This window comes from Dromiciops gliroides, chromosome 4, assembly GCF_019393635.1.
Source record: "Dromiciops gliroides isolate mDroGli1 chromosome 4, mDroGli1.pri, whole genome shotgun sequence".
Classification (NCBI taxonomy): domain Eukaryota; kingdom Metazoa; phylum Chordata; class Mammalia; order Microbiotheria; family Microbiotheriidae; genus Dromiciops; species Dromiciops gliroides.
The window spans coordinates 189,793,970-189,852,377 of record NC_057864.1 but is presented as its reverse complement, the minus strand read 5'-3'; the positions used below and the strand labels follow the sequence as shown (position 1 = coordinate 189,852,377).

General features: G+C 43.8%; 1 protein-coding gene across 1 annotated transcript; it reads left to right on the top strand.

The window, feature by feature from the left end:
• Nucleotides 1–25,999: 25,999 nt before the first annotated feature.
• On the top strand, nt 26,000–53,618 carry SLC4A1 (solute carrier family 4 member 1 (Diego blood group)). The gene is made up of 20 exons (XM_043964144.1): nt 26,000–26,140; nt 33,163–33,245; nt 33,410–33,500; nt 34,856–34,917; nt 36,403–36,583; nt 37,163–37,298; nt 38,287–38,410; nt 38,671–38,755; nt 39,241–39,422; nt 42,299–42,509; nt 43,222–43,425; nt 43,605–43,753; nt 43,975–44,169; nt 45,670–45,843; nt 46,425–46,514; nt 46,959–47,125; nt 48,651–48,904; nt 50,623–50,792; nt 50,918–51,091; nt 51,940–53,618. Exons 2-20 carry the CDS (start codon nt 33,231–33,233, stop codon nt 52,018–52,020), a joined length of 2,745 nt encoding a protein of 914 aa, XP_043820079.1. The 5' UTR covers nt 26,000–26,140; nt 33,163–33,230; the 3' UTR covers nt 52,021–53,618.
• Nucleotides 53,619–58,408: the final 4,790 nt, after the last annotated feature.

Below are 58,408 nucleotides of genomic sequence, written 5' to 3'. Positions count from 1 at the left end.
CATCCTATGCCTCAGTTCAAGCTGAAGGAGGGACAGCAACCATCTCTTTAAAACATCAAAACTGGGGCAGCTAGATGGCACAGTGGACAGAGCACCGGCCCTGGAGTCAGGAGTACCTGAGTTCAAATCCGGCCTCAGACACTTAACACTCACTAGCTGTGTGACCCTGGGCAAGTCACTTAACCCCAATTGCCTCACTAAAAAAAAAAACAAAAACCAAAAAACCCCAAAACAAACCATCAAAACCGGGGGCAGCTAGGTGGCACAGTGGATAAAGCACCGGCCCTGGATTCAGGAGGACCTGAGTTCAAATCCGGCCTCAGACAGTTGACACATACTAGCTATGTGACCCTGGGCAAGTCACTTAACCCTTATTGCCCCAACCAAAAATAATTGTTCTCCTGGTTCTGCTCACTTCACTTTGCATCAGTTCATCCAAGTCTTTTCACATTTTTCTGAAACCATTCTTTTCATCATTACCTTTAGCACAATAGTTTTCCATTATATTCATATATCATAACTCATTCAGCCATTCTCCAACTGATGGGTATTCTCTCAGTTTCCAGTTCTTTGCCACCACAAAAAGAGCTAAGATATATTATATCTATGTGTGTGTGTGTGTGTGTGTGTGTGTGTGTGTATGTGTGGAATGATTGGAATGATGCCACCTGCTGGAGATTTACTGTAGAAGAGCTCCACCCATGGTCTTTGAGGGCAAGACTGTGCGTCTTTTCTTTGGCGTCAGGAAGTGATGCTTGCTTGTGGGAGGAAGAAGGGGGAGCCTGGCACTCTGACTGGCTCTCTTTCCTCAGGACTCTGGCGGAGAGGGGAGCTAGAAATGTGCTCTCCCTTGGATAAATAGATAAATCTAGGCCTTTCTCTCTCTTTTTACCAAATTCTTATTCTCCTTAATAAATGCTTAAAAGCCTAACTCTTGCTAAAGCTTATAATTTATTGGTGACCACTCATTAGATATTTTAGACAGACTAGCTAGAATTTTAGCCTTTAACAATATTTATATTTGGACCCTTTTCTTCTTTCTTTGATATCTTTAGGGTATATGCCTAATAGCAGTATCAATGGGTCAAAGAGTATGTATAGTTTAATAGCTTTGGAGGCATAGTTCTGTAAGGGCTAAAATTCTAGTTATACTATCTAAAATCTAATGAGTGGTTGCCAATAAATTATAAGCTTTAGCAATAGTTTAGACTTTTAAGCATTTATTAAGGAGAATAAGCATTTGGTAAAGAGAGAGAAAGGTATAGATTCATCTATCTATCTCGAGGAGCTACCGTTCTCCTCCTCCACTCTCCACAGAGTCCTGGCAAAAAAGAGTGAGTCAGAGCGCCAGCCTCGCCCCTTCTTCCTCCCACAAACAAACATCACTTCCTGACACCAAAGAAAAGCCACATGGCCTTGCCCTCAGAGGCCTTCTCCTCATGGTAGAGCTTTCCTACAGTAAGTCTCCAGCAGGTGGCGTCATTCCAATCGTTACAGTTCCAAATTTCTTTTCAGAATGGTTAGACTAGTTCATAGCTCCATAAACAGTACATTAATATACCAGTTTTTCCCATATCTCCTCCAGCATTTATCATTTTCCCTTTTTGTCATCTTAGCTAAGCTGATAGGTATGAGATGGTACCTTGGAGTTGTTTTCATTTACATTTCTTCCTCTGAAAACTGCCTATTAATATACTTTGACCATTTATCAATTGGGGAATGGTTTTTAATATTGTAAATTTTCCTCAATTACCTATGTATTTTAGAAATAACACCTTTATCAGAGAAACTTGATATAAAGATATTTTCTCAGTTTCCTGCTTTTCTTCTCATTTTAGCTGCATTGGTTTTGTTCATGCAAAACTTTTTTTTAATTTTAGGTAATCAAAATTATCCATTTTGTTAATAGTAAACCTCTCTAACTCTTGTTTAATCATAAAGTCTTCCCTTATTCTTATTTGATAGACAATTTCTTCTCTCCTCCACTGTTTGTTCATGCTACCACCCTTTATGTCTAAATCATGTGTCCATTTTTGAGCTTATCTTGGTATACAGTATGAGATATTGGTCTGTCAGACAACCCAAGAGTTATTTAGATCTGTCTTTATTTGTGTGAAGAGTATTTTGAATTACTAATTCAAATTCCTAAAGTTCCTGTGAGTGACTCCCCAATATTTTATGTTGTCTAGTTATTTTAACTATTGTCTATTTTAATTTTATTTATGGAATTTTCCCTTCTATCTCTTCCTCCTGGGATTTGTTGGTAATTTGTTGGTAACAGAAATGTTGAAAATTTGTGTGGGTTTATTTTATATCCTGCAACTTTGCTGAAGTTGTTCCTTGTTTTGATGAGTTTTTTCAGTTGATTCTCTAGGGTTCTATAAGTAAACCATCACATTATTTGCAAAGAATGATAATTTTGTTTCCTCATTGTTTATGCTTAATCCCTTAATCTTTTTCTTATCTTATTGCTAATATTTAACATTTCCAATATAATATTAGATAATAATGGTGATAACAAACATTCTTACTTCATCCATGATCTTACTGGAAAGGTTTTTAGCTAATGCTTGCTTTTAGCTTTAGATAGATACTACTTATCATTTTAAGGAAACTCCCACTTGTTTCTGGGTTTTCCATTGTGGTTTGTTTTTGTTTTTTTGTTTTTTTGTTTTTTAGTAAGGCAATTGGGGTTAAGTGACTTGCCCAGGGTCACACAGCTAGTAAGTGTTAAGTGTCTGAGGCCGGATTTGAACTCAGGTACTCCTGAATCCAGGGCCAGTGCTCTATCCACTGCACCATCTAGCTGCCCCCTCCATTGTGTTTTTTTGTTTTGTTTTGTTTTTTTTGTGGGGCAATGGGGGTTAAGTGACTTGCCCAGAGTCACACAGCTAGTAAGTGTTAAGTGTCTGAGGCTGGATTTGAACTCAGGTACTCCTGAATCCAGGGCCAGCGCTTTAACCACTGCGCCATCTAGCTGCCCCCTCCATTGTGTTTTTGTTTTGTTTTGTTTTGTTTTTTTGGCAGGGCAATGGGGGTTAAGTGACTTGCCCAGGGTCACACAGCTAGTAAGTGTCAAGTGTCTGAGGCTGGATTTGAACTCAGGTACTCCTGAATCCAGGGCCAGCACTTTAACCATTGCGCCATCTAGCTGCCCCTCCATTGTGTTTTAACAGGAATGGGTTCTACATTTTGTCAAAAGTTTTTTTCTGTATTTATTGAAATAATCCTGATTGCTGTTGTTAATATGGCCAATCATAGTTTCCCTAATATTGAACTAGCCCTGCATTCCTGGTATAAATCCAGCCTAACCATAGTATATAATCTTTGTGCTATATTGCTATGAACTCTTTGCTAATATTTTAATAAAATTTTTGCATCAATATTTATTAGAGAAAATGGCTTTTTTTTGTTTTGATTCTCTCTGGTTTAGATATCAAGACCATATTTGTGTCATAGAATTTGGTAGGATTCCTTCTTTACTTACATTTTCTTCCTTCCTTCCTTCCTTCCTTCCTTCCTTCCTTCCTTCCTTCCTTCCTTCCTTTCTTTCTTTCTTTCTTTCTTTCTTTCTTTCTTTCTTTCTTTCTTTCTTTCTTTCTTTCTTTCTTTCTTTCTGGTCAATGAGGGTTAAATGACTTGCCCAGGGGCACACAGCTAGTAAGTGCCAAGTGTCTGAGGCTGGATTTGAACTCAGGTCCTACTGAATCCAGGGTCGGTGCCTTATCCACTGTGCCACCTAGCTGCCCCTGTTATTTTCTTTTTTTTTTCCCCGTTATTTTCAAACAGTTTATATAGTATTGGAGTTAATTTTTCTCTAAATGTTCAGTAGAATTATTTTGAAAATTCATCCAGTCCTGAGGTTTTTTTTAATGCATTTATGGCTTGTTTAATGTCTTTTCCTGATATAGGATTATTTCTTTAAAACATGCCATCAGTATGTCAAGAAGGCAGTGAGGTGGCTTAATGGATGGACCACTGGGACTGGAGTCATGAAGACCTGAATTCAAATCCAGTCTCAGATACTTAGTAGCTGTGTCACCCTGGGCAAGTCACTTTACTATAAAGATGGGAATTAATAATAGCATCTACCTCATGGGGTTGTTTTGAGGATCAAATGAGGTAATAGCTGTAAAGCACTTAGCACAGTGCCTGCCATATAGTTCTAGTCCCCATCTTCTTCTCCTTTTCCTTCCCCTCCCCCATCTCACAAACTGACACTCTTTGAATAACTTGGTCTCTCTTGTTCCCCACAACTCTGATTGCTCCAATTACAGCAGCAACCCCCAAAGTCTCCAAGGGAGGCATCAGGAAAGCAGGAGGTGTCTAGAACAAATTTAATGCTTCACGATGCCTGTGCTTTTTCCTTTCACAAAGCCAAGATGGATGGTCTTCTGGCTTTCTCTTTCCCAAATCAATCAATCAACAAGTATTAGTTACTCTTAAGTTTGGGGAATACAAATAAAATAAAAACCCCGAAAACAATCCCTGCCCTCAAGGAGCTTATATTCTCATGGGAAACACCAGATATACAGAATTTGATATGTACAGAATAAATGTAGAGTCGACTGAAGTTAGACTTAGAGGAAAGCACTAGAAGCTAGAGATGGGGAACCAGAAAGGCAGGCTGCAGAAGGTAGGATTTTAACTGACTATTTTTTGGGGGGGGTTGAGGGGCAATGAGGGTTAAGTGACTTGCCCAGGGTCATACAGCTACTAAGTGTCAAGTGTCTAAGGCTGGATTTGAACTCAGGTCCTCCTGAATCCAGGGCCAGTGCCTTATCCACTGTACCTCCTAGCTGCCCCCTGAACTGACTATTGAAACTGAGATCCCAAGAGGTGGAGGTTAGGAGTGAGAGCATTCCAGGTATGGGAGACCACCAATGTAAAGGAACCAAGATGGAGATGGAGTGTTGTGTGTGAGGAACAGCAAGTAAGAAGATGTGGTAGGACTATAAAGTATGTGGAGGAGAATAGTGTGTTATAAGACTCTAAAGATAGGAAGTAGTCAGATTATGAAGAACTTTACACAATAAATAGACAAGTTTGGGGCAGCTAGGTGGCGCAGTGGATAGAGCACCGGCCTTGGAGTCAGGAGGACCTGAGTTCAAATCCGGCCTCAGACACTTGACACTTACTAGCTGTGTGACCCTAGGCAAGTCACTTAACCCCAACTGCCTCATCAAAAAAAAATAAATAAATAAATAGACAAGTTTATATTTGAGATTAGAGAAAATAGAAAGCCATCGTAGTTCACTGAGTAGGGGAATGACATTGTCAGGCCTGTGCTTTAGGAACATCACTTTGTTAGCTGAGTGGAAGATGAATTGGAATATAAAAGAAGGTTGAAGCAAGGATTTCCGTTTTTGAGTTAAATTTTTTTCCCAATCAGCAAAAATCTGCTTTCTTTCCCCCCCTCTACCACCCCGACTAAGAAAGAAAGGAAAATAAGCCCCCAGTTACAAGTATGTAGAGTCAAGTAAAACAAATTTCTGTATTTGTGTGTATGTGTATATATATGTATTTACGTTCATATATATATATATGCATATATACACAAATCTCTCATTTGGCCTCAGTACAGTACTTCACTTCTCCATCAGTTGGTGTGCAGCATATTTCATCATTAGTACCCTGGAATTGTGGTTGGTCATGATGCTGATCAGAGTTCCTAATCTTTCAAAGTTGTTTATCCTTATAATACTATTATAATTGAATACATTGTAAGTAAAGAAGGAATCCTACCAAAGTCTATGATACAAATATGGTCTTGATGTCTAAACCAGAGAGAATCAAAACAAAAAAAAAGCCAATTTCTCCAATAAATATTGATGCAAAAAATTTTATTAAAATATTAGCAAAGAGGGGCAGCTAGGTGGCACAGTGGATAGAGCACCAGCCCTGGAGTCAGGAGGACCTGAGTTCAAATCCGACCTCAGACACTTAACACTTACTAGCTGTGTGACCCTGGGCAAGTCACTTAACCCCAATTGCCTCACTAAAAAAAATAAAATAAAATAAAATATTAGCAAAGAGTTCATAGCAATATATCCCCCTGTTCATTTTACTCTATATTAGTTCATACAAATCTTTCTGGGTTTCTCCGAAACTGTCCCCTTTGTCATGTCTTAGCATAATAGTATTCCATCACATTTATATTCCATAACTTGTTCAGCTATTCCCCAATTTATGGGTGCTTTCTCAGATTCCTAATCTTGGCCACCTCAAAAGGAACTATAAATATTTCTGAATATCCTTTATTTGTTTGTTTTGCTTAAGACTAATCCTTTCCTTAGGCTAGTTAAGCCTGGCAGTGCCTTGGAGTCAGGAGGACCTGAGTTCAAATACGGCTTCAGATACTAGCTGTGTGACCCTGGGCAAGTCAGTTAGCCCTGTTTGCCTCAGTTTCCTCATCTGTAAAATGAGCTGGAGAAGGAATGGCAAACCACTCCAGTGTCTTTGCCAAGGAAACCTCAAATAGGGTCACAGAGAGTCAGACAGGACTGAAATGACTCAACAATAATAATCCCTCCCTTAACCTACCCTCCCTCTAATTCCAGCCTTCTCACTTCTCCCCTTTCCTTCCTATTTCCTGATAGAGAAAAGTGTATTTCTGAACCCAATCATGTGTGTGTGTCTGTGTGTGTATGTATAATTTTCCCTCATTTGACCAGTTCAGATGAGAGTAAGGTTAAAATATCAGCAACTTGACCAAATGCCAGAAAGTATGATGTAAAATCCATAGTATCATTCCTGGTAGAGTAACCTCATGTGCTACATATGTTATAAGTTGACTCCACTGAGATTTTAATTGAGGTCTCAGAGCTCCTAACATGTTCAGCTGTGTGCAGCCAAAATGCTCCATCTGCAGATGGTGAAGATTCATCCTAGATTCCCTAACACCTGCCAAAGTTAGCCTCTTCTTTTTTTTTTTTAATTAATTATTTTTTTTTTTTTTAGTGAGGCAATTGGGGTTAAGTGACTTGCCCAGGGTTACACAGCTAGTAAGTGTCAAGTGTCTGAGGCCGGATTTGAACTCAGGTACTCCTGACTCCAGGGCTGGTACTCAATCCACTGCGCCACCTAGCTGCCCAGTTAGCATCTTCTTGAATAACTTCTCAAAGTCTCTGCCTCAGTTAACAATGGATCCATATGCAGAGGAGCAGTTCCCCCCAAGCCTTTGGACGCTTTCCTCATTCCTGGTTGGAAATGAGTGTGCATCCCTGGTACAATAATCAGTCATCTCTAAGACATGACTTGCATTCTTTTCTTTTTCTTTTTTGAATTTTTTCTTTCATTTATTTAGAATTTTATTTTTCCCCAATTACACATAAAACCAATTTTAAACATCCATTTTAAAAACTTTGTGCTCCAGATTCTCTTCCTCCCTCCTTTCCCATCCACCCCTTATGAAACGCAAGCAATTCAATATAAGTTATACATGTGTAGTCACGCAAAACATTTCCATATTAGTCAGGTTGTGAAAGAAGACAGACAAAAAAAACTTAAGAAAAAGAAACTAAAAAAATTATGCTTCAATCTGCATTCAGACACCATCAGTTCTTTCTCTGGAGATGGATCACATTTTTCATAAGTCCTTCAGAGTTGTCTTGGATCATTGTGTTGCTGAGGAGAGCTAAGATCATCTTACAATATTGCTGTTACTTTGTATATAGTACATTTCACTTTGCATCAGCTCATGTACATAACTTACATTCTTGCTAGGGATACTTCTAGGAATTTTAAAAAGGCTAATTCAGTTTAGGGCTAAAGGTTGACTGTTGCTTATATCCTCCAAGTATGCGACCTATGTCGGCAGTGATTTTCTTTGTACACATTAGGTATGTTTTTATACTTCTTAGTGATATCTGCTTCCATCTTAGACTAGCAAAATCTATTATTTTTACTAGTCCTAGGATCCTTTCTTGACTCATATGGCCAAAGTTATAATGTAAGACTTTCATAGTCATAGAGGAATACACTCTGGATACAGTCAATCAATTGATCGATCAATAAGCATATACCAAGTGTTTCTGATGTGCCAGGCTTCCAGGGCTTGCCAAGGTCACACCATCTAGATGCTTCCTAGAGCCCCAATTCAGCAAGGCCCTGTAGCAGATCGGGATGGGAGGTATGGAAGGCAGCAATAGAAAAGCCTGTGGGACAATGGCTGATGGGTGAGAAAACTCCATGGACTCCCACATCCCCAGGGTACAAGATGAGCTCTGGCTCCCCTTCCCCATGGCAGAGGAAGGCTGATTAGGGAGCATCCAATCAACCCTGGGGCACACCATGGTCATAATCGCCTACTTACTCTCTCCAGCAGAGCTTTTCCTTTATGGCCTGTGGCCAGGACCACCATCAACACCAGGAAGAGACAGGTGCCACTGAAAAGCCATCTGGTATAGAGGGGAGGCAACAAGGCCAAGAGACCCAGTCCTCTATCACTGTGCCCAGGCCTACTTCCACACCCACTCAGTGACAAAAAGCTCCATTCTGTCATTCACCTCCAGGTGGGAGTAAATTCTCTGTTAATTTCACTGTTATTCACTTCAATTTGAACTTTGTTTTCTTGGGGGAGGGGTGTATGTAGGAATTGTACTGGGAAATATCCATTAATTTTGGACACTACTCATGCCCCTCTGTGGGGCCATGTCCTGAAGTTTGTGGAACTCTGCTGCAAACCTATCAACTCTCCTTAGTCATCAGGTAACAGTCAAGCAGAATTAGTTGACTGACAGCTAAGAGCAAGAATAGGATATAGGAAAATATCATAGAAAGGGGGAGGTATGTCATGGAGCAGGATGAGGTAACGTAGGAAGGAAAATAATTCCTGAAAAGGGAGCTGACTTCACTGATCTCAGCAAATTTGTCAAAGACAAGCCCTTCCACCAAATATTTATCCAGTTCTTATGCTACACCTAGCTCTAGGCTCAGAGGAGAGATGGTCATGAATGGTGGAAGAAGGAAAGGATGGGATCCCTAGTTGGAGGCTCCTAGACTCTGGAAAACACAAATTCACCAGACTGGGAATAAGGACACCCAGAGTCTAGTCCCAGCTTGGCTACTAATTAGCTGTGCAATCAAGGTGAGTCACTCTTTTTTTAAATTAACTATTTTATTGAAAAGTTAAGACTGAACATGGATCCAACCATTCAAACTTGTTTAGTAACCAATTGTTGTTTATTAATTAATTAATTTGTTCGTTTGTTTATTTATTTTGCAGGGCAGTGAGGGTTAAGCGACTTGTCCAGAGTCACACAGCTACTAAGTGTCAAGTTTCTGAGGCTGGATTTGAACTCAGGTCCTCCTTAATCCAGGGCTGGTGTTTTATCCACTGCACCACCTAGCTGCCCCCTAATTTCTTTCTTTTTTTAATTTTTTTAACCTTTTTTTTTTTTTTTTTGCAGGGCAATAGGGGTTAAGTAACTTGCCCGGGGTCACACAGCTAGTAAGTAAGTGTCAAGTGTCTGAGGCTGGATTTGAACTCAGGTACTCCTGAATCCAGGGCTGGTGCTTTATCCACTGTGCCACCTAGCTGTCCCTAATTTATTTCAATGAATAAAATAATCATGACTTTTTTTCATGTCTATTAACAAACCCTCAACCAACCATCCCCGCTCCTTGCTCCCAAAACCTCATGTAGATGTGTTCTACTATAACAAAACAGCATATTTGCCTTAGCTGAGAATGCACATCTGGCTCTGTGCCTCATCACCTCTCTGCTGAGGAGCAAAAGGTACATTTCTTCCTCAATCTTTTGAACTCATGAATGATTGCTGAGGTCATCAAAGGCTATTTTCCCTCACATTAATGTGGTGGTCCTCAAGTAAACTGTTCTCCTGATTCTGCTAACTTAACCATACATCAGTTCATGTAAGTCCCTCAAGATTTTTCTGAATATCTCATATTCCTCATTACTTAGGGCACAATGACACTCTTATTATTTGTGCACTTGCAATTTGTTCAGCCTTTCCATAGCAAGTGGACATATATTTCTTTCCAGTTCTTTGCTGTGAATGTGTGTGTGTATGCATACACATATTGGTGTGTATATGTGTGTGTGTGTGTGTGTGTATATACAACAATATATGTATATGTGTATATTGCTGTGTGTGTGTGTGTATATATATATACACACACACACATACATACACATATACATATATATCACAACTCCTTGGAGAATTTGCTTAAAAGCAGTACAGTTAGGGTATGTACATTTTAGTGACTTTGGGGGTATAATTCCAAATTGTTTTTTAGAAATGCTGAACCAATTCACAACTACCTCAGCAGATGCCTGTCTTTTCACAACTACTCCAGCAATGGTTGTTTTCTCCTTTTGTCATCTTTGCCAATCTGATGGATATGAGGTGGAAGCTCAGAGTTATTTAAATTTGCATTTCTCTTATCAGCAATTTAAAAAAAATTTTCATATAGCTGTTGCTATTTTTTCACTTGAGAACTGTGTGGTCAAATCCTTTGACCACTAATCTACTGGGGAATGACTCTTATTCTTATATATTTGTATCAATTCCTTATATGTCTTGGATATTAGACTTTAATCAGTAAAATTTGCGGTAAAGATTTTTTCCAAGTTGTTTCCCTTATGATTCTAACTTTATTGTTTATTTTGTCTTTTATGATCAAATGTGTCCATTGTTTAGTTAAGAATTGTTGCCCCAGTCATAGTTGGTCATATATCTCCTTCCTTTATACTTCATTTTAAAAAAATATTGTAGTGGGGCAGCTAGGTGGCACAGTGGATAGAGCATCGGCCCTGGAGTCAGGAGTACCTGAGTTCAAAATCCGGCCTCAGACACTTAACACTTAACTAGCTGTGTGACCCTGGGCAAGTCACTTAACCCCAATTGCCTCACTAAAAAAATATATATATTGTAAACTTTTATGTTTAGAGTTCTTTATTTAGAGTTTATCATGGTATTTGGTATAAGGTGCTAGCCTAAACTTAAATGCTGTAAAATTGATTTCTGGTTTTCTCAAAAATTTTAGTCAAATATGAAATCTTTACCCCAGTAATTAGTACCCTTGGGGTTATTAGATACAATACTACTATGCTGGGTTGCTTCTGGGTCTTATTTGCCTATTCTGTTCTATTGAACCACTTTTGTATTTCTTTTCTTGTTTGTTTTTGTGTGTATGTGTATGTGGGGGGGGGTTGGGGATTTTTTTGCGGGGCAATGAGGGTTAAGTGACTTGCCCAAGGTCACACAGCTAGTAAGTGTCAAGTGTCTGAGGTCAAATTTGAACTCAGGTCTTCCTGAATCCAGGGCCGGTGCTTTATCCACTGTGCCACCTAGCTGCCCCCCACTTTTGCATTTCTTAAGTACTGTCAAATAGTGCCAATGATTCCTGCTTTAGAGTATAGTTTGGAGAAGATGGCAGAAGGAAGGCAATAAGCTCTCGGGACTCATGACACGATTACTCCAAAAACCCTCCAAATAGAGTATAGGTTGGCACTGCTAGGCCCCCTTCATTCCTACTTTTAAACATTAGTTTCCTTGTGATTCTTGACCTTTTTGTCATACTACAAAAATACTAATGAATTTTGTATTATTTTGCTTTGATCTATAAAATAGCCCTTTGGGGTCTGATCAACAAGAAATGAAATCTGTAAAATAATTTAGGCAGTGTTACCATTTTTGTTATATTAATTTATGGGTTAAAGGATTATTCAACTATTTCTATCCATCCGTTGTTACCTTACAACAGATTCATTGCCTAGATGGGCTTCCTTTCCTCTCTCTGCTCAGGGAAGTTGTATCAAAAGATCTATAACTATCTCTCTTTTTTTAAAAACCTCTAAGACTCCATTTAGGAGTAGGACTTCTGGCAAAACACTTCATTGTTAGATCTATGTCTCTCCTTAGGGGATGGTTTCCTCTTTAATTGCCTCCTCTCAAACATTTCCAACAAAAAAGAGATATCAATATATGCAGACAAAGCTTTTGACAAAATGCATCTTCCATTTATATTTTAAAACAGTAGGGACGCAGCTAGGTGGTGCAGTGGATAACTCTGAATTTTGGTTACGATGTTTCTGGACATGTTCAATTTGGGGTTTCTATTGGGAGGGGACCAATTCATTCTTTCACTTTGCCCTCTGGTTCTAATAGTTCTGACCAATTTTCTCTTGTCATTTTTTGAAGTTTGTTATATATGTTTGGTTTGGGATTTTTTGGTCAGTTTTCAGGAAATTCAGTTATTCTTATTCCTCATCTCTGCCTGTTTTCCAGAGCAGTTGTCTTTTACAAAAATTATTGGTGTCTTTTGTTTTTATATCACCTAATTTCTCCTATTATTCTCCCCCTCCAGAGAACCATCCCACATAGCAAGAAATATTTTTAAAGAGAAAAGAAGAAAAAAATCAGCAAAACTGAACATATCAGAAAAGTCTAAAAATACATGCAATACTCCACAACTTCGGACATCCTTGCAAAGGAATAGAAGGAAGTAGAGAATATCAATTGGGGAATGACTTGCATTCTTATAAATTTGATTTAGTTCCCTATATATTTTAGAAATGAGGCCTTTTTCAGAAACACATCATCCATTTTGCATTTCATGATATTCCCAAAGGATATGAACAGGCAGTTTTCAGATGAAGAAATCAAAGCTATCAATTGCCATATGAAAAAATCCTCTAAATCACTATTAATTAGAGAAATGCAAATTAAAATAACTCTGAGGTGCCACCTCACATATATCAGATTGGCCGATATGACAAAATTCAGAGTTTTCAGGGTAAGAAAAAATATTGCAAAAACATTAGAAAGATTAAGTACCAAGGAATCACACAAGGATCACATATGACTTTGGTGAAATTCATGTAAAGGAAAGGAAATCTTGTAATGTGAGACACCAAAAGGCAAAAGAAGAAGGGTAACAACTAAGAATAATTTAATTTTGTGGATTTAATTTATATTCTGCTACTTTGTTGATAACTAATTTGTTTGACAATTTTTTAATAGCCCAAAGGGCTATAAAACTGTGCATACCCTTTGACCCAGAAATACTACTATTAGGTCTATATCTCAAGGAGATCATAAAAAAAGGGAAAGGGCTCACATGTACATAAATATTTATAGCTACTCTTTTTGTGATGGTAAAGAATTGGAAATGGAGGGGATGCCCATCAATTAGGGAATGGCTAAACAAGTTGTAGTATATGAATGTAATGGAAAACCATTGTGCTGTAAGAAACGATGAGCAGGCAGATTTGAGAAAAACCTGGAAAGACTTACATGAACTGATACAGAGTGAAGTGAACAGAACCAGGAGAACATTGTCCACAGTATCAACAACATTGTATGATGATCAACTGTGAAAGACTTGGCTCTTCTCATCAATAGAATGATTCAAGATAATTAATTCCAAAGGATTCATGGTGGAAAATGCTCTCAACATCCAGAAAAAAAGAACTGTGGAATCTGAATGCAGAGTGAACCGTACTATTTCTACTTTTTTTGTTTTTGTTTTTTTTTCTTTTTTGAGGTTTTTCCCTTTTGTTCTGATTCTTCTTTCACAACATGACTAATGCAGAAATATATTTGATGTGATTGTACATATATAACCAATATCAGATTGTTTTCTGTCTTGGAGAGGGGGGGAAGGAGGGAGAAAATTTTGGAACTAGAAATCTTATTTTTAAAAATGCTGAAAACTATCTTTACATATAACTGGAAAATAATAAAATACTTTTTTGATTAAAAATAAAATAAAATTCTAGATTAAAAATAATAATAATAATAATAAAAAGAATAGAAGGAAGTGTCTTCTTGTATATCTTCTTTGGAGTTAAATTTGTTCCTTAGAATTTCACAATGCTTCTTTTCAATTCTTTTGTGGTTGTTATTCTTTACATTTACCTTGTTGTAGCCACAGTATATATTACTTTCTTGGCACTATATCAGATTATAAGTCTTTCTGTGCTTTTCCGTATTCATCATATTCATCATTTCTTATGACATAGAAATATTCCACTAAATTCATATAACACAATTTGCTTAGCAATTCCCCAATCAATGAGCATCTGTTTCCAGTTCTTTGCTATCACAAAAAGCAATACTAAAAATATTTTGGTGAATATAGGATCTTTCTTTCTATCTTTGATTTCTTTGTAGTATAGAAATAGCAGCAGGATCTCTGAGTCAAAGGTTATGAGCATTTTGTTTCATTTTTTTAAAAAAACATTCATTTACTTTCCTCTACAGAAACAAAATAATTTGTCAATAAGATTTGTCCTCATTTCATATTATAAACCACAAAAGGTGAATCTGATTTAATTATATTTAATTGGAATGAATTTCAATTAGTTATATTTAATTAGAATACTAAGTAACAACATACTGGTGCCCAGTTCTCAATTTATTTTCAGTGAATGCTTCTTTTAAAAAATTTTAAATTGATATATTTTACTTTTACATCATTTACATTTCCCAATGTATTCCTACCTTCTTCCCCTTCTGGACAGCCATCCCTTATATCAAAGAATATAAAAGAGAGGGGAAAAACACTTCAGCAAAACTAACCATTACTCTACCACTGCTGCCATCTTTTGTTGTCTATCTCCAGAAAATATTTCCTTCTTCATCTGTATTCCAGAACACAACATATTGGAGGGAAATGTCTGACATTATATATGGTGTTTCATACTCATAATCCCTGATGTCTGCAAAGATGTGGGGAAAGGTACCTTCTAATAACTCTTTTTGGGGGCCATTATTATTTTGCAGTCTTTGGTTTTAATTGCTTTCTCATTGTGGTTCTTTCCATTAACACTGTTGTACTGTAGTCTTTGTGCATATAATAATATTTATAAAATATTTCTTGGTGCTGTTTCCTTCATTTTGCATCAGTTCATGAAAATTTTCTCATACCTCCCTGTTCATCATATTCATCACTTCTTGCAAAATAATATGCAAAATAATATTCAATTATATTTATGTATAATAACTTCTTTATCCATTTCTTAGTCAATAAGGATACTTTCCCCCCTCCCCCAGGTCTTTACAATGAATATGTATGATGCAATTCCCATTTCCAACTTAGTTAACTCAGGTGATGTAAATATGGGATTTGGTTTTGTTTTGTTTTGTTTTTTGATGAGGCAATTGGGGTTAAGTGACTTACCCAGGGTCACACAGCTAGTAAGTGTCAAGTGTCTGAGGCCGGATTTGAACTCAGATCCTCCTGAATCCAGGGCCAGTGCTCTATCCACTGAGCCACCTAGCTGCCCCTAAATATGGGATTTGGAAGAGAGGTTTTAATGTAGTTTTTTTGTTTGTTTTGTTTTTAGTGAGGCAATTGGGGTTAAGTGACTTGCCCAGGGTCACACAGCTAGTAAGTGTTAAGTGTCTGAGGCGAGATTTGAACTCAGGTACTCCTGACTCCAGGGCCGGTGCTCTATCCACTGAGCCACCTAACTGCCCCCTAATGTAGTTTTTTTTTTTATGTTAAATTTGAGTCAGACCTAAAGATCTATCCCTTTACAAAGTTTGAAAATTTCTTTGACTGAGAAGGTAAACGAACATGATTGGCCACGGTTCTTCCACATGCACAAAAAAATAGTCCCTCCCATTGTGGGGATTTTGAGGAGAAACAGTATATTTATAGGGGAGGACTTTGCAAGGAGAAGGATGGGAAAGATGATATTTTTCTCTCCTCTCCATCAGCCATGCTGTCTAGCAAGGACTTGCCCAGAGGGAGAAACCCCCATCTATCAGTTCAAGGAAATTTAAGGAATAATTTAGGGACCTGAGCTAAATACTTCAAACAGACACAGATAAAGAAATATGATCACTGGAAGGAGAAAGCAGATTAGAGAAGCAGGGACCCTTTGAAGCAGAGAAGAGAGTTGGCTGTGCACTATAGACAGGGTTAGCCCTGGCAATCAAGACTCAACCTGTGGAAAGGAGCAGAGCCTGGGAACCCTTAATTGGGTTACTTCCAAGTAGAACTAAGAAAGAAAGTCTGTGTAGTTCTGAAGCTGTGGATTCCTTTGCTACATGTGGCTCACTGCTATTACACTCTAAGATTGAGCACATTCTTCCCATAGATTCTTCATGTACTTGTGGGAAAGTGTGGCTCAAGTAACTGGGGAGGAGAATGTTTTGTAAGCTACTGTTTTTACTATGCCATTTTAGGAAATGTCTTTGCTAAGTTCTAACTGTGCCTACCAGATGATTGTTAATAGAAGACACATCAAAGGAGGCAGCTGAGCTATGGTGTCATAAGTGGAGTCACATGTGGTTAACCCTATAACCTAAGGTGGTTGCTCCCCAGTGACCTAATCAGTCAAATCAATTATCAGTTGGAGAGCTACAAATATTTTTGGTGTATATAGGACCTTTCTTTCTATCTTTTTTTTTTTTTAAGTGAGGCAATTAGGGTTAAGTGACTTGCCCAGGGTCACATAGCTAGTAAGTGTTAAGTGTCTGAGGCCGGATCTGAACTCAGGTACTCCTGACTCCAGGGCCAGTGCTCTATCCACTGCGTCACCTAGCTGCCCCTTTCTTTCTATCTTTGACCTTGCAGTATATGGGGGAGGAAGGAAGGAAAGAAGGAAGGAAGGATCTCCCATCATCTCTTACCCCTTATACCCAGTCTGTTGTCAAGGCCTGTCAATTTCACCTTTGCAGCATCTCTAGAACATGCCCCCTTCTGTCCTTTGACACTGCCACCACTCTGGTACAGGTCCTCATCACCTCACATCTGGACTATTGCAAAAGTCTGCTAGTTGGTCTGCCCACCACGAGTCTTTCCCTTTTTCAGTCTATTCATCTGCCAAAATGATTTTCCTAAGCATGCCACTCCTGTACTCAATAAACTCCAGTGGCTCCCTATTGCCTCCAGAATTGAATACAAAATCCTCAGTTTGGCATTCAAAGTCCTTCATAACCTGCATAACTGCCCTCCCCTACAACATTTCCAGTGTTGTGGGGTTTTTTGTGGGGGGGTTTTTTGGTGGGGCAATGAGGGTTAAATGACTTGCCCAGGGTCATACAGCTAGTAATTGTCAAGTGTCTGAGACCAGATTTGAACTCAGGTCCTCTTGAATCCAGGGCTGGTGCTTTATTCACTGCACCACCTAGCTGCCCCCCACAAGTGTATTTTTAGAGCATTTATTGACAAAGGAATATATACATGCAAAACAACTGTACAAAGATGATATACAGAAAGAATATATAAAGGGAATGAACACACAAACTCCAAAATATTGTAACACACCATGGCAAATTAATTGGAAATGCAAATAAAATAAATCTACTGAGGCACAGACTGAGGGTCACCTAAACTGTCTAAGCTAATCTTTAATTAAAGTTCCCCAAGCCAAACTTGGCCCTGGGCCCTCTTTAGGGTCTGTCTGCCTAGAAAAGAATCGCATCTCTGTTGCTAGAACACTCCTGATAAAAGAAAACATACTCCCCCTGCTTGCTCACAGCCTGTTGGGAAATTCCTTGACTGCCATAGACAGGTTTCTGGGTATTCCATTTATACATATTACTATAAGATCACTCAACTAACTAGATAGTTCTCTTCCCTCTGCCCTAAATGGAGAAGTGAAGAGAAAGTATGAACTTTCACAGAAGCCCTGGCTTCTAATTTGTTTTCTCAGCCAATCTTGGGTTCTCTTCCTGACTCAAAGAGGTATAGTATTTTACAACTCTTAAAGGGATTAGGTGTAGAAACATTTCTACAGTCAGTTTAACACCTCATTACCACCTTGTAATTACATTCTACAACTTCTCTGACTGTATCAATTCTGGCTGTGTGTTGGGAGGGAAGGGGATCCAGTAAGAGATCTCCTCTCTCCTCAAAGCACAATTCAGGTTTCTCCTTATGCCTAATACCTTTCCTACTCCTACCAGCTTCTTCTTCTCCTCCTCCTCCTCCTCCTCCTCCTCTTCCTCCTCTTCCTCCTCTTCCTTCTCTTCCTCCTCTTCCTTCTCCTGCTCTATCGTCATTGTCTTCTCCTTCTCCTCCTTCTTCTTCTCCTTCTCCTCCTTCTTCTTCTCCTTCTCCTCCATCATTGTCTTCTCCTTCTCCTCCTCCTCCTTCTCCTCCTCCTTCTTCTCCTCCTCCTCCCCCTTTCTTCTTTTCCTCCTCCTTCTTCTCCTCCTTCTCCTCCTTCTCCTCCTTCTTCTCCTTCTCCTTCTTCTTTTTCCATAATCAGCAATAGCTTCCTCAAGAAGAGGAATTTTTTTTTTCATTTTTCTCTTTGTATCTCCAGCCCCTAGTTCAGTGCCTGACACACAGGAGACATTTAATAAATATCTGCTGAATTGAATTGAGGTTTCCTCCATCACTTCAAAAAATCAGAATTATTTGACCAGATTCATCAGTCACAAAATTCACAATAGAAAACCTTGCTACCCTACAAGATATCATCACATTGGTGGTTCACGCAGAAAATCAACTCTAATTCCCATTATTTAGGGAATGACTGTAAAAAAACAAAAGGAGATACTGGGGAAGAAGCAGTCTATGAGATCTTTGGCTCTCAATGTGGTACTGAAAAGAGTCTGGGAAGCCCTAATCTAAGCATCCACTTGTGAGAAAATAATGGGATTTGGCAGATACTCAAAGGCTCGCCTGGAGATTAATCTAAACTGAGAGTGAGAGTGATTGACTTTGCTGATTAGCCTACTTCAAGTTAATTAGATTGTAACCACACCTGGCTGGCCCTTAAAGAGGTATTATTCTCAGAAACTAAAGACTTTGAATTTAACTGGAGACCACCTTCAAATCCAGTGAACCAATGGCTTTGGATGATGCTAACCAATCAACTTGAAGCAGTATGTAAGGACTGCCTCTGCTCCAGAACTATAAAAAGCTTCCACACTCAGTTTGAGGGGAGTTCATGGTTGAAGCAGGCTCCTGGCAGAGGACTTGAGGAAGAACAAGACCAGGCTGGAACTCTAGGCTAGAGAGGCCTTTTCTTAATTCCATGTGTTCTTTTTTTTCTAATACCTAGTATGCTTTAATAAATGCTTAATGCCCAAAGACTGGTACTAAAGCTTCTAATTTAAGGCAACCACACATTTAGATTTTAAACATCACACCCTATTGCTAGATTTTTTGCTCATTCCAGCTCAGCCCAGCTGAGATCAGACCAACCTGACTCAAGTGAATGGACTTGAACAATGCTTCTCAAAATTTTTAGTCCCAGGACAGTTTAATACTCTTAAAAATTATTGGGGGGGGGCAGCTGGGTGACACAGTGGATAGAGCACTGGCCCTGGATTCAGGAGTACCTGAGTTCAAATCTGGCCTCAGACGCTGGGCAGTTACTAGCTGTGTGACCCTGGGCAAGTCACTTAACCCCAACTGCCTCACAAAAAAAAATTATTGGGGCGGCTAGGTGGCACAGTGGATAAAGCACTGGCCCTGGATTCAGGAGTACCTGAGTTCAAATCTATGTGTGACCCTGGGCAAATCACTTAACCCCTATTGCCCTGCAAAAAAAAAAAATTATTGACAACCTCAAAGAGTTTTTGTTTATGTGGGAAATACCTATTGATACTCACAGAATTAGACATTACAATGTCTTAGTATTATCATGAAAATAATTTTAATCTTGAAGACCCCCTGAAAAGATCTGGAGATTCCCAGGGATCCCCAGACCACACTTTGAGAACTGTTGAGCTAGAGTAAGGGAAGAATTGAGGGACCCAGTACTGTGAACTCTATCAGCCTCACCATGCAACCTGTGCACACGTGATCAAGAATAGGAATTTGCTCATTTACTCTCATATTCACATGCCCAGTCATATAATTACAACTGTATACATTTCAGACATTCGATTCAACACCAGCTAAGCACATCTATGTTCAAGACACTATACTAGGTCCTAGGAATACAATGATAAAATTTGGAACAGTGCCTACTTACTAGGGGCTGTTGGGTGACCCACCGGGCCTGAAGTCAGGAAGACCTGAGTTCAAATCCAGCCTCAGGAGGGGCAGCTAGGTGGTAGAGTGGATTAAGCACCAGCCCTGGATTCAGGAGGAACTGAGTTCAAATATGGCCTCAGACACTTGACACTTACTAGCTGTGTGACCCTGGGCAAGTCACTTAACCCTCATTGCCCTGCAAAATAAATCCAGTCTCAGAAACTTACTGGCTATGTAACCCTGGGAAATCACTTAACCTCTGCTTCAGTTTCCTTATCTGTAAAATGGGCATAATAATGGCACCTATCCTGAAGGGTTGTGGAGAGGATCAAATGGGGTAATGATTGTAAAGTACTTAGCAAAATACCATATGAAACCCTTTGTTGTTGTTCACTTTGTTTTGTTTTGTTTTGTTTTGGCAGGGCAACAGGGGTTAGGTGACTTGCCCAGGGTCACACAGCTAGTAAGTGTCAAGTGTCTGAGGCCATATTTGAACTCTGGTCTTCCTGAATCCAGGGCTGCTGCTTTATCCACTGTGCCACCTAGCTGCCCCTGTTCACTTTGTTTTGATGGTATCCAACTTTTCATGACCCCATTTGGGGTTTTCTTGGCAAAGATACTGGAATGGTTTGTCAATTTCTTCTCCAGCTGAGCAGTGAGTGGGTAGACTTTGTAGTTTGGCTGTGAGAGAGCTTATCTATATAATGCCTCAATCTTTTTAGGTAAAGAAGGTAGGAGGTAAGGTCATCTGCTGAAAGAGGTAGGTAGAACAAAACTGGGGGCTTAAGGAAAGAAGAAAATTTCTGAAATTTTCTGAAATTCTGAAATTGTGGAGAATGTAAGCTTCTTAAGGGCAGGAACTGTTTCCTTTTTTTCCTTTGTAGCCCTTAGCATAGTGCCCGGCATAAAGAAGGCAATCCTATGCTGGGGTCTCATTGTTCTGACTGGAACCAAGATGGTATAGGGAGAATGTACCTCTAGGTGTTTGGGAGAAATATTGTTTAACTTCTATTCTTTTTTTTTCTCTTCTTTTCTTTTTTTTTTTTTTTTTTTGGTGAAGCAATTGGGGTTAAGTGACTTGCCCAGAGTCACACAGCTAGTAAGGTCAAATGTCTGAGGTCATATTTGAACTCAGCTCCTCCTGAATCCAGGGGCAGTGCTCTATCACTGAGCTACCTAGCTGCCCCTAACTTCTATTCTTGCTATATCATCTCAATAAAATATTCCTTTGTAAAAGCTTATTGATGTTAATTGGTTAAATGATATCAGGGTGCTAATCACTGGGTAAATCAATGACATAAAGAAGATACTAATTGTAAATGGTTATTGATATTGGGAAGAATATACCAGAATGGGGACCAGAGCCAATAAAATTAGAAGACACTCCACTGCCTCTCAGGATTACTACTAGACCCTTGAGGTGAAGATGTAGTTAGTCTGCCTTACTTTGGAAGACTTGTCAGTGCAAGCGGCAGTTAGGATAAGCACTTCCAGAGTTTATAAAAGGATTACATGCTAGGGAGGGTGAGCTCATACTTAAAGCATTTGCTACAAAGCATTTGTTCCATCAAGTTCATGTCCAAATATGACATAGCCAAATAAATGGAGTTGGTCCCATGCTGTTAATAGGACAAAGCAGCTTAGAACCAATCTACCAATTGGCTGGGTCAAGCAGGTTCTTCCTCACTACCTCCCTGATGCCTCACCTGGATTGGCCGCTCCCAAAATAGAGTTTGGAATTCAGTTCCTGGACCCATGAGGGTTCTCCCAACCTTTTGAAGCTCACAAAGTTGAAACCTGAGAATGCTCCATCTCTAATACTCATTCATCTAATAGCAGAAAATAACAAAAGCAAAGAGATAAAGAACAAAAGTTGTATCCTGGCAACTTGGGTGGGGAAAACAGGTAGCCTACAGCAGGAGGCTGGGGCCACCCCTGGTACCATCTCTCTCCCCAACCAGAGATTTACCAGGCAGCTGAAGATGCCTCTCTTCAGCATGTGGCAAGGAGACAGGAAATATTCATAGAATATCTGTGCATATTCATAAGGACTGGCTCTCATTGGCCATTCTCTTGTTCGAGTCAATCAGAAATGGATGTAAGGATTGTCATTAAAACATAAAAATTAACTCTTCTAGTAGAAATAAGCTCCTTGAGAACAGGAACTATTTCATTCTTTTCTTTTCTTTTTCTTTTTTCTTTTTTCTTTTTTTTTTTTTGCAGGGCAATGAGGGTTAAGTGACTTGCCCAGGATCATACAGTATTCCTTTTTTAAAAATCTTTGTTATCTCCAGCACCAAACACAGGTTGGGTTTGGCTTGTTTGTTTGTTTCTGCATGTAGTAGGCATTTAATAAGTGGGTTTTTTTAACTTCATAAAGCACTTTTTTAAAACTTTTATTTTATTTTTTAAAAAATAGGCAAGCATTTCCTTTCACTCCAACCTCATCAAAAACTAAAACCCTTGTAACAAATATGAATAATCAAGCAAAACAAATTCTTTCATTAGCCATGTCCAACATATAAAGAATTTTACATACTTCAACACATTTAGTCTTCACAACACTCCTGTGAAGGCAGGCTCACTGGATTAATTGGCTTAACCTTGATCACACAACTAATGAGGATCATAGGTAGGATTTAAATTCAAGTTCTTCTTGACTCTGAGTCTAGCACACTATTTACTATGTCACATAGCCTTGTGCCTCTCTGGGGGACATGATATTTAAACAGATCTTTTCCCCTGACTCCACAATTTAGTGATGTGTCTGCCCTGTCGGGAGATAGAAAGGCTCTTCAGAAAGCTCAGAGATTTCCCTTTGGGCTGGGGTTTTCTTTTTCTTTCTTTCTTTTTTTTTTTTTTTGCGGGACAATTGGGGTTAAGTGACTTTCCCAGGGTCACACAGCTAATAAGTATTAAGTGTCTGAGACTGGATTTGAACTCAGGTTCTCCTGAATCCAGGGCTGGTGTTCTACTGGGCTGGGGTTTTCTTCATTGCTCCCATCCCCTAGTATGAATGAAGCTATTTTCTACCAGTCAGCCAAAAGATAAAAGTCAATTTCACTAACATTTGAGGTGTGGGCGGGTGGATGAAAAAGTTTCTCTAGGGGTCCTCTCATCCAACCTCCTTCCCCTAAGCAAGATTAAACCAACCCAGTGAGTAATCCTTACTGGAAGGGTCTAGGGGCCTCAACCTGGGCTTCTAGTCCCCACTGCAACTGGGCTTCCTCTTTCTCTCCATTTCTATTTCTTTGTCAGTTGCTTTTTGTGCGTATGTGTGTGTGTGTTTGCTTGCTTGCCCATCCCCATCTTTGAGTTCCTACCTAGCAAACTATGCCTTTCCACTGTTCTCTGAATTTCTCTCTGGGTTTTCCATTTCTTTGTCAACATACCTCTCTATAAATAAAGCCAGAGATATTTGACAAAAACTGCTGGGAAAACTGAAAAAGAAACAAGGTATAGACAGTTACTAAAATAAGGTCAAAATGGGTACATGATTTACACATAAAGGATGATACCATAAGCAAATTAAGAAACCATGGAATTGTTTATGTGTCAGATTTATGGACAGAGGAAGAATTTAGGACCAAAGAAGATATAGAGAGCAAAACAAAATGTAAAATAGATCACTTTGATTATATAAAATGAAAAAAGTTTTTCAAAAACAAAACTAATGCAACCAAGATTACAACGGAAGCAGAAAACTGGGAAAGAATTTTTGAAACAAGTATCTCTGATAAAGGCCTAATTTCTCAATTGCATAGAGAACTGAGTTAAATTTATAAAAATACAGGTCATTCCCCAATTTTTAGACAAAGAAATCAAAGCTATCTATAATCATATGAAAAAATGCTCTAGATCACTAATGATCAGAGAAATGCAAATTAAAACAACTCTGAGGTATCATCTCACACCTATCAGAGTGGCAAATATAACAAAAAAGGAAAATATTGGATGTTGGGGGGATGTGGGAAAGCTGGGTCACTAATTCACTGTTGGTGGAGTTGTGAAAAGATCCAACTATTCTGAAAAGCAATTTGGAACTATGCCCAAAGGGCTATAGAAGTGTGCATACGCTTTGATCCAGCAATACTACTGCTAGGTTTATATCCCAAAGACATCCCCAAAAAGAGAAAAAGATCTATTTGCACAAAAATATTTCTAGCAGCTCTTTTTGTAGTGGTTAAGAATTGGAAATCAAAGGAATATCCATCAACTGGGGCTAAACAAGCTGTGGTATATGATGGTGATTATTGTACTACAAGAAATGACAAGCAGGATGATTTCAGAAAGGCCTGGAAAGACTTGTATGAATTGATGTATAATGAAGTGAGCAGAACCAAGAGAACATTGTACACAGAGACAACAATATTGTTTGATGAAGAACTGTGACTGATTTAACTATTATCAGCAATACAATGCTCTAAGACAATCCCAAAGAACTATTGATGAAACATACTATCCACCTCCAAAAAAAGAACTGATATGGATTGAACACAGACTGAAGCATGCTGTTTCTTACCTTCTTTCATTTTTTTCTTTTATTCAAGTTTTCTTGTACAAAATGAATAATATGGTAATGTTTTACATAATTGTACATGTATAACCCATATCTGATTGCTTAATGCCTCAGGGAGCGGGGAGGAGAGGGAGGGAAGGAGGGATAAAATTTGAAACTCAAAATTATAAATAAAAATGTTTATTATTTTTAAAAAATTTTACCAGGCCACGATCTAATTAGACAGTAAAAGAAATTCTAAGTTTGGGCAAATGGGTGTATTCCTGCTCATTGGTTTTGGTCAGACAGGCCTGGGAAAGTGTTACTTCTCCCTATTATCTAGACAGGTGATATGGAAATTGATCTTGTTGGAGGGGACTTGTGACCTGGATCAGGAGGCTAGCTCACCCAAAGAATTGGGGGTTCATCACGAATCTTATAAAAAGATTTATTGGGAAAATAAATAAATATAAAGCCAGAGATAAAATAAAATAAAGTAAAGTTAGCTTCTCTGTCCATCTCGAACTCTTTGTCTCCCTCTCTGTCTCTGGATCTCATAGTACCTCTCTGGGAGACTGTGGGGGTGGAGGTAAACACTAGGTGAAACTAGGAACAAGGGAGAGCCCCTGTCATATCTATGTCCTTTCCAAAGGACAGAAGTGAACTTTAGACACCAAGCAGAATACAGAGAAATATATAGCATATAGAGATTTATGCAAATGAGATGTTAAGGTTGTATGGGGGACAGGGGCTACATTAGGCAGCTCTTGGGCGCCCATGGGCACAGTGGGGGCCCCAGGAATGCCAGCCTGCCTGTTTGCCCCAGGAGACTGGCATGGGGAGACAGTGACAAGCTACCTGACAGTGGAGGCCTGTCCCACACAGACATAGCTGGCATTGTCAGCCAGTTGGTGTTGGGACGTGGTTATGGTTGTTGCTTTTGTCATTGTTTCGAGTTGACTGAGTGCCAACAATGTCCTAAGTGCCCTCAGAGCCCAACTGAGCTCGCAGGGGTTGAAGACTGAGCAGCCCCTGAGTGGAGGGGATGGGATTGAGGGAAAGTAGAACTGCTTCCCAGGCACTTGGGTCTCACCACCTCCAACATCTGGAGGCCAGGCCCTCAAGTGACTTTGATGAGAAAAGAGCTAAAGGAAAAGACCATGGAAGAGGGAAAGACAATGAATGAATTGAGAGTGATAAGGGCATGGCTCACAGGATGTGGCATAGGAGAGACGGAAGGTGGGAAGAAGATCAAGGAGATATGGAGACTCTATAGGGTTTGTAGAAAGGAACATCAGCTGTCAGAAGAGTCTTTGTGGTTTCAGACACCAGAACACCTCCCTAAGAGGGAGACTTAGGAAATAGAGTACCAGAGGGAACCTACGGTGTGGGAAGGAGTGATCAGCCTTGGGGGCTGGAGGAACCAAGGGCGGGGTGGGCTGGGGGTGAGGTCTGGAGAAACACACAGCTGTCCAGATGTTTGTCCATGATAACTCTGTTTACTGGGCATTGGGCTGAAGTGGGGTGGGGTAGGGAAAAGGGGCTCCCAGGTCCCATGGGGCGGGCAGATTAGAAGGCGGGGCATGAGTCAGGGGTTTGTGAGCTGCCCCAGGGCGCGCGACAGAAGGCCAGATACTCTCGGAGAGGGTGTGAGATTCAGCTAGTGTGAACGGACACCTGGCACCCCAAGATCTCACCAAAGGAACCTAGCCAGCAAAATAGCAGGTAAGTAAAGTGGGGAAGGTGGTGGGAAAGGTAATGGGGTAGGGGTACCATGTCACCACTGGCCCCAAAGGGTTCCTTAATGGTTTCGGGTCAGAATCCATGTCTTGGCATGTCTGACTTGATTTCTAGCATGCATACAAATCCCCCTCCTGTTTTTTTTGTGTGTGTGTGAGACAATTGGGATTAAGTGACTTGCCCAGGGTCACACAGCTAGTCCGCTCCTGATTTTGAGCCCCAAAGAGGCATGGGGGAGACACCAAACCACCAATGTCAATGATAACTCCTTGCCTAAATGTCTGCATGGATCTGAGATTGGGTGGTATTAGGGAAGAGGAAAATTAGAAGATAAGTATGCAGCATTGAAATTGTGAGGGGCAGATATAAGAAGAGGGGACTCTGAGGACACATTTGTTATCTCCCCTCACCCTAGGGCAAGGCAACTATGCTACCATCCTTGAGACTTCATTCAAAAGTCTCTCTGCCTCCAATAAGGACTCTGCCAGGGTCGTAGTCACATCCCCACTACACCCCCCCCCAAGCTTTTTTTTTTTTGCCTGGGGCAATGAGGGTTAAGTGACTTGCCCAGGGTCACACAGCTAGTAAGTGTCAAGTGTCTGAGGTCAGATTTGAACTCGGGTCCTCCTGACTCCAGGGCCAGCACCTTATCCACTGCTCCACCTAGCTGCCCCCTCACCCCTCTCTCTTAAGGGGGCACTAGTCCCTCCAATAGGCTTTGGGGACTACAGATCACCTCCAGTCAGCCCTCATGTCCTCTGATGTGCAGCTCTTTCTGGAGTTAGCACTGCTCTCCTTGAAAAAGTCATCATCTGGTTGTGTCTCCATCCTTGGGCTCATCTAGGGAGGAACCCTGGAATCCCTCACATCCCCTGAGGGAGAGGAGTTCTGGAAAGAAAGGCTCCTCTGGGTAGCCTCAAGGGTGACCTAAAGCCTCTTCATTCAGATAAATTGTAATGGGAATGGGTCAGTGAAAGGGGATGAGGGTCTCAGCATGACCATGTCTGGGGCTGAACTACTGGAGCATCCCTGAGGGTTCAAGGCAGGCTTCTCTGCAAAGAATCATTAGAGCATCATAAGATCATAGGTTTGGGGGGGGGGAAAGATCATAGATTTGGGATTGGATGGAACCTTAGAAATTATTCTCCTTATTTTTCTTTTTTTTTCTTTATCTTTCTTTTCTTTTTTTAAATTCTCCTTATTTTTCTTTCTTTCTTTCTTTTTTTTGGTGAGGCAATCGGGGTTAAGTGACTTGCCCAGGGTCACACAGCTAGTAAGTGTTAAGTGTCTGAGGCCTAATTTGAACTCAGGTCATCCTGAATCCAGGGCCAGTGCTCTATCTACTGTGCCACCTAGCTGCCCTATTTCTCCTTATTTTTCAAAGGAGGATACTAAGACCTATAGGAGGTCACCCAGGATCACACGGCTGGTATCCAAGACAGCATCTGAACCTTCCTGAGTCTAAGTTCATTCCCCTATCGACTCTGCTGGGGGCTCTTAAACTGGGGCCCACAAATTTTGCTTTTTAAATTATTTTGATAATTGCATTTTAATATAATTGGCTTCTTTTGCAATCTTATGTATCTTATGGTATGCACTGAAAAACGTTCTTCTGAGAAGAGCTCTGTAGGTTTCACCAACTTGCCAAAGGGGTCCAGGACACACACAAAAAGGTTAAGAACTCTTGTTGTGATTTAGAGATGGAAGGGATGTTGGAGGTTATCTAATCCACCTCCCTATATTACATTTTACAGATGAGGAAACTGAGGCCTGGAGAGGTTAAACAATTTGTCCAAGGTTGCAAAGGTAGTGTTCAAGCTAGGATTTGAACCCAGAGCCCATGACTCAAATTTAGTCATTTTTCCACTGTGCCACATTGCTTTCCCTAGAAAAGGGAATCCCTTATATCCCTTGTCATTCATCCCATCCCTTTCCTTGTTGACACCTGCTAGACTACTTCCCACCCTGGCCCAGAGATCACTCAATATCAAAAGCCTTCCTGCCCTGAAAACCTCAGGCACATCCTCTTATCTGGCTTGGCCCTATGGGTTTGACTGTCTGGGTGCAGGGGGGTGGGGTAGGGGTATTGACAGAAATAGGGCAATGATAGGGGCTGGGAGGCAGCTTATCACCACAAGAACAACAACTGGGGCCCCACAGAGTGCAGAAGTGTAGGGGAGATGGGGAGGAGAGGCAATCTGGTTCCAGGGGGGATGAGGGCCGCTCAGCTGAGCCCCAGCCCAGATCTGGGTGGGGGAGCTCCCCCTTCTCCTCTCTTCTTCCTCAGCTGCTCAGGACCCCAAGCACCACAGACTCACAAAAGATCAGAGCTAGAAAGAATCTTAACGGGCAGCTAGGTGGCTCAGTGGATAGAGCACTGGCCCTGGAGTCAGGAGGACCTGAGTTCAAATCTGGCCTCAGACACTTGACACTTACTAGCTGTGTGACCCTAGGCAAGTCACTTAACCCCAATTGCCTCACAAAAAAAAAAAAAAAGAATCTTAGTAATCACCTCATCCAACCAAGGTCCTTGTGTTAAGGAGGATGACAGTAAGTGCCTAAGAAGGAAAGGACTCATCTGCTAGCACAGCCAGAATTAGAATCCAAGTCTTCTTATCCCACTGTCCAGAAATCTGTCCACTCATCACATTGCTCTGATTTAGCTCAGGAAAAAATGCTGGTAGGACCCAGAATGTGTGTTGGGGCAGGCGGGGCGGGGGGCAGAAGGTGGGAGTAATGGATGAGCATTTATAGCAGGATGGTGCCACACTGGGAAGTTTCTAGTTTGGCACCCAAGACCGTGGCAGGGGAAAATTATCAGGGTAAAAGAGATGTACCCAGGAGTGAGAACAGCCTTTGGAAATCATCATTTTTCAGGCATCATCTCCACATCCCGCAACTGGATAGAGAAGGCTGCTTATGTCTCACTGGATAATGGCTCTGCCACTCTCCAGAAATGATTGCTAGCTTTTCTATAGATAGCACCTTAAGGCTTTCAGAGTTCCACAGAATAGCTCATTTGATCTTCCCCATAAACCTATCCCCATTTTACACAAAGGGAAACTGAGGCTGAGAGTCAAGGACTTGCTTAGAATGGATAGTAAAGTGTCTGAGGCTTAAGATCCAAGCTTAGGTCTAACATTCCTGACTCCTGCCTCTCTGCTGTCCTACTTCCAAAAGAAAAGCAATCAGGGGGCAGCTAGGTGGCACAGAGGATAGAGCACCGGGCCTGGAGTCCAGAGGACCTGAGTTCAAATCCGACTTCAGACACTTAATACTTACAAGCTGTGTGACCCTGGGCAAGTAAATCATTTAACCCCAATTGCCTCACAAAAAAAAAAAAAAAGAAAAAGAAAGAAAGAAAGGCAATCAGAATGCAGTACAAATGAATTGCTTTATATTCATAAAAGTCACTGCATATCAAGCACAGCAGTAAAACAAAAAAAAACACATGTATTTAACTTTTTTTAGGGTTTTTGCTTTTGTGATTTTTTTTGATACTTGCCCAACATGCATGTGCTGGAAAAAAATAGTTAACAGGAAAACAACTTGAGATGATGACTAGCTTTGTTTAATGTCTTATGAAATTTTCATGAACAATCCAAGCATAATTGTTAAGAACGTGTGTATTAAGTTGATGTAAGTGGAATAAAAGTTTTATGAATGGGAAAAAAAGAAAGGCAATCAGTGAAAAGAGCATTGGGCTTGGGGTCAGGAGAGATGGGTTTGACCCCCACTTAGAGGCTGTATGACCTTGAGTAAATCAATTAATCTCCTTAAGCTTCAGTTTCTTTCTCTATAAAATTGGGATAACACTTGGACTACCTGGCTCACACGGGTATTGTGGGGAAAAGTGCTTTGTTAACCAGGCAGTAATTTTTTTTTTTGGGGGGGGGTCAGGACCTATAATTTCATCTGGGTGATGGAACTCTTGGGATAGAAACTCATTCTAGTAAGATAGGTCACCAATTCTCATCAATTCAGTATTTACTGACAACTGTCTATAATTTATTATATGGAGGCACCAAAAAGTTAAGTAAGGTGCTCATGATTACATAGTTCATAAATGAGACCAGACAAGAACCTGGGTCTTCCTTGACGTCAAGGCAGGCAGGCCTGTTATCAACCCTCCCATGCTGCATGTCCCTGTTGCAGATTAGTGTGAGCAATTACTGTTATCATTCTCCCACCAGCCTTGGAAGATCAGAGGGGCAGGGTGAGGATTGTCTATATGCTACAGATTTGGAAAATGGGGCAGAGAAAGACAAAAGTGACTTGCCACAGGTCACACAGCACCCTTAGGAGGGAAGTACACCACAACCCAAAGTCTCCCAGCCCTTTAGGTGACTAGCAATCTCTCTTCCCTTGGGCCCCCAGTGGGAGTGAGCAGAGGATATATAAAAGAAAGAAGGGGAAAGACAGAGAAAAGAAAATGGAGGATAGGAAAAGGGAGGTGATAGGAAAAGTAAAAGAACAAAGAAGAAGAAGAGATAAGGAGGAAAAAGGGAAAGAAAGAAGTTTGTGTTGTGATGCTGAGATATTTGGAAAAGTACAGACTGATGACCTGTGGGTTATGCAGGTCATTGCACAAATCTCCCTATATAGGATTCCCTGAGAGAAGCAAGCCCCAAAGGGGTCTACAAAACACAGTCCTCAAACTAGCTGTTTTTAGCATCTTGTCCTTTCTTCTAGTCTTCAAGTTTCCTCAGCCCAAGTGAGGGGAGTGGGGTGGTAAAAGGGAGGGTACATTATTATCAACTCTCCCATCTCTTCTTCCAGATTCAGAAAGTACATTCCTCCTGAATTCTTTTTCTTTCTTTTTTTTTTTTTGGTAGGGCAATGAGGGTTAAGTGACTTGCCCAGGGTCACACAGCTAGTAAGTGTCAAGTGTCAGAAGCTGGATTTGAACTCAGGTCTTCCTGAATCCAGGGCCAGTGCACCACCCAACTGCCCCTGAATTCTTGATTTGTTCATTTCTTGTCCTATACTGACCCAGTCCCGAGTCTAGGTTTGATGTTGTTCCATCTCCACATTTTAGCTCCCTAAGTTTGTTCTCCCATCAGGAATGTCCTTATCCAGAACCTACCCAACCCTCGAGGTCCTGCTTGTTCCAAAAGCATCCCCCAGACCAGGGAGATAGAGCTCTCTCCCTCTGCTGTCCATTTGGCACTTGGTCTCATACTAAACTTATACTATTGTCTAGCTCATCTGTTTTGGGGGGGGCAATGAGGGTTAAGTGACTTGTCCAGGGTCACACAGCTAGTGTCAAGTGTCTGAGGCTGGATTTGAACTCAGGTCCTCCTGAATCCAGGGCCTGTGCTTTATCCACTGTGCCACCTGGCTGCCCCCTTGTCTAGCTTATCCTTAAACATTTTATTGTCAGTTTATGTCCTATTCCTCTAAAGAGACTGTAAGTTCTTCATGGGCAGGAACCACATATCCTACTTTATCTTCTCCATAGTACCCAGAACTCATGCCACACACTTAATTTACACTCAAAATCTATTTGTGAATCTGATATGAAATAGTCTCACCTTCATTTCTTGTTTTTTGTTTGTTTGTTTAGGGGGGGCGGCAAGGCAATGAGGGTTGAGTGACTTGCCCAGGGTCACACAGCTAGCAAGTTTCAAGTGTCTGAAATCGGATTTGAACTCAGATCCTCCTGAATCCAGGGCCAGTACTTTATCCACTGTGCCACCTAGCTGCCCCTCACCTTCATTTCTAATGCTTCACTAATTTCAATCTATTTCCTTTGATCCTGTCTTTGGGGGAGCTAGACTAAAGCGAGTTCTTCCGGCCCTAGTGCTTTGGTAGTCTCCTCTGATCCCACCCTTGTATTTCCCCAAGCTGATGGCTAGTATCCAGTTTAGTTTCTAAGTTTCTCTTATTCATCCTTCAGCACCCAAACAGAAGGGTTTCTTTTCAGATCAATGTTCTTTCTCTGCCTCCCCCCCCCCCACCAAGGAATGAGGATGGAGGAAAAATGAGAGTCAAGTCCTGGCCTTTTTGGTTTTTTTGCAGGGCAGTAAGGGCTAAGTGACTTGCCCAGGGTCACAAAGCTAGTAAGTGTCAAGTATTTGAGGTTGGATTTGAACTCAGGTTCTCCTGAATCCAGGGCCAGTGCTTTATCCACTGTGCCACCTAGCTGTACCCCTCTGGATTCATTTTCTAGCTCTGGCTCAACCACTAGTTTGCTATGTATTTGGCCATCACTTGCTCTTTATTGGCCTCAGTTTCCTCCTCTGTGAAATTACTTTAAGGGGCTGGATAATCTAAAGTTCCTTCCAGATCTAATGGTGTAGAGATTGATGCTCATAGTGACACGGACTCCAGAATAATGGCACCTGTTCCTATAGTCTCAGGACTTGTGTGGGTACCATCCAGGACCCTAGTACCACCTCACCTTTCTCCACCCTTAGGGAAGTGGGAAAGAGGCCTCTGTGAAGACATGGGACCCATCCTTTCTAACTCCCTCTAGACCATCTTTGACCCCAAGATTCCCCCAAATACCTCTGAGACTGCTCCTTGCTGTGTGCAGCCACTTTTTTGATCAAGAGTAGGGGGAAATAAAAATTTTTTTTTAAAAAGGGGGCAGTTAGGTGGCACAGTGGATAGAGCACTGGCCCTGGAGTCAGGAGTACCTGAATTCAAATCTGGCCTCAGACACTTAACACTTACCAGCTGTGTGACCCTGGGCAAGTCACTTAACCCCGATTGCCTCACTAAAAAAAAACAAAAAACAAACAAACAAAAAGAGTAGGGGGAGAGGGGCAACTAGGTGGCGCAGTGGATAGAGCACTGGCCCTGGAGTCAGCTGGACCTGAGTTCAAATCCGGCCTCAGACACTTAACAATTACTAGCTGTGTGACCCTAGGCAAGTCACTTGACCCCAATTTGCCTCACCAAAAAAAAAAAAAAGAGTAGGGGGAGAAAAGTAGAAAGAACTCTAGGGTCCCTTATCAATTGCAAGATGATGCTATTAACCTTGAGACTATTTCCATTAATAGGTACCCCTTGCACGGGGTATGCTGGGACCGAAGCCAACGCTAGAAACTTGAACACCTAGAACCAAACCATGGAGGAACCACAGGTGGGTCCCTTCTACCCATCCATCCATCCATCCCCCCAGATCTTATGTCCCTAATAGGCTCAGAGGACCTTTGGTCAGGACCCCAGATTTCTATGGTGGGGATTGAAGGGAGGCATCGGAAAGGGAGTGATACTCACCACATTTCCCCAAACTCCTACTGGCAGATGGAGCATGAATTGGAGGAGAGACTGGAGATTGAGGGCTATGATGACGTTGGGGAACCTCCTCTGGAGGAGATTGTGGAGGAACAACCAGGTGAGTTACCTCTGTGCTTGAAGGCCTGACCTCCCTCCTACTCCTTCTATTGCTACTCACTCTCTGCTCCCTTCTGCTCAGTGCTACTCAATACTAGAACAGCACCACACAAGGGGAGTATGCTTCTCATCCCACCTCCTCCCCTGTCCTCCTTCCCCTAACCTTCAGGGACCAGTTCTCCCCCACCTCCCACCCCCAATTGAGATTGATTGAAGGGTAAACAGAACTTTGTTTGCAATGACCACAGATGGGGGAAAAGGAGGACAGGGGGATATTAGGGGGAGGGTCAGTCACCCGTGGGCTTTTAGGTGTGTGAGAGGGCAGCCCCAGGGATGCAACACCTTCCTCCCTACCTAAGGGGAGTGGGTGTGAGAGCCTCGCTGCAGGGTTAAGGAATATGGACGTGAGCCTGTCTGCCATCTTTGCCTGTCCAGTGACGGCTTTCAGCCTGGGCACTGAGGCCTGCACCTGAGATTGGGAGCTAAGGAAGCCCAGCATCCACCTCTTAGGAATGCCATCAGGGTGGGAGACCGGCAGGGAGGGAAGGGTTAGGACACTGCGCCCTTATGTTCATTGGAGGGAATGATTTGCCCTCTATTCTTGGCCCCCCAACCCTTGATGGGTGGGGCGGGGAGGGGGGAGGGGAAGGGGGAAACTGTCAAGGGCACAGAGATCCAGCATCCTCAACCATACGCTCTGCTTAGCCAAGGTTCCAAGTGGGGAGGGCAGGGCAGGTACCTGTTTACTGTCAATATAACTTAAGTGCCAGCAATTTTTAGTAAAGACAAGGGGCCCCAGTAAGTAATTGGGGTGCTTGAAGGGGAGGGGGAATGGAGACAGGATATAAGCAACTGCTCCTGTGGTTCCCAGAGCTTGGTGCAGAAGGTGGTGAGGCAGGGCTTGGGTTGGGTGAGGGGTAGGCTGGGCATAGGGATCAAAAGGCCTGGATGTATGTGTGTCAGGAAGACAGCATCTGGTCAAATCCCAAGACGGGGGGGGGGGGGGGGGGGGGGGGGGGGGGGCTATAGTAGGAGTCACTCTGATAGTGACTATTCAGTAATCTCTAAGCACCTTTGATTATCTGCTTCTCCAGGCCAAAATCAGAACGCAGGCACCCAATTGTTGTCCCTCCTAGGAATCAGCCTGGCAACATGTGGGGACTTAAGTATTAGAGTAAGAGGGTATAATGACTTTCCTGGGTCCCCAAGCCAAAGTCTATCAGGTGGATGTGGTGGTGGGGTGGTGAGCAAGGCCAGCAGCGCAGTAAAGGATCCAGAGGGCGTCCTCTAAGTGTAAGAGGACTGGGACTCTGCAGGACTTGGTGAGCAAAATCCACTCACCCTTGTTGTCTTTAGATCACGTCCAGGAGCCAACAGCCCCAGACTACCAGACCGTATCAGACCCGGGCACCCACGAGGTGAGCAGTCCCAGCCTGAGGGGCCATCCCGGCCCCTTGTGGGGTAGGAGCTCCACGCATCCTCTTCCCCATCGTGGGAAAGGAGATGAGAGGTGATGTGGGAGGGGGCAAGAAGACCTGTTTTCCAATCCTACCACAGAAAGGAAAAAATAAAAGAAGGAACATGTGGGTGGAGGGGGAAGATGAGACCCCTGAAATCCCCAGACAGATGTATGAAGAAAAGAATCAGGCAGAAGGGGAGAGAAGACCCCTCAGAGACATGGAGGAGAGGAGAGATGGGGAGAGGAGAGGAGAGGAGAGAAGAGATGGGGAGAGGAGAGAGGGAGAGAGGAAACAAACACATACTCATTCTCTCCTCTCCCTCTCCCAAGAGGTTGACAAGGGAAGAGAGGACACCCCAGGGAATGGAGAGCAGGTCCTGGTCTCCTAGGCCAGCAAGCCCAGAGCACCTTCGGCATGAGAAGCTTTCACACTGTTTCTGATTAGGATCGAAGGGCTTCCTTTCTCTCCCTGGCCAGAATCAAGCTGCCCGTACTTCCCCCCAACCAGGGAGACCCAGAAATGGGAGCAGGCCAAGGCTAGGAGAATTTTGTCCCTTCTTTTCCTTTCTAACTTGGGAGCAGATCACCCACTTGTTACAATATCTGATCTTCTCCTGGTCCTGCCCAATTGAGAAAGGTAGTTCTTGGCTTTGGACCCCGGCTCTGCTGAGGTCCCCCAGCACTCTCCTTGGGGCACTCAGGGAAAGGCAGTTCAAGAAAGAGAAATGTGCACTTGTGCACACACACACACACACACACACACACACACAGAATTGCATACACACATTTTCACTCTTATTGGGTCCCGCTCACACACATACATGTGTATGACAGTCTACTGGCAGACTTGGGCCTGAAGGCAGGAGAATGAAGCCCCCAGCCTCTCCCCATTTGATTCCAACCCTGATTTCCCCAGCCCCAGGTCCTCTTTCATCTACCCTTAGTTCTTTCTCCTTTCCTCTCCCAGGCTCCTTTGCCTCTACCCAATATTATTCTTTTCTTTTCATTTAAATTCAATTTTATCAGCCAGTACTATTCTTGATAACAAGCCCAATGGCTCTCTGGCTCAGGAGAAGAAGATGATATGGGAAATCCTTTTTGCTACAAGGATTGATGAGAGAAAGGGCCAGGTTCACTCCTTGATTGGGCAGCAACCTGGAGAATAGGTAGATGAATAAAACCGGGGTCTAGGGTCCCTCCCCAGGTATTTCTCCTACTTCACCCAGTCCTCGTAACACCTGTGCTCCCCATTTCTAGCCTTCTCCTTACCCCCGTGTTCCTCATTTCCTTTCAATGGCCACCTCTGTCATGCCTGCCCTCCCTAACTCTAAGACCCAGGTTATCTCCAATTTTCATTTGCCCAGTCCCTACTTTGAGCTTGGGACCTGTCATGGCCCCATTATCTGCTCTCCCTAACCTGTCTACTTCCCCGGGTCCCCAATAGGTATACGTGGAGCTGCAGGAGCTAGTCATGGATGGGAAGAACCAGGAGCTTCGGTGGATGGAAGTGGCGCGTTGGGTTCGACTGGAGGAGAACCGGGCGGAGGCAGGGGGTTGGGGCCGTCCCCACGTTTCTTGCTTAACCTTCTGGAGTCTCCTGGAGCTACAGAGAACTTTTAAAAAGGGTGAGGGGGGGGGGCAGCTAGGTGGTGCAGTGGATAAAGCATGGGTCCTGGATTCAGAAGAACCTAAGTTCAAATCTGATCTCAGATACTTGACACTAGCTATGTGACCCTGGGCAAGTCACTTAACCTTCAATGCCCCCACACACACACACACAAAAGGGTGAGCAGGGGTGCTGGGTTCCGATTCCACTTCTCCTGAGAACCTTTTTCCTGTGCCCCTCCCTTCATAGCCTGCTCTCCTAGGATTGCTGACTGCCCTTTTTCGAGGCCTGTCAAGGTTGTGCTTTGTGATCTCCACAGAGGGATGTAGATGAGGAGATGGAAGCAGAGCAGATGTTTTCTCTTTATTTATTTGCTTGTTTTTAGCATTCCTTTGTTTTGAGTTCCAAATTCTCTTCCTCCCTCCAGCCCACCCCCCCCCCATTGAGAAGGGTGATATAATACCCAATATGATATCCATTCTACATGTGAAGTCAGTGCAGGTATTTTCTTCACCCCCAAGTAGAGGGAAGCAAGACCCTGGAGAGAGCCCCTCCCCCCCCCCACCCCACACCCTGATCCTGCCCAGTTGCTTTCTAGGCACTGTGATCCTGGACCTGTCAGAGACCACCCTGCCTGGGATTGTCAACCAGCTTCTAGACCAATTCATCTATGAAAGTCAAATCCGGCCCCAGGACCGGGATGAGCTGCTTAGGGCCCTGCTGCTCAAACACAGGTAACCTCGACTCTCCCCACCAAACACATATTTATTTACACATGCATCTTCCTGGCATCTGGACCCTGATCTGTAACTAGGGTGAATCTATCAGAGCTCTGCCCCAGGGCGGAAAATTAGGAAGACCCTGACGGCACCCTCAAGGGGTATTTTTCTCAACCCCAGCTCCTCTCTTGCTTACCCAGCCCCTGGTGAAGGCTCAACCTAGAAAGCACTTCTTCCTGTTTCTAGCGTGGAAATTTTATTTTATTTTATTTTGTGTTTGTTTGGAGACAATCAAAGTTAAGTGATTTGCCCAGGGTCATAAGTGTCTGAAGCCAGATTTGAACTCAAGTCCTCCTGACTCCAGGGCCACCACTCTATCTCCTATGCTACCTAGCTACCCTGAGCACAGATATTTTAAAGGGTGTAGACAGCACCATCCAGAACTTTCTCTAGAGTTACCTGATTTTAACAGGGTCAGGGAACTCTAAAGGTTATTTACCCATCCCTCTGCCTCCAGGCAATACTTTCTCCATAATTTCAGATAAAATACTATCTACCAAATCCTCAAACTTGATAGAGAAGTAATCTGTGCTCCCTCTTCAAATCACAGACTTCAGAGCTGCAGAGGACCTCAGAGGTCATATAGTCACACACATATCCACCCTCATTTTATTAGAGGAACAAACTAAAGCCCAGATAAATGGACTTGCCCCAGTAAGTTGCAAATAGAAGAGCCAAGATTTGAACCCATACTTTCTGATGCTTCTAATTCTCTTTCCATTACACCAAATGCACTGTTCTGACTTGATCACTTGGGATATCCTACCCCAGAGTTGCCACAGCAAACCCTCTTAACACAGTGCATGGAATGGAGTATGTACTTAATAAATAAATGCTTTATCATTCACTCATTCATTCATTCATTGTGTGTAAACCCCAGGGAGTAAGCTCACCTATCCCTTGGTCCCCATTTAGCTCCTGACCCCCTCTTTGTCTTTTTTAGCCATGAGGGAGAGTTGGAGGCTCTGGGAGGTGTGAAGCCAATTGTTCTAAATCGCTCAGGAGAATTCTCTGAGCCCCTGTTGGCCCAACATCCCTCCTTGGAGAACCAGATCTACTGTGAGCCGGTAAGGCTGGGGGAGAGGGCCAACAAGAAAAACAAGGAGGTCAGAGGGTCCTGGGGCCTAAGAGGTTAGGAGAGTTTGAGCTGGAAGGGGTGGAGGGAAAGGAAATACTGTGGGGAGAGCCTAGAAGTTCAGATTTCTTGGGTCCAGGTTATCCAAGTGACACAACAATTTGGGGAGGGTAAGGTGGTAAAGAGGCCTAGAGGAATAAGGCAGTGAATATAGCTCAGAGCCCCCTGTCATCATCCCTTCCCTCCTGACAGGGAGAAGGTTCCTCAGGCAGCCCAGGGCCATCTCACATCCTGGAGAAGATCCCTCCTGATTCAGAGGCCACACTGGTATTAGTGGGTGAGTTGTTTGTGCCTCCTCCCAGCTTTTTTGCCCCATTCTGGTACACACACCCCTGCCACCTCCAGGCCCCATCCAGCTGGGGCTGGGATTCCACTTCAGGTCCAGTGACACTGAGCTGAGGGGCCTTTCCTTTCTCCTCCATGTCCTGCCCTCTGTTAAAGGTAAAATTCTAGCTAAACTGTCTAAAATATCTAATGAGTGGTCACCAATAAATTATAAGCTTTAGCAAGAGTTAGGCTTTTAAGCATTCATTAAGGAGAATAAGAATTTGGTAAAGAGAGAGAGAAAGGCCTACATTTATTATTAGATTTCCTTTCTCTTCTTCCTACCTCCTTCCCATTGCCTTACACTCTCCTTCTCACAAGCCCTCCCCTGTCCCTAAACTCTACCCTAGCCTGTCTCTCCTATGCCCTTTCATTCCTAAGAAACAGACAAACAGCCAACTCGCCTGGCTTCCTAACTCCTCCTCTCTCATTCCTCAGGTCGTGCCTCCTTCCTGGAACATCCCATCTTGGGTTTTGTGAGGCTTCAGCAGCCAGCCATGCTGGAAGGGGTGGAGGTTCCAGTGCCTGTCCGCTTCCTCTTGGTACTCTTAGGGCCTGAGTCACCCCATGTGGACTACATCCAGCTTGGCCGGGCTGCTGCCACCTTAATGTCTGAGAGGGTAGGTGTGCATTCCTGGAGAACAACATAAGGGATAGGAGGAGGGTTTGGTGGGAGAACTAATGTCAAAGGTCAACTAGGCATAATAAATAAGGCCTGACTGGCCATATTTAACCCAATCTTTCCAAGTTTGATCTAGTTTAATCAAAATTGACCTATTCAACCCAATTTAGTCTATTTCAGTCTAGTTTGGTTTCATCTGGCCTGGCCTGGTTTGTTCTGGTTTGGCCTGGTTCAATAAACCAAGCAAGCAAGCAATAAGCACATATATTGTTGTTGTTCAATTGTTTCAATTGTGTCCAGCTCTTTGTAACCCTATTTGGGGTGTTCTTGGCAAAGATATTTCAGTGGTTTGCCATTTCCTTCTCCAGTTAATTTTCTTATAGATGAGGAAATCGAAGCAAATGGGGTTAAGTGACTTGCCCAGGGTCACACAGTTAAGTAAATGTCTGAGGCCATATTTGAACTCAGGAAGGATTTGGTCCTGGCACTCTATCCACTGAAGCTCCACCTAGCTGCCCTATGGAATATATATTAAGCACCTACTATTCCAGGCACCCTACCAAGCACTAGAAATACAGAGACAAAGATGAAATAGTGCAGTGTGCCCTCAAGAAGCTTATATTCTATGAGGGAGACATCACATACACATATAAGTACATGTAAAATAAGCATATGCAAAGGTCATGGGGGAAGGGAGGAATCTGGAAAAGGCCTTATGTAGCAGGAGGTCTTGGAGCTAATTTAGGGGGGGTAGGGCAATGAGGGTTAAGTGACCTGCCCAAGGTCACACAGCTAGCAAGTGACAAGTGTCTGAGGTTGGATTTGAACTCAGGTCCTCCTGAATCCAGGGCCAATGCTTTATCCACTGTGCCACATAGCTGCCTCCTTGGAGCTAATTTTTGAAGGATGCTAGGGATCAAGGTGAGCAGTGCATACATTTCAGGCATGGAGGATAGTTGCAATGTTACCTGGTTTGTCCCGGCTTGACTTGATTCAGCCCAGATTGGTGTGGAGTAGACTGGTTTGGCCTAGTATGTTTTGATTTAGCCTGCTCTGACCCACTTCAGTCTGGTTTAGATGAGATCAGCTTGGTTCAGTCGGCTTTAACCCCAACATCCTGATTTAACCTAGCTCGGCCTCCTTAGTTCCTTCCACTATTCTCCTTGGTCCTGAAATAAGGCCCTTGCAGGGCTGACGAGGTGTAACGATCGGAATGACGCCACCTGCTGGAGACTTACTGTAGAAGAGCTCCGCCCATGAGGTGAAGGTCTTTGAGGGCAAGACCATGTGTCTTTTCTTTGGTGTCAGGAAGTAACTGTTTGCTTGTGGGAGGAAGAAGGGGGAGCCTGGCTCTCTCTCTCTCTCTCTCTCTCTCTCTCTCTCTCTCTTTCCTGTGGATGCTGGCGGAGAGCGGAACTAGAAATGCGCTCTCCCTTTAATAGATAGATGAATGTAGGCCTTTCTCGCTCTCTTTACCAAATTCTTATTCTCCTTAATGAATGCTTAAAAGCCTAACTCTTGCTAAAGCTTATAATTTATTGGTGACCACTCATTAGATATTTTAGACAGTTTAGCCAGAATTTTACCTTTAACAGAGGGCAGGACATGGAGGAGAAAGGAAAGGCCCCTCAACTCAGTGTCACTGGACCTGAAGTGGAATCCCAGCCCCACTGTTTCTTAGCTGTGTGAACCTGAGTAAATCATAGTCTCTCTGGGCCTTCCTTATCTTTTTTTTTTTTGGGGGGGGTGTTTTTTAAATGTATTTTATTTTCAATTCAGGGAACAAAATAAGCATTTCCATAACACAGTACAATAAAAAAGATGATTGCACATGAAACTGCAAATCTACCATGTATAAGTTTTTATTCCCTCCAAATAGACAACAGTTATCATGCAAATTTCTTTTTTCTTCCTTTCCTCTCTACCCCTGCCCTAGAGATGGCCACCATTAGACACAGATAGGCATATGTATGCGAAATTTAATCTGTCCATACCTCTATTTATCAGTTCTTTCTCTCTCTCTCTCTTTTTTTTTTTGGTGAGGCAATGGCGGTTAAGTGACTTGCCCAGGGTTACACAGCTAGTATGTGTCAAGTGTCTGAGGCTAGATTTGAACTCAGGTCCTCCTGAATCCAGGGCTGGTGCTCTATCCACTGTGCCATCTAGCTGCCCTGATAGTATCTCTCTTTATGTGTCCATTATTTCCCCCTCTCTGGGCTTTCCTAATGTAGAATGTAAGCTTAGACCAGATGACCTTTAAGGTCCCATCCAGATTTCAGAAAGGCCTGGAAAGACATATATGAACTGATGTATTGTGAAGTGAGCAGAACCAAGAGAACATTGTGCACAGAGACAGCAATATTGTTGGATGAAGAACTGTGAAAGACAACTATTCTCAACAATACAACAATCCAAGACAATCCCAAAGGACCAATGATGAAACATGCTATCTACCTCCAAAGAAAGAACTGATATTGATGGAACACAGACTGAAGCATGTTATTTCTCACTTTCTTTCATTTTTTTCTTTTAATCAAGTTTTCTCATGCAAAATAACTAATATGGTAATGTTTTATATAATCATACATGTATAACCTATAACTGATTGCTTAATGCTTCAGGGAGGGGAGAGGGGAGGGAGGGAAGGAGGGATAAAAATTGAAACCCAAAACTATAAATAAAAATGTTTATTACTTTTTTTAAAAAAGGCCCCATCCAGATATATGAGCTTATAAATTTGGGAGAAAATCTACTCCTAGGGGCCGATGATAAAGCTGATATGGAAGGTTCCGAGTTACTGGAAGCTCAGGAATTAAGACTGCTTGGCTCCCAGTGGGTCTACAACATATTCACCTCTCTTCCCCTCCTCTCCAGGTGTTCCGAATGGAGGCCTACCTAGCCCATAACCGCAAGGAGCTAGTTCAGTCTCTTGAGGGTTTCTTGGACTGTAGTGTGGTCCTGCCTCCCACAGATGCACCCTCAGAGTCAGCCTTACGAACCCTGGTACCCGTGCAGCAAGAATTGCTTCGAAGACGCTACAAGCTCAGCCCCTCTAAGCCTGATCCTGACTTCTACAAGGGACTAGGTATGCCCTGTGAAATCTCAGTCACACTCCTAATTTTGCCCTTCAATGTCTTCCCTAAATAACACTGTCCTGCCCCTCACCTGATGGAGTCAAGAATATTGACTTTGAGATCAGAAAATGGGGGACTGAGATCCTGGCTCTGCCACTAATTATCTGTGTGACCCAGGGCAAGTCACTTCCCCTCCGCTTCAGCTGCATATTCTTCTTCCATAAAATGTGGGGTTTGGGTTGGATGCTCAAAGTCCCTTTGAGGGGGCAGCTAGGTGGCGCAGTGGATAAAGCACCAGCCCTGGATTCAGGAGGACCTGAGTTCAAATTCAACCTCAGACACTTGATGCGTATTAGCTGTGTGACCCTGGGCAAGTCACTTAACCCTCATTGCCCTGCAAAAACACACACACATACAAAGTCCCTTTGAGCTTCTAAATCCTATGGACCTTCCTCCCCATTCTTTACTTTCCTCTATCTCTCCAGGGCTCACCTGCATCCTGCTAGACATCTAATTCCATAGTTCCCCACTATCTTCAGCCCCTGGTCCTCTCTCCTCACCCCAGCCTACCCCATCACCTTATTCACTTCCAACCCTTCTCTGCCCCATCTCCCCCAACCTACCCCTGACCTTCCTGGGAACCAAAGTGGGAAGAATAGGGACCTGAAGTAGGAAGAGAGACAAGTGTCTCTGAACAAGGTTCTCTCTCCCCTCTCCCTTCAGACTTGAATGGGGTTCCAGTGGCCCAGGATGACCCCTTACAACGGACAGGCTACCTCTTTGGGGGTGTGGCTCGGGATGCTCGGCGCCGTTACCCCAAGTACCTGAGTGACATCACAGACGCACTTAGCCCTCAGGTCCTTGCAGCTGTGGTCTTCATCTACTTCGCTGCCCTCTCACCTGCCATCACCTTTGGTGGCCTCCTAGGTGAGTGCCATCCATCCCCAGTCTTCCTTCATCCAGGGGTCCTCTCTAACGACACTACCACCAGGACTCAGAGCCGTGGCCTTAACCTCTGGCCTGTTCCTAGAAGCTCTGCTACTCTCTGAGCTGCTGGCCTCTGTCCCAACTCTTACTTCCACCTGACTTCTGATTTTGCCCCTCAGGAGACAAGACTGGGAACCTGATGGGGGTGTCGGAATTACTCATCTCAACAGCAGTGCAGGGCATCCTTTTTGCCCTGCTGAGTGCCCAGCCCCTGCTTGTACTTGGTTTCTCAGGACCCCTCCTTGTCTTTGAGGAGGCCTTCTTCGGGGTAAGAATGTCCTTTCCCCATGACTTTGCCCCCATCCCCTCTTTCCTACACCCACGTGTCACCCCTCGCCTCTCCCTGATGAGGCCTGTTCCTTTCAACCTGACTCTACGTGGCCCTCAGTCCTTCTTCCCCCAGTGCTCCTACTTATCTCTACATTTCCCCTTTCCCGCACCCCTGCTGCTGCATTACATCTGACCCATGTCTGTGCCTCTACCCCACAGTTCTGCACGAGCAACAACTTCGAATACATCGTGGGCCGGGTGTGGATTGGCTTCTGGCTGGTGCTGCTGGTGGTCCTGGTGGTGGCCTTTGAGGGAAGCTTCCTGGTGCGCTACATCTCTCGATACACTCAGGAGATCTTCTCCATCCTCATCTCTCTCATCTTCATCTATGAGACCTTCTCCAAGCTCATTACGGTCAGGGAACTGTGCTTGTGTGTGTGTGTGTGTGTGTGTGCGTGTGCATGTGCGCGGCTGTCTTTGTACCAAGCTATGGGATGCCACACACCCCTGGTCGAGCCATGACCAATGACACACACATTCTCTGTTTGTGGATTTGGGGCTCCTGTCCCTGGGTGGGCAAATACCCCACCTTCTAGAGTCACGCTGGTATCATCTCCCCTTTTATACTATATAGATCTTACATGTACATAGTTTAGATATATTCTCTCCCATTCGAACATGAGATCCCTAAAGGGTGGGCCCAAGTTTTTGTCTTTCTTTCTATCTCCAATGCTTACTTTAATGCCTGGCACACAGAGATGTTTGTTGACTGACCAACTGTGTTTCTGATGTTCAGTCATGTCTGACTCTTCATGACCCCATGGACCAGAGCACACCCCGGCCCTTCTATCTTCTACTATGTCTCCAAGTCTGTCCGAGTTTGTGTTCATTGTTTCCATGACATTATCTATCCATCTTAACCTCTGCCATCCCCTTCTCTTTTTGCCTTTAATCTTTCCCAATATCAGGGTCTTTTGCAATGAATCCCGTCTTCTCATTTTGTGGCCAAAGTATTTAAGCTTCAGTTTGAGCATTTGATCCTCCCTTGAATAGCCTGAATTTTTTTTGGGGGGGGGGCTGGGCAATGAGGGTTAAGTGACTTGTCCAAGGTCACACAGCTGGTGTTAAATGTCTGAGGCAGGATTTGAACTCAGGTCCTCCTGAATCCAGGGCCAGTGCTCTATCCACTGTGCCACCTAGCTGCCCCGTGAATTAATTTCAAGTATTGATGAGTTTGATCTCCTTCTTGCCCAAGGGACTCTCAAAAATCTTCTCCCATGTAGATACCAGCAAAAGCCTGGGGTTTGGGGTGGGGGCTTAGGAGCATTTTTGAGGGGTTTAAGTCCCTACCTCCCTTTATTGTGTTTTCCTCTCATCCTGTTTTCTTTGCTTGTCTCAGTTAGGGTTGTGACGTAGGAAGTATCTGTGTGCCTCTATCTCTACTCCCCAGAGTGTCATCTGGAGAATGGGATTGGATGCCAGGGTGTCTCTGCTGCTGTCTGAATACCCCTTTAGGGTGGGGTGGACTCTTTCTATTGCCCAGTCTTCTCTGAACTTGGTCCCTCCTCTTGCCCCAGTCCCCCATCTTTCACCTTCACAGGCTTTTACCCTCCCTCCACCTCCCCCCACAAGTTAACAATGAGGGGGAGGGGAGGTGGGGCCCAGGATGCTCCCAGCCATATCCTCCCCCTCCCTAAAACTAAATCAGGATATCAGGGAAATCAGGATCCCCACTGTTGCCATGGTGACCAAAGGAGGGAGCAAGGGATGGATGTGGGGAGAGGGGTTGGGCAGAAAGGGCCTGAAAGCAGCCCAGGGCGGGCCTGGAAGCTGAAGGGGGGGTGTGGGGAAATGGGGGGGGAGTAGACACTCTGAGCTGAGACCTTCCCTTTTCCCTCTACCACCTCACTCTAGATATTCAAAGAGCATCCACTGCAAAGAAACTATAACGTCAGTGCGGTCTGGCACCCTAAGCCCAGTGACGCCCTGCCCAACACCGCCCTCCTCTCCCTCGTGCTCATGGCTGGGACATTTTATTTTGCCATCACATTTCGCAAGTTCAAGAACAGCTCTTATTTCCCTGGAAAGGTGTGCCCCTGCCCCAGCCCCCTCATCATCTGCCAGCTGCCATCCCCTCCCCAAAGCTCCCCTCCTGCTCTTCCCTCTCTCAACCATCACCTTCCCTGCTTTTTGGCTTATTCCCCCATCCTCTTCACTATCACCCCCAACTCGGCCTACCTGGCTCCCTCCACCCTTACCCCCATTCCTCTGGGGCCCATAGCCTTCACATCTGGCTCACTGCTGCAGGGGCTTCTAGGCCTCTGGAACCAGGATGGGGACAAAAGGAAGAGAGTTCCAGAGAAGAAAAAATACCTTTGTTGGAAGGAGAAAAGGGTTGGGGCTTCTGTTGGGAAAGGGGGAGGGAGGGTGTGAAGAGCTATCTGAAGCCCTAGAAATAGCAGGAACCTATAGAAATAGCTGATTACCAGGAAATGGGGGAGAGACAGAGACAGAGGTGGGGGGAAGAGAGAGAGGCGGGGAAGAAGAGACAAAAGAGACACAGGGTCGAGGGAGAGAACCCCACAAAGACATGTAATGGAAGCGAAAAGGTTCTCATGAGCCTAGAAGGGCTGGCTTCTTACAATCTGTCTCTCCATCCACCCCCTTAGCTTCGCAGAGTAATTGGAGATTTTGGTGTTCCCATTTCCATCTTCATTATGGTCCTGGTGGATGTATTCATTACAGATACCTATACCCAGGTGAGCTCCTTTCCCCAACATCCCCCTGATGCCCCATGAGCCTTTATCTTCTTCAGATATCCCTCACAAAACCCCTCCTTATTCCACTAGAATTTGAGGACCCTTCATGGGACACCCCACAACAAACTACATCCCTGCTGCCTCTTCCAGCTCCCCAGGATCCCACCAATCTTCCTCAGCCTTAGGACTCCCAGGGACCCATTTCCCCCAATACACATCCTTTTTATTAGATTTCCTCCCCCCACAGCCTATACCTTAGTTCCCCACAGTTATCTCCTGCAATCTCCTTCCTACCCCCAATAGTGTAGCCCTTGGGCCTTTTTGCCCAAGGACTCCCACCAAGGCCTGGTGTCTCCTCCCCCTCAGAAGAGACCAAATTCCTATCCCTTTTTAGCCGTGAAGGAGCTGAATGCCATGATCTCCCTCTCTCCCCCCTTCCCACAGAAACTCAAAGTGCCCAAAGGCTTTACAATCTCCAACTCAAGTGCCAGAGACTGGTTCATCCACCCCCTGGGCTTGCGCAAGACTTTCCCCCTCTGGATGAAGTTTGCTTCTGCTGTGCCAGCTCTGCTTGTCTTCATTCTCATCTTCCTGGAGACTCAGATTACCACGTAGGGGAAGGGGCTGGGGCAGGGGCTGGGGCTGGGGCTGGGACCAGGGGCTGGGGCCAGGGGTTGAGACATGAGCTAGGGGATTGTGTCTAGGGGCAAGAGCAAGGGCTAGAGGCTGATGCTGGGGCTAGGGGCAGAGGCCAGGGGCTGCATCAGAAGCTAAGGCTGGGAAAGGGGCTAGGGTTGGTCTGTAGCAGGGAAGCTAGGGAAGAAAGGTAGACAAATGACAAGACAAAGGGGAGAAAAACAGAAGTATGATGGAGTCTTAAGAGGCCTGGACCAAGAATCAGGAGACCTGGGTCCTAGTCCTACAGCTCTGCCATTAGCTTATTATAGGACACTGGGCCAAACATGTTTCTTGGATAGGCCATTTAACTTTCCTGCTTCTCCATTTCCTCAACTATAAAATGAGGGGGTGGGGGCAGCTAGGTGGTACAGTAGATAAAGCACCAGCCCTGGATTCAGGAGGACCTGAGTTCAAATCTGACCTCAGACCCTTGATACTTACTAACTGTGTGACCCTGGGCAAGTCACTTAACCCTCATTGCCCCGTAAAAAAAAAAAATTGAAAATGAGGGGGAGATGGACTATATGGCCTACAAGTAGAATGTCTGGTCCATCTCTGGAGCTCTAAGAATAACAATAATAGCTAATATTTTTACAGCATTTTAAAGCCTTTAAAGCGCTTTATGCATATTATCTCATTTGATTCTCATAACAACCCCGGAGTTAGGTGCTGTTATTATGCCTATTTTAAACCAAGAGTTAAATGATTTGCCCATAATCACCCAGCTAGCTAGTGCGTGAGGCTGGATTCAACTGTCTTCTGGATTCCTATGTGCCACCTAGTGGCCTCTCTTCCCATGGCACTTCAATTTTCCCCTCTGTAAAATAGAGACATAGGCTCCTCTTGGCAGAGAGGCTGTAAGCTTAAAGTGGAAGAATGACATATATTTTTGGACAGAACTTTGTCTTGTTTGACTAGTCATATTTGTTACCAGGATTTTGATTTTCTTTTTCTTTTTCCCCTGGGTGGGGAAGGCAAAAGAGAGGAAAAAAAATTTTTGTTCCTTGAAAAAAGTGAAATAATTTTTTTTTCCTTTTTAATAAAGAGATTAGACTGTGACCACTAGAGGCCTAAGGCCTTGACTCTTTTTGGTTTTAAAGAGTTAGAGCTAAGGAAAAAGAAATAGTGTCTAGGAAATAGGGAGAAGGGATAGGGGAAAAAAAAAAAAGGGGGAGTCCGGGAGACTTGCAAAATGATTCAGGAAAGAGTAGTAGAGAGATAAGAGACACACAGGACAGAAAGACAGGTACAGAGGAGCCAGAAAGGAAGACAGAGGGGCAGAGAGATGCAAAGACAGAGACTCAGGAAAGACGAAAGAAGAAGGGCACAGGGACAGAAGCAAAGTAGCAACTGAGAGAGGGAGGCAGGTTTACAGGGGGCTAGCAAAGCTAGGGGAAGAGGCTCACAGCATCCATCCATTCATTCATTCATTCATTCATTCCCTGATCCCCCTCCCAGGCTCATCGTCAGCAAGCCAGAGCGGAAGCTGATCAAAGGCTCAGGTTTCCACTTGGACCTGCTGCTGATCGTGGGCATGGGCGGGGTGGGCGCCCTGTTTGGGATGCCCTGGCTCAGTGCCACCACCGTGAGGAGCGTGACCCATGCCAATGCCCTCACCGTCATGAGCAAGGCCAGCGCTCCCGGCGACCGGGCTCAGGTCCAAGAGGTTAAGGAACAAAGACTCAGCGGACTTCTGGTCTCAGTGCTTGTTGGTGAGCAATATCCCCTGAAGGCAGCTTCCTCCTAAATCCCGTCTCCTACAGTCCCTTATCCCCTACTCTCTATTCAATTCCCTGCAGCTCCTGCCCAAATCCTCTTCCCCCTACCCCCAACATAATTCCACCAATTCAAGAATCCCTGCAGGGACTGCTCTGCCCTCATGAAACCATGGAAGTTGCCTTTCTTTGTATCCCAAGCCCTTAGCATGGTGCCTGCTTGTAGACTGAGTAACTCAATTACCCGTCATGAGACCTGGGCTCCAACTCTGGCTCTGCTACTAACTTGCTCAGATTAATCATTTCCCCTTTATGGGCTCAGTGTCTTTACCTGTAAAACCAGGAGGTTGAACTATATGATAATCAGCAATATATGTAGTAATTTTTAGCATATTACTAAATATTTTATTATAGTAGTAAATTAAATAAGTATTTAGTAAATATTAAATACAAGATTTAAATATCATGAAATATATTTCATTAAATATTACTAAATTAGTAATAGTGTGTATATTTAGTAATATGATAAGTATTATCTAGTTCAACCCCTAATTGATTAATACAGAGTGCATTTAATATTCAAAAAGCACTTTACACAGATTATCTCATTTAAAACTCACCACCACCTTGTGGGACACTAGTGGTACTCTGAATGTCAGAGGCAAAATTTAAACCCAGGCCTTTCTGATGCCAAGGGATGCTAACCACTGCACCAGACTGCTTTTCTGAGTGTTACAGTTTGGTTCTTAGCTACTATGCTTCTCTGTTTCCTTCTTGTCTACACTGATTTGGCACTGTAGTGGACCCTGAAAAGTATCAGGTGAGGTTCCTGACCTCAAGGAGATTAGGGAGACAGAATGGGCCCCCACAAAAAGATAACTAATTCTATGAGGTATATACAGGATGGGCTATGGGGGAGGGGGAAAGCCCTGAGGGTAAAGGGGATTAAAGAAGCCCTGTAGTTCCTCCAAGTCCCAACTCTGTCAGGTTAGCCTGGCTTCACATGGAAAAACATTAGCTAGATCTCTGTCTCAGCCTTCGTGCTGCCCGAGATGTGGGTTGCTCTTCTTCCCCCTCCAGACCCAGGAAGAATCTGTCATTCAGTCAATCAACAAACATTTATGAAAGCCATATATTGTGCCTGGCAAAGGGGGTACAAAGATAGACAAAAAACAGTCCCTATCCTCAAGAAGTTTACATTCTAGTGAGGGAGACAATATCCTACCTTTCAAGGTACATTCAAGATAGCAGTTGGAAGATAAGCTCACAGAGGTCAGTGTTAGCAGCTGGACAGTCCAGGAAAAGTAGACTCTTAAAGGTGAGCAGGAAAGCTAGGTGGTGCAGAGTGCCAGGCCTGGAGTCAGAAAGACTCATCTTCCCGAGTTCAGATCTGGCTTCTGATACTTACTAGCCGTGTGACCCTGGGCAAGTTACTTAACCCTCAATTGCTCAGAAGAAAGAAAGAAAGAAAGGAAGGAAGGAAGGAAGGAAGGAAGGAAGGAAGGAAGGAAGGAAGGAAGGAAGGAAGGAAGGAAGGAAGGAAGGAAGGAAGGAAGGAAGGAAGGAAGGAAGAAAGAAGGAAGAAAGAAGGAAGAAAGAAAGAAGGAAAGAAAAAGAGAAAATAGCCAGTGGAAAAGTCTCGCATGTCATACTCAAATTCCCCAAATCCATAAAGCTGCCCAATCCTGCTCAGCATTTCTCTCGCCCCTCATCAGGTGTTTCCATCTTCATGGAACCCATTCTGTCGAAGATCCCCCTGGCTGTTCTTTTTGGCATTTTCCTATATATGGGAGTCACGTCACTGAGTGGCATCCAGCTCTTTGACCGACTTCTGCTCTTCCTGAAGCCCCCCAAATACCATCCTGATGTGCCTTATGTCAAGCGGGTATGGAGGGAGAAGGATGACAGGGGGCAGGGAGAGGGAGGGGGCATGAGGGAAGATCGTGTGCTGGGGGGAGGGTCTTCAGGGCACGGACTAGGCTGATCTTTTGCCTCCCCAAACCCTTCCAGGTGAAGACCTGGCGTATGCACCTGTTCACTGGCATTCAGGTTATCTGCCTGGCAGTGCTGTGGGTGGTAAAGTCAACACCTGCTTCCCTAGCACTGCCTTTCATCCTCATCCTCACCGTGCCCCTGCGCCGATTCCTGCTGCCCCTCATCTTTCGAAACATTGAGCTCCAATGCGTAAGTGGGACTGTGTGGGTTAGGATGAGGGGCTAGTCTTCAAACATCTTTTTTTATTTTTTGCATTTTTTTTTCTGGGGCAATGAGGGTTAAGTGACTTGCCCAGGGTCACATAGCTAGTGTCAACTGTCTGAGGCTGGACTTGAACTCAGGTCCTCCTGAATCCAGGGCCGGTGCTTTTTCCACTGTACCACCTAGCTGCCCCCTTCAAACATCTTCTACTGGTCCAGCTGAGGTAAGGGGAGGGATGGACGGGACGAGAGCAAAATCGATCAGACCAAATTTGTATCAGGAAGGTGGGGGGTTGGGAAGAGTTTCTGGGTTCCTTCCTTCCTGGGACAGTATAGTCTAGTGAAGAGCGTTAGTCTTAGAGTCAAATCCCACTTCCAGTACTGACCAGCTTCATACCCTGTGACTCTGTGACCATGGATAAGCTATCCTTCTAAACCTCAGTTATCACTGTAAAATAAAGATAATAAAATTTTGGGAGGCAGCTAGGTGGTACAGTGGTTAAAGCACAGGCCCTGGATTCAGGAGGACCTGAGTTCAAATCCAGCCTCAGACACATGACACTAGCTATGTGACCATGGGCAAGTCACTTAACCCTCATTGCCCCACAAATAATAATAATAATAATATTTTTACTACCTACCTCAATGAGTTGTTGTGAGGAAAACACTTTGCAAAGTACTGTAGACATGTGAGTTATTCTTTCTGAGCTTGGACGGGCACTGCCTAGTAAGGGGGTCAGAGAAGAGCTCCTGAAGTATCATAGGGTGAGCTGTGACCCAAATACTCTGCCACCCTCAAGACCATTTTTTCTCCTCTCTCACCTCCCTTGACTCCAGCTTGATGCCGATGATGCTGAAATCACCTTTGATGAAGAAGATGGCAGAGATGTGTATGATGAAGTACCCATGCCGGTGTGAGCCAGGAAGACTGCCCCCAACATCCTCCCATACTTTCTCAGCTGCGGACACCTTCTTCATTGCCTCCTGTGTTAGAGAAGTCTGTACCTACTCTGGATGGAATGATGAACTGGCAAGGCATTTCCTGTGGGCCCAGGACGACTGTCCATCCCTAGGGTGGGGAGCTGAAGATATGGGAGTGGGTGAAGAGGAACCACTAGGGAAAACTATTATTTATAGGTTTGTTTTGTTTTGTTAGTTGTATGTTGTGCCCCCAAGGAACTGAGAGGAACAGGAACCTCTCTGGTCCTCAGTTTTCCTATCTTGAAAACAAGGGAATTAGACTAGATAACCTCTAAGATTCCTTCCAGCTCTTAGTCCTGGGATTCCTCAGTTTGTATCCCCTTAATCACACATTCTTAGAAACATAAACACACATACACATCACTGTCACACCGATATATACACACACAGAGACACAAACACACACCCCCTCACACCTTCATACCATCATAAAAACTTAGACTGTTGGGACTGGAAGGGCCCTTAGACATCATTTCATCCAACTCTCTAATTTTCTAGAGGGAGAAACTGAGGCCCAGAGAGACCTACTTAGAGTTAGTTAATGGAAGAACCAGGCCAGAACTCTCTGCACTCTAATTGCCAGACTCCAATTATACACCGTGGGCCATTTTAGCAATCTGCCACCAGCTGCTCTGTGGCTTGAGACGAGACAGGAGTGGAGTAAGGGGAGAATCTTGGCCTTTCTACTCTCCAATCCTATGAAACCCTTCCCACCTACCTGGAGACCTCCTGGCTCTCCATCCCATCTGATGAATTTGGTGCTAAAAAGGCTTTGCCCCATAGCCAAGGTGGGAGAAGTTGGAGGGAGTGATCAGGACAGGAATTTAGAATTATTTTGCCACTTTCCTGCACACGCTCCAGCAAACAGTCAACTGAGTCTCCTCCAAGTAGCCTCTGTCAATAGGGTTTAAATGGGTGTGTGTGTGTGTGTGTGTGTGTGTGTGTGTGTGTGTCTGGGTGTCTGGGTGGGTGGGAGTGCTGGGGATGGGGGTAGAGGGGGTGGAAGGGTTGAGGAACAAAGACTTGACCTTTGGAAGGAAAGAAAATTTGACTAGGAACAGATGGTCAGAAAGAATAGCAGAGGGCAGGGGTAGGGTTTGTAATTTATTGTATATTTTCTAAGAAAAAGTTTAATACCATTTTAGCTTTAGTACCTGGGGAATCAGGGACCTACCCCATTCTCCTCAGCACAAACTTTGGGGAGACAAAAATTGGGTGAGGAGAGGGTAGGAATTTCCCCAGGAAGTGGAGAGGGACAAATATATTTTTTTTTACAAAACAAAAATATAAAAAGAGTCAGAAAAACCTGCATTTGGGGGGAAGGGTGACTTGGAAGAAAGTCAGGGTGACTTGGGGATGATGATAATGATGATATATTTGGCTTCCATTCCTGAAAGCTGAGCACTCCTCCTCCCTATCCCCTTTCTCTGCTACTGCTGGGAAAAAGTGATGAAGGGACTACACAAAGAAAATCCCCCCAAATCCCCTCCCATTGCTTGTGAATTTGTTTTGCCAATAAATCCATTTTAACTGTCTCCGATGAATGTTCCCACATACACATACACTCAGGTTTTTGGGTGTGAGTGCAGCACTGGCCTTCAAGGGTGAGGTCGGACTCTGCTTCTAGTGTTAGGAAAGGCCTAGAGCCTAAGCCCAGGGCCTCTCAAAACCGGGGAGAGTGAGGAACAGAGCCAGGATGTAACTAACACCACCCTGTCTCCAGCTTCAGGGCCCTAATCAGCCCTTTTTGATCAGGCTCCTTCTTTTCCTTAAAGCAGATTTCATGGAATGGGAAAGCTAGACAGGAAATTAAAGAGCATAGTCTAGTCCATCTTTTCCATTTTACAGCTAGGGAAACCGAGGTCCAAAGCAGAAAAATGGCCGGCTTGAGGTTGTTTACACAGCAAGGCACTGTCAGAACTGGTTCTCAAACAAGGGTCTCTCTTGACCCTTGGTCCTGGATTCTAAAGCAGGGATGTGCCTCTGACTACCTCTGGCTAGCAACCAGGATTCTCAAGAGCAGCTAGAGGGGGTGGCGTCCTATTCTCCAGAACAAGGGAGCCAGGACACCAGTTCAGTGCCCTCCACACCCAGCCCTCCTTCCCCCTGCACCAAGCCTCCCCTCCCTTCCTGCAGAGAGAACCCAGGACAAGGCTGTGGCTGCCTGGCTTCCTTTCCTCCCATCTATATTTACCAGCTGTTTTTGTCCCCAACTGACCCCTCCCTAGCCAGGGCTGTCTGCCAAGGGGTCTGGGAGAGCCAGATGCAGCTTGAGAGAAAGTAGCTTCCCTTGGCTTCTTCCCCTTCCCTCTGCCCCTGCAGCCGCTCCTTCCCATCTGGACCTGCGTGTGGTCCCCCTGCCCCTCAGGGTGGGACACCTAGGTACGACTCCATCAAGCACTGCCAGGCCAGACTGCACAGTCCCAACACAATGCTTCCCTTCCCCCTCCCCCCATAGCTTCCTCTGTCTGGACCTCAGTTTGCTTATCTATAATATGAGAGGATTGCAACAGACAATTTCTAAGGTTTCTTCTTTTTCTAAGATTCTATGAGTTGGGGGCAGCCAGGTGGCACAGTGGATAAAGCACCGGCCCTGGATTCAGGACTACCTGAGTTCAAATCTGGCCTCAGACATTTGACACGTACTAGCTGTGTGACCCTTGGCAAGTCACTTAACCCCCATTGCCCCGCAAAAAAAAAAAAAAAAAATTCTATGAGTCTATGAAAATGGGCACATGACCTCAAGGATCTGGTCCTATGGGCACCTAGGAAGGATGGCCAGATGGCTTTCCTGGGCAAGAAACTCCCCCTACCCCACCCACCCCTGCCCAGTTCTCCTCCCAAAAGCCCTATTGCAAAGCAGAGCAAAATGGGAATTCCGAATTACATGGCCTTCAGGACTCACATCAGAGGAAGGGAATAACTGAATCATTGATACCTGTTTAGATAAATTGTTTAGCCTCCATGAGCTCCATTTTCTTTGCTTGTTAAACATCTCAGGTGTTCTTAACCTTTTTTTGTATCATGGACCCCTGTGGGAACCTGGTGAATTGTACCCCTTCTCAGAAGACTGTCGGTAAATGGACTAAAAAAAAAGCATACACAGGCTAATGATGACACATACTATCCACTCCCAGAGAAAGAACTGATATTGATTGAACACAGACTAAAAGAAAAAAGAGTCCTTGTGGATTGTACATATATAATCTATATCAGATTGGTTGCTGCCTTGTGGAGGGGGGAAAAAGGGAGGGAGGGAGAAGAATTTGGAACTCTAAATCTTATGAAAATGAATGCTGAAAACTACCTTTACATGTAACTGGAAAAATTAAAAAATGTTTGTTACCAAAAAAACAAAACACCACAGCATTCCAAAAAGAAACCAAAGATACTGAAATATAGTTATCAAAATGTTTTTTTAAAAGGTCACAAACTGCTTAAGAACTCCTCAGGAACAATTTCTAAGGTCTCCTCCAGCTCTAAATTCAAGTAAATTAAACAAACATTCACTATAAGTAGGGGGAAAAAATCCCACCCTTTCCCAAGCTGACTCCCTGTCTTTGCCTAGTGAGAGAAGTATGGAATAGATCTCTGTCCCATAGGAGAGGACCCCAAAAGGCAGGAGTAGTGGGGATATAGGAAGTCATGAGGGTAAAGCCGAAGAGGAGGCTAGACCCTCAAGTGTCCCCTTGAACCATTTTCCCACAGCATAAACCCTGAAGATCGAGGAATCCTGAATGGAGGAGGAAACAAGGAGCACCATATGACCTCCCCTTATTTTTCCAGCTTTAGCTCTTACCATCTCAACTACCCTCCCCTCTAGCCAGATTCGAATATTTGCTACCCCTGGTACAAAACCCTTCACTTTCTTACTTTGAAGGACATTTCTTTTTTTTTTCCTGGGATGTCTTTCCCATCAGTCCTGCCTGGCAAATTCTTACCCTCCCTTCAGAACTGTGTAAGAATGCTGCTGTAAGAACACCTGCTCTGGCTGGAGTCAGAGGACTTGTATTCAAATTCTGCCTCTAACATTGACTGTCTGTGTGACTGTGGGCAGGTCACTCAGCTCCCCTGGGCCTTGGCTTTCTCATCTGTAAAATGAGGCCTCTAAGAGGGGGCAGCTAGATGGCGCAGTGGATAGAGCACCAGCCCTGGATTCAGGAGGGCCTGAGTTCAAATCCAGCCTCAGACACTTGACACTTACTAGCTGTGTGACCCTAGGCAAGTCACTTAACCCTCATTGCCCTGCCAAAAGACAAACAAACAAAAACCCAGGATAACTTTAGCTTCTTCTCCCCTGACCCTTCTCCAAGGGAGAATAATTCCTGCCAAAAGGGGAAGCAGGAGGTTGAGGCTGGAGGTAACCCTGCTCTCCTTGGAGACAAGAGGTACTAGGCTAGAATTATTCCCTTACATAGTTAGTCCAGGATGTGATTTTGGGGGTTCAAGCCAACTTCTGATTGTTATTTCTTTTCTTTTCTTTCTTTCTTTTTGCGGGAAAATAAGGGTTAAGTGACTTGCTCAGGGTCACACAGCTAGTGTCAACTGTCTGAAGCCGGATTTGAACTCAGGTCCTCCTGAATCCAGGGCCGGTGTTTTATCCACTGCTCCACTCAGCTGCCCCAATTGTTGTTTCTAAATGGAGAAGCAGGACCCCCAGATTTATATCCAAGGTTTGACTCCATTCCCACCAAATACCAGTTCCATAATGAGCATAAATAGCAATTATGAAAGAAACCTGTTTATCCCCTTCTATAGCAAAACAGAAATCAGAAGACGTATACATAGGAGAGTATATACCGAACAATAGAGAAGAATAAACTCTCCCATTGAGAATGAGGTAACTCAGCTGAACCAAGAGATAGAGTCTTGGATCTCAGCCAAGGGGAAACTCCCTGAAGTCCTAGTGTGGCAAGCAGGGGATAGGGACATGAAGGAGACTGCCAGCTTCTCCCATGTCAGCTCCTTCCCAGAGTCTTTTCCTTCAGTAACCTGACATGGGGTTGGGATCCTCCATCTTCTATTTCAAAATTGGAAGCCAAACGTGTACAAAGTCTGAAAAGACTCAGTGATTCAAAAACTCCAAAAGAGGGGAAAAAAAGACCAAAGAGTCCCCCTCTCTCCTGCCCTTACCAATTCTGCCCAACTCCTAATGCAGGTTTGAAGCATTGGTCTCCACCAATAAGCAATGGGCTTGGGCACCGGGGTTATATTTTATCTTTGTATCTCTAGAGCCTTTCACAGTGCCTGATGTGTGGAAGGTGCTTAATAAATGTTTATTGAATTGAATGGAGTGCCACTTCTTCCATGAAGCCTTCCTGGATTGCCCAACGGCAAGTGATGGCTTCTTTTCCTGAGGTCTGATTTCTCCTATGCACCTATCACAGTCTAGCTGGTAGAATAGCTGGCTACATGTACTTGTCTCATCTCCCTCCTAGACTGAGGGCAACAACTGTGTCTTTCTTTTCATCTTTGTGTCTCATTCTATCATACCTAGTGTTCCACTCAACTTAGTGAACATGTAATAAGGCCTAATAAGTATCTGCTGAATTGAATTGTTTAATGGGCCTCAGGAAGTGAGTGTTCATATGGAATCACCTAATCTGAGCGTTAGAAGGGACCCCAAAGACCACCTTGTTTAACCCCTACTTGGACAGGTATCTTCTCTAAAACATCCTCAGCAAAGGGGCGACCAGGTGGCGGAGTGGATAAAGCACCGGCCCTAGATTCAGGAGTACCTGAGTTCAAATCAAGCCTCAGACACTTGACACTTACTAACTGTGTGACCCTGGGCAAGTCACTTAACCCCCATTGCCCCACCAAAAAAAAAAAAAAAAAAACCATCCTCAGCAAGCAGCCTTTCACTTCTGCTTGAAGCCATCCAGTGATAGGGAGCCCTCTCCCTTGTGGGGCAGCCCATTTTATTGGTGGTTAGCGCTAATCACTAGCCAGTTTTTCCTTATGCCTGGTAAAAAAAAAAAAATGCTTCCCTTAAATGAGCATTGATTGACCCCTGGTTCTGCTCTTTGGGGCCTAGGAAACAAGCATTTAATAAGCACTATCTAAGCACCAAGGAAACAAGCATTTATTTTTTGTTTGTTTTGTTTTTTGGTGAGGCAATGAGGGTTAAGTGACTTGCCCAGGGTCACACAGCTAATAAGTATCAAGTGTCTGAGGCTGGATTTGAACTCAGGTCCTCCTGAATCCAAGGCCAGTGCTTTATCCACTGTGCCACCTAGCTGCCCTCTGAAACAAGTATTTATTAAGCACTTACTAAAGCATCACAAAGAGTCAGACACAACTGAAACAATTCAACAACAAAGGA

Excerpts from the sequence above, each read along its gene's own strand:
- SLC4A1 (XM_043964144.1), top strand. Across the intron at positions 33,501-34,855 it reads GATTGTGGAGGAACAACCAG|ATCACGTCCAGGAGCCAACA; the intron begins GTGAGTTACCTC and ends TGTTGTCTTTAG. Across the intron at positions 43,426-43,604 it reads CACCTTTGGTGGCCTCCTAG|GAGACAAGACTGGGAACCTG; the intron begins GTGAGTGCCATC and ends TTTGCCCCTCAG.